Source organism: Chionomys nivalis, chromosome 2 (assembly GCF_950005125.1).
Source record: "Chionomys nivalis chromosome 2, mChiNiv1.1, whole genome shotgun sequence".
Classification (NCBI taxonomy): Eukaryota; Metazoa; Chordata; class Mammalia; order Rodentia; family Cricetidae; genus Chionomys; species Chionomys nivalis.
In genome coordinates this window covers 71,582,844-71,654,932 of record NC_080087.1, presented here as the reverse complement: position 1 = coordinate 71,654,932, position 72,089 = coordinate 71,582,844, and the positions used below count along the sequence as shown (strand labels likewise).

The 72,089-nt window shown below is 38.0% G+C and overlaps 1 protein-coding gene and 1 pseudogene across 1 annotated transcript; both read right to left on the bottom strand.

Moving 5' to 3' along the window:
* Positions 1-3,879: 3,879 nt before the first annotated feature.
* On the bottom strand, positions 3,880-4,725 carry LOC130868423 (vomeronasal type-1 receptor 1-like). Its single transcript, XM_057760654.1, has one exon. The coding sequence runs from the start codon at positions 4,723-4,725 to the stop codon at positions 3,880-3,882; it is 846 nt and encodes a 281-aa protein (XP_057616637.1).
* Positions 4,726-45,276: 40,551 nt separating this feature from the next.
* LOC130868412 (protein SET-like) lies at positions 45,277-47,108 on the bottom strand (annotated as a pseudogene).
* Between the last annotated feature and the right edge of the window lie 24,981 nt (positions 47,109-72,089).

The window sequence follows — 72,089 nt, the reverse complement described above, 5'->3', positions numbered from 1 at the left end:
ACTTTTTGTGTTTTCCCGCAGGATGCTGACAATCAATATGGGTACCTGAGCATCTGGTGCATCTGTGGGTTTTCCTGTCCAAAAGCCTGAAGACAGGACAGAGCCTAGAGATCAAATAGACACTGGCTTGTCAACCGAAGAGTTGCTGGATTCCTGAGGAGCTGGCTGTGGTGGTCCAAGTGCCAAGGATAGTTCCTCTACCTATTAACCCATCCCATGATAGTGCAGTCATTGCAGTGGCTGCCAAAGCAGCTAGAGCTGCTGGATTTTCCATAATCAGTCAGTTGCTTCTGCTAGCACAATGGATACCTTATCAGGGCAGCTTGCAAATGCCTTGGCCATTCAAATTGAGCTAAATTTACAAATGAATATTGAAGTTAACTTTGCTATTGGTTTTGGTTAAAGACCACTGCTAGGTTATACAGTAAAAGGCTTATTGCTGTTATTCATAGACCCCGGAGTACACAATTTACAAATTGGCTCATGAGATTATTCTAGTTCACTATACCAGGGTTCCTCCCATTAGCGCTGAGACCTTACTTAATGGGCTCCAATTTAGGCAGACTTATTAAGTATTGAGCAGGCATAGCCTTCTTAAGGAGTGCTTATATGTGCCGGGGCACCATCTTCATGTTTTTATGGTGCCAGAAGCAAAGGAAAGCTCAGGTCAATGTTGCCATGTGGCAAGTCCTCTTAGCTATTGCCCCAGGAAATCTTTCAGCACAAATCTGGCAAAACTCAGTGATGGATGACTAGTGAGCCAATGACGGGAAAGGTTTTTTGGGGGCTGCCACAACCTAAGACAGGAAATGTGTTTTGACCTGGATGCTTTCCCATGACGGGTAAGGGATATTGCCTGACGTCCAATGACACCCAAGACAGGCCTAGTAATATAATTTATATAAAAGGGGGACCTGTAGGGCCCGGGTCTACCCTTGTTCTTAGGGTTCATCTTGAGGACAGTTTCTGGTCAGTCAGCTGAAACATTCTGTTTGTTCCTGTGCTCCCTCTGCCCCATTTGGTGATTAGCTGTAGGGCATTGTTGACACCATCTTTGGTGTGGTAATTTCCCACCTGCCTGGGCGGAAATCCTTGTGCAGCAGCGAGGTATATAAGGATTTCCCCAAGGTAGAATAAACAGCATTCAACTGATCTCCTTTCAAATGACCCAGGTCTCTTTGTGTGTTCTTTCAATCTCCAGGTCCTTGACTGACTGGCTTACTGTACAGTGGTGCACGAACTGTACCGAGGGGGTAACACAGAATTGGGTGTTACAGATGGCTGTTTCCTTTTTCCTTTTTGGTGACTTCACAGCAAGAAGAGGGTGGTGGGTTTCCTAAGACTGGAATTACAGAATGTTGTGAACTGCCTTGTGGATGCTGGAAACTGAAACCAAGTGCCTGGGAAGAGCAGCCAGTGCACTTTACCATGGAACTATTTCTCTAGCCCCTTGTTTTATTTTATGTAAATGGTTCTTTTGCCTGTTTATTTGGCTGTGCACCACAAAACATTCAGTGCTCATGGATGTCATAAAAGGGCATCAGAACTGTGGATCTGGAGGTAGAGATGACTGTGAGCTGACATGTGGATGCTGAGAATTGAACTCAGTGGATCTGGAAGAGTAGACAGTACTCATAGCCACTGTGTCCTTTCTCCAGTCTCTGGTTTATATTTTTTTTAGTAGATTCCATGATTCTAATTCTTTGAGAAATCTATGACAAAATCATGAGTGGGAAGGCTGAGATATGAGCTCTGTGGTAGACAATTTTCCATAATGTACACGACTCATGGATTGAATACTATATCATAAATTAAATTAACTTTAAAATCTGCATTCAATTTAGTGGCTCTAGTGTTACCTAATGAACTTAGCCATAAATTGATTAAGAAAAATAGGAACAAATAAAATTACTGCTTCTCATGGAATGGCAAGACAGATAATCAGGTTAAAGTGATTGTTGCTAAGCTTAGTGATTGGTGTATGATTCCTCTGACATTGTGGATGGTAAGAACTGAATCCTAAATATTGTACACTTACACATAGACTTCACACACACACACACACACACACACACACACACACACACACACACACAAAGAGGGAGAGATAGCCCGGCTGTGGTGGCACACGCCTTTAATCCCAGCACTCGGGAGGCAGAGGTAGGTGGATCTCTGTGAGTTCGAGGCCAGCCTAGTCTACAAGAGCTAGTTCCAGGACAGGAACCAAAAGCTACGGAGAAACCCTGTCTCGAAAAATCCAAAACAAAACAAAACAAAACAACAACAACAAAAAACAAATAGGGAGAGATTTCATATGTATACATGATATAAAATAATATAAAATTAAAAATTCTGTTTTTCTAGAAATAAGTAGCCAGAACATGAACATTTTAGCATAATCATACAATATTTCATGTTTGCTATTTTAATTTCTTTTTAATAATAGGTTTATTTTTGATTTTATTTATGTGCATGTGTGTTTTGGGACATATATGTTCTCACCCACAGAGCATAGGATATGTGTCAGATCCTCTAGAACTCGAATTCCAGTGCTTCTGATCTTCCTGTCATGGGTGCTGGGAACTAAACCTGAGTCTGCTAGAGGAGCAGCAAGTGCTGTTAAGCACTGAATTATCTCTTACCTTCTTTCCTTTTGAGATAGACACATGTATTCAAGACTGGCCTTGAGCTCACTATGTAGCCAAGTCCAGCCTTGAACTCAAGATCCTTCTGCCTCCAAGTGAAAGGAACACAGACATGCATCAACATATTCAACCATACAGGATTAATATAATTTCATACATTATATGAAATTATAATGTTTATTCAAAACTGAGTAAGTTTTGAATAAAAGTAATGAAATAAATCAGAATTTAAATAGAAGGCAATTAGACTTATGGTCCCTTTTATGACCACAGTATTCATTACCTTCCTTTAGCACTTCCTCTTCCATTGATAGTTAAACTTTCCATTCTCCTTTCTACACGTTATACGGTACCCACATATACATTTGTTTGCATATGCACATATTCCTACTTGTAGTAATATATTTTGTCGTATTTACCTCTGTCACACCCATGACATCCCCCTTTCACGTTCTCTGGACCATTTACTAATGTTTCCCTCTCTTGCTTTCATATCTTACTGAAGATAAGTGAGTGATTTTATTTATGACTACTTGCATGTGCCCAGATGTGGGTTTATATATTGGATGTACCAGGACACACACACACACACACAAACACACATCCTTAGTATCTTAGGACTTGACATATTGCCATACTGAGAACAGGAGAACATTTCATTAGGCTTCACCATACATCAGTGTGGGACTTGCACACTATTTCTATTGCTGCTACCTGGAAATAGTTGATCAGGTAGAGGTTGGGCAATTCTTTAACCCTTTACCAAAAATAATGGTAGTGACATAAGAGATTAAAGTGATTTGACTGAAACTTTCCACAATTTACAAAAGATCAAAACACTACATTGTAGACAATAAATATACATATTGTTAAATCATTTTAAAAAACAAATATATTTAAATGAAAAAAGCAAATAGGATATTATTTTCTAAGAATTTCACAAGACTACACACGAGAGATATTCCCAAATTGAAACTCAGAAATTTCATACAAAGAAATGCTAAAAAATTGAGGAATTTCCATAAAGTAAATAAATGAAGCATTAACATGATTCTTTCTGTTTTATTGTGACCATTTTTCAAACTTCCCTTATAACATGAGCAACATAAGACAAATAGATTTTGTATTATATAAAATTCATATTATAGACACAGAATTATTAATATATCTTGATAATATTCAAATACCTTAAAAGTAGTCGACTACTGGAAGATAATCAGGAATGTGCATTGTTTCATGTTCTGCAGGCAAAACAGACCCGCGAGATCCTGGTGTCAGTGAGAATGAGCACATAGGGGCTGAATGCTGGAAAACAAGATAACAGCAGGACAGAGCTGTTCACTACCCACTGGCCACGTTTTTCAGCAAGAATCATCCAAAGGATCAAACTAAGATAGACAGAATAGAAGGCTGTAAAGAAACACACCAGGATCAGAATTCTACATGTTGCTCTGTCTTCATGGGAAACACTAGAGGAGAAGCTGTATGTGTGAATGTGCTGGACTCTTTGCTTATGTCTGTGAAGCACAACAATCGCCAATATGCTAGCCCAGGACATGAAAATCAAACTTATCATATCAGGGGAAAAGTATAAGAGATTACATAGGAAGACACATCCAGCAGGTATTGTCCAGGAGCAATAACCACCATTGCTTTCTACACTGGCATTTCTCTCATTCAAAGGACCATTCACTAGAAATGGAAGAAATACATTCATGAGGAGATGTAGGAATGAGTTCAAGAGACAGCAGTAGCCAATGACCTCTTTGGATTGTATTTTGAGTGCAATCCACCTACACATTCTGGGTTTGAGCTTTATGGCCTGGAAGCCATTGAAGAGACAGGCAGTGCTGACTGACACCCCACTGCCAACTCTATACCAGTAGAAGACAAGTTTGCAACTTGTATCACTCAGGAAACATTTCCATCCCAATGCTATCAATGTCTGTGGTATACCCTTAGACAACAAAACTATTAAGTTGGCCAAAAGTAGTTGACTGAGAACCAAATCTATAGGTCGCATGTGATTTCCAGTGAGCAGAGGGAAGATGTACAGAAGGAAGAGGGTAGAATTTCCCATGATCCCAATGACAGTCTGTAGGAGGAAAATAAACCCCATATTCAAATTTGCAGAATACATTTTGTCATCCCCAAGAGAATACTGATTTTAATAGAGTCAGAAGAATGAAGGAGTTAAGCCAATTAAAATTACTGCGTGACACTCATTCTTCTCTCAATATTTATATACTTTTTGTGTTCTCACTTTAAATAGCCATGAAATAGTTACTGTGCAAAGTTCAACTCAATGAAGACTGGTATTTTTGGTTCCCTCAGTACCTATTAGGTCTACTTAGTTCAGAGTACTGTGATCCACAGCTGAAGAAATACAGAGGGGAGAAGGAAGCTGTTGCAAGTAGGGCCTGTTTGTTCATCCTGGCCACTTGGCTATCTTAGCCCCGAAATAACCACACAGAAACTGTATTAATTAAATCACTGCTTGGCCTATAACCTCTAGTTTCTTATTGGCTAATTCTTATATCTTACTTTAACCCATTTCTATTAATCTGTGTATCCCCACATAGCTGTGGCTTACCAGGTTAAATTTAGCGCATCTATCCCTGGTGGCAAACCCATGGCATTCCCCTCACTCTGCTTTCTTCCTCCCAGAGTTCAGTTCTGTCTTCTCCACCTACCTAAGTTCTGCTCTATCAGGCCAAGGATGTTTCTTTATTCATTAATTAAACAAGCAACACACAGAGGCTATTCCCAGAACAGGAAGATTTTTGTACTTATATGGATTCCTACTTACAAGATATGCTACAGGGCAATGAAAATACAGGATCTGTGCAACAAATATTTCCTTAATGAATTAAAGTTTGAATTTGTAAATATAAGAACAAGGTTATACTGGGTGGAAGGGTAGAAAATAAGCTTCACAATGTGATATGATGTATTAAATAAATGCATAAAATATTCTTACAGTCGCCTAAAATATTATTTGATACCATCACATGAAAATGAACATCTTTAAAATGTAAGTAAAAAATAGTTTAATCAGCTCTTACATACTCAATGTATATAAACTTACCAGAAATAATTCAGATAATTCAAGACCCACAGGTATCCATAAAGCAAAAATTTGTAATGAGAAACAGAAAACCATTGCCCTCAGTCATACTTGCAACTTCAGCAGCTAGTAATTTGTAGAATACTATTCATGATTGGTGAACAAAACTATGAGAATAATCCAAAGGAAAATGTATGAATATGAGCCCAAATAGCTCAAGGAATACCAAATATTCTTTGTGAATATAATTTCAAATATAATATTTAAGGAAATATCTGCTATTTATCTTCAGTGAAGGAGAATAGAGAGCATTGACAGCTCTATATTATTCTTTCCAAAAATGGTGTTGAATCGGTAGGTAAAAATGGTGAAACTTGTTCAAAATGTTGTTAAAACTTTTCCTCAATTAAGGAATTTCAAAAGCTCAAGATCATGTAATCAGGAGAGGAATGTCACCCCGCAAGAAATGGTACAGCTCTCAGAGTTCTCATATACATATCCACGTTCTTTGGTTGCTACCAAGAGAGTTTGGGCTGTGTGATGTGCCTCTTATCACTTGAAAGAGTCATACAGCATTGAAAAGATGAGTTAAGCATTACTGAGGAATTGAAGTCAAATGACATAACCAGGGCAGAGAAGAAAATGAGAGGAAGGGAAAGTGTAGGGTGGATGGGGAGGCAAACGCTGAAAGGAGATGAATAAAACAGCTGGCTCAGGAGAGGAATTTTAAAGTTTGCTATAACTCTGGTTCTGGAAGACAAGCCTGGAGTAATAAAGTTGTACTCATAACTCAGGGCAGAAATTCACAGTGTATAAGGGTCAAGATTCTGTTGATCACAGGAATCTATGGAGACAGAAGGGATAAGAGACATCAGTGCCATGCGCCTCACACAAAGATCGAATCTTCTCACCCAGTGGTGTCTTTTGTTGAAATTGTGTTTTTATTTTCTGAAAAATTTCTAAAAGCGCTAGAGTAACATAACATTGATAGTAGAAAGAAAATAAAACTACACTGACCAAACTTGGCCACAAACTAACATAAAAGATGAATTCTAGCACTGACTTATTAAAATATCACTTGGATTCTGACTTTCTTCCCACAACATCACTTACCCAACATAACCAGTAACAAGCTGTGTTTTTTATATGAAAATCCTTTTCTTCTTTAACATGCATAAAACAATGAGCTTTCTTGACCTATCACAAATGTTACCTTTCCTTTAAAGGAACATAAATTTTAGTGATATAATTGCAGAATTCCTTGGACCCACATATTTTTCTTAAAGCTGAAGAAAGTAAAAGCAAAAGCAGGAACACATGCCAGTCACTCCCATTCAGGCCATTGTGACTGCATAACAAGTTTGAGGTTATCTTGTGTACGATGACAACATCGAGTTTTAACTATGAAACCTTAGCATGGATGGAGTGACTATGCCGTATTTAGTCTTGGATAAATGAGAACAATTTTTGTCAGGGATATAACAATGAGAATAAGGAAGATTCTGTTCTGACACTGTGCAGGTTAGTAAATGATAATATGACAGGGATTTTCTAAAAGATGTCTATCCATTATCATTCTCTCTCTTCCCATCACCTCTGTCTACCTCTCTGTGCCTCCACCCCTCTTATTTCTGTGTGTATCCCAGTTCATAGTGCTGTATTCTTGAAGCATGATTAATAAAATCTCAGGGAGACAAATTTGGGTTCAACCTAAAGATCCAAAAGCAAAACAGCCAGCCACTGGCTCTTACCTTGACATCTGTCTGAAATGGCAGTCCTTGCTTCTTGGGATCTCAGGAGACTATGTCTTTGAGAGCTGTATTGCCTCATCTTATATTCCTCTCTAGCGCTGAGATTAAAAGTGTGTACCACTGTTTTTAAGGGCATCCACTACCCAGTTTCTATGGCAACTAGTGTGGCTAATGAGATTAAAGGTGCATGCCATTGTGGCTACTGGTATTAAAGGTGTTTGTCACCATAACCTGGTCTGTGAGGCTGACCAGTGGGACTGTTTTACTCTCAGATCTTCAGGCAGCCTTTATTTATTAAAATTTATTTGAATATTATTATATTCTAAGACATACAGACTTAAGTTTTTGCACCAATTTGAACCATATCAAACCTCTGTAAGAGAAAGGTGTGTACAAGGTAAACGTGGAGGATGAGTACTCAGGACAACATCATATTTCATATACAGTTATTCCATATATTTGGAATTGGTGTCATGCCTGTACTGTGATTCTGACTATCCTTATTCATATCTTTATGAATTACTTTGAACAGCTGTGAAAAATGTTCACAGATTATGAATTTTTTTGCTACCAGGTATAGGTTCATTCATAGTCAGCAGACAGACAATATCAGATTCCACAAATCTATATAGAAACCATGGAGCACTTGCAGGTGTTTCCTTTAGTCATCAGTGGAGGCTGTTGAGGGAAATTTTAAAATCTTATGTAAATGTGTAAAAATCACTTCACACACCACACACACACACATACACACACACACACACACACACCTGGACTTAAAAAATCACCCTCAAGTCACCTCTGAAGATTCCAAGTCTTTGACAAACAAAATACTGAAACCAGAATAAATAATGGACCATAAATTTTGCAATGTCACTGCACTTGTAATGGAAGATATTAGAAATATAAAATTAAAATTTATCTCAATTATAGCCTCACCAAATACCTACCTTTAAATGCATATTATCCAGGCATTGTCTGCTCGATGGCTGTATGTAGATGTGGAATGGAGCCTTTGATATAGGTTTTTGATTGAATGATCTTACCTCCTCAGGGGGAAATGATAATTTCCCCTGTAAGTTTACTGACAGCATTTGTAAAGGGACCTGAGATTATCTGCAGAAGATTCTGTGTACTGTAGAATCCCCAGCTGCTATTGAAAATGACTACTAATGATGCCCGTAAGGAGGTGCAGAACTGTTTTCCTGAGATACAATCTCAAATACACAATAATGACACAGAGTTCATGAAGACCTCAGGGAATATCTTGTGAGTGCTACAAGTTGAGCAGAGGGCTCTGACTGAGTCTTCATTATCTTTGTATTCAGGGATTCATGGTAATTTTGAGAATTCCCAGACCATGCCATCTCTCTTCAGCTTTCTGACATCACAGTATTATCAATAATTCCTCCTAGAGCTTGGTGGGTAGTGAAGATGTGTAATCTCTGCCATGGAGATGTTTGCAAATGGTTTCAGATGATGCCTTTATGATGCCATGGGATTCTATACTTGGAGCAGGGACTATTATTAAATGGATGATGAAAAACTTGCAGCTCTGGGTTGTAGAGATGCCTTATGTGAAACAAAGACCGTAAAGTTCCATTTACCTGATACATTAAGATTGAAGTGTGTCTTGGCTAGAATCATGCTTAAAGAAGGATATAAAGGTATGTGGATCAGTTTAGAATTCAGTTTGATAAGTGGAGAAAATAATAGGAGGAACACAAGTAGGAGGAAAAGAAGGAGAAGTAGGAGAAGAAGTACGGGACTGAGCTCCCAAGGTCCAAATGAGGAGAAGGAGGGAGAACATGAGCAAGGAAGTCAGGACCACAAGGGGTGTCCCACCCACTGTGACAGTGGGGATGATCTATTGGGAGCTCACCAAGACCATCTAGATTGGGACTGAATAAGCATGGGATAAAACCGGACTCTCTGAACATGGAGGACAATGAGGGCTGATGAGAAGCCAACGACAATGGCACTAGGTTTCGATCCTACTGCATGAACTAGCTTTGTGGGAGCCTAGCCTATTTGGATGCTCACCTTACTGGACCTGGATAGAGTGGGGAGGACCTTGGATTTCCCACAGGGCAGGGAATCCAGACTGCTCTTCAGACTTGAGAGGGAGGGGGCATAGATTGGGGGAGGGGGAAGAAGAAGAAGAAGAAGAAGAAGAAGAAGAAGAAGAAGAAGAAGAAGAAGAAGAAGAAATGAATAAAATAATAGATTTAAAAAAAAATAAAAAAAGAGAGAATAGATTTCTCATAGATACAGGCCTTCCAACACCAGTTTCATAAGAGTTGGCACCTCATGACTCATAAGAGTATTAGAATTTGGTTTCTGCAAGGAAAGAAGAGACAATAGCAACAAAATATGTAAGCCTCTAGAGGCACACAAGTGTTCAGACTCCGTCCCTGAGGAACTCCAATTGTCATGTTATACCTATAGGACACTATAACTGCCCTACAGGATGGAATGATTCACCACTATATAGTGTAAAAAGCCCAAGAACTGGACTTGAAATCCTAACAATCCTCATCCTGGAAATCTCTGTCCCCAACGAAACTCTATATGAATCTTGCCTTCTAGTCATTTCTTTGCTGTTTCTTGCCCTAGCAGAGGTGTCCACCTTTCTATTTTGTCCCTTCCAATCAATCTCTTGAGTGAGGTTGACTGTGTATGGTGTGACTTTTTGGTATTCCTTGGTTTCCAACTGCTAGGATACCTTTCCATCCTAGCTTTAATGCTTACAACTTAGTCCTCAGGGAAACGTTTGCCACACCTCACTGGCACTTCGTTAGACCACCATTTCCTCTTCCTAAATCTTATCGTCAGATCCACAGATAAATATAGGTAACGCCTCTCATCAAAGAAGCATCTTTTTTCATCAAATGAGACCATCACAGAAAAACCACAACTTTACACAATGAAAGCACTTCCTGAAGTCAGATTTACATTACATCACAGGTCCTGCATCTAAGAATTAAAAAACACCATAGAAGAGTGGGGATAGCAAGATTTTAAGAGTGGAAATACCTTGGGAGCTCAGTCTGTTGCTCTGATGAAGGACTTTGTGTTTATCTCCATCCATGGCCGAATGAAGATTCTATGGTGATATTTGAAATAATCATCAGTGTGTTAGTTGGGTAAGGACAATTCAGGCACCCTCTACTCTGCTGCCCAAGGACCTAGCTGGGAACATTCCCGTGGACACCTGGGAACCAAGGTCCAGTTGAATAGCAGAAGGATGGGCAAAAAAGGCTGGACTGCGAGGGGTTGGTCCACTGACTGAGACAGTGTGCCTGTTCTAATTGGAGCTCACCAAATCCAACTGGACCAGGACTGAATGAGCATGCAACCAAACCAGACTCTCTGAATGTGGCTGAAATGGGGGTTGATTGAAAAGCCATTGATAAAGAACCTTCATCTGGCGATGGATGGAGATAGAGACAGAGACCCACATTGGAGCACTGGACTGATCTCCCAAGGCCCAGATGAAGAGCAGAAGGAGGGAGAACATGAGCAAGGAAGTCAGGACCATGAGGGGTGTGTCCACCCCCGGAATTGGTGAGACTGATCTAATGGGATCTCACCAAGGCCAGCTGAAACGGGACTGAAGGAGCATATGATCAAAGCAGACTCTCTGAATGTGGCTGACAATGAGGACAACTGAGAAGCCAATGATAATGACACCTGATTTGGATTCTACTGCATGCACTGGCTTTTTAGGAGCCTAATCTGTTTGGATGCACACCTTCCTAGTCCTGAATGGAGGGGGGAGGGCCTTGGACTTTCCATAGGGCAGGACACCCTGACTTCTCTTAGGACAGGAGAGCAAGGGGGAGGGGGTATAGGGGCCGTGGGAGGGAAATGGGAAGATGGGAGGAGGTGGAAATTATTAATAAATAAATAAATAAATAAATAAAGTAGGAGGTGTTGTAGGAATTCCTACAACCAGTAGCCTTTAAGTTACCCACCCCCTTGGGCGTGGCCTCTTATACTATATATGCCAATGTAAAGCAAGCATTTGCTCTCTTTTCCAGTAGCGTGATTCTGTTTCTGTTCTCTGCTCATGCAGAGGATTTTGATTGGTGAGTCTATCCCTAAATAAATAACCCTTTATCTTAAAAAAAATAGTGGAAATACCAACCAAAAAGATTGCTGTGAAGCTGAATATCACAGAAATGGCTGTATTAATAAGTTCTAAATAATGCATGATCATGTAAATTTGGATGGGAGAAGATCTGATGCAGTCTCACCCTTGGACAAGGAATTATAGGCTACTGGTCACTACAGAAAGTAGGAGAGTTAGCTTCTCCCAGGGACAAGCCCCTTAACTGACTGTCTAAGAAAAGTGAACAGCCATGGAATCGTATATGCAGAAACAATAAAAATAGGCGTAGGAAGTTGCATTTATATACTTGCTTATATACATACATGTATGTATATACATGTAAAAATAGTAATTAGGGAAGAAGAAACTATCAGTTTTTGAAAGGCATGACCTGGAAAGAGTCAAAGAGAAGAAAGTTGAAAGATTATGGGGTAGAGAAGGAAAGAGAGGAAGTGATAAAATTCTATTTTAGTTCAAATGTATTAAAAAATAAGACCCCAAATAGGGATATGTTTATTTAAGATAAAAGCACATTTTATTCAAGTAGTCTTATCTTAAATTTGTGTCTGTTGTATAGAGATAAATGATAGTTATAACTAATAAAGATAGAGGGTAACTGAAGTAGGTTAAAGAAAATGATACCATTGGCCTATTTGAGTGATTTAGAACATTTGAAAATATGTGACATGTTTTGAAATCAAATAATGAGATGAAATTATATTTGTTAATGTATAAATAATATACAAGTTAGGTGTATTAGATTCCTTTATTGTATCCCCAAGTTCTGCCTTTCATAAGTTATGCTCCTGATATTGCTCAGAAATGGAATGTTCTGGAAGGTGGTATACAAAACTTGCACATACTAGGGATTTTATGAGAGACAGTTCAGTGGTTAACAGCACAGGATGCTGCTTTAGAGGTCCCAGGTTCGTTTCCCATGACTGATGAATGGAAGCTCACAAGCATCTGGAAATCCAACTCTGGGGAATCTGACACATACTTCTTGGCTCTGTGAGCAGCATTACATATGTCCAAACACACACATGATATAAATAAAAACAAAAGTAAACCTGTTATTAAACAGAAATAAAATAAGCAAGTATTAATCTTATATTATTGTCTTAAAATGTTCATGTTCTTGCTTCTCATTTCAAGAAAAACAGGATTTAAAAATTATTTTATTGTATTTTATTTTGTATATGAATGAGGGGTTTGTGTGTGTGTATGTGTGAGTGTGAAGTCTATGTTTAAGTGTTTACTATTAATTAGTAAGTTCTTTCCATTCATCATGTTGGCCCTAAGGATCATACACCAATCACCAAGCTTAGCAACAATTGCTTTAAACTATTATCTGTCTGATAATCCCATGAGAGCTATTAGTGTTACTTGTTCATATTTTCTTAACCAATTTCAGACAGAGTTCATTAGAATTCATAGATCATTAAAGTTAAGGGGAGATGCTAATTTTATTTAATTAAATTTATGGTTTATTAATCAACCCAGGGGCCTTGCACTTGACAGAAAGTTGTCTAACCTGAAACAATACCCTCATTGCTTCCTCTCACAATCCTACCGTAGAATCCTAGAATACTTAGCTTCATATTCTTCATTTACACATTAAAACATATATAGGAGAGATAGAACAGTGTTTCTGAGCACTGTCTATTCTTCCAGAAAACCTTGGTCCCATTCTCAGGGCCAATGTTTTAGCTCGCATGTATCTGCAACTCCAGTTCTTGGAATCTGATGCTTCTTATGCTCTCTATGCAGATTGCATGAATGTTATGCATAATCATACAAGCAGGAAAAACAACCATATACATAAAATAAAACAAGGGACTGGAAAGATCGGTTCATGATAAAGAGCACTGGCTGCTATTTCTCGAGACTTGGGTTTATTTTCCACTACTCACAAGGCATTTCACAAAAGTCTATGATGCCAGTCCCAGAAAACTCATCAACAGAAGTATCAAAGTCACCAGAAGAGGGTAGTACAAAGAAACACATGAAGGCAAAACACTCAAACATTTAAAAATTGAATATAAAAAAATCAAAGCAAGCAATTAACCAACCAGAGAATCCAGAAGAAAAATAACTATCTGCCAGTTTAGGAGAGAGATTATTTCTCCTTAAGGTATCAAAGATGTGAGAGACATGGGTGTTGTAAGGAGGCTACTTGTTAGCCCCAAAATAATCACACAGAAACCATATTATTTAAATCACTGCTTGACCCATTAGCTCTAACTTTGTATTGGCTAACTCTTACATTTTAATTTAACCTATTTCCATTAATCTGTGCATCAACACATGGTAGTGGCTTACCAGGTGAATTTTCCAGCATCTGTCTCTGGTGGCAGCTCCATGGCTTCTCCCTGACTCCACCCTTCTTTCTCTCAGCATTCACTTAAGTTTTTCCTGTCTAGCACTTTCTGCCCTGCTCTGCTATAGGCTCAAAGCAGTTTTTTATTAACCAATGGTATTCACATCTGTGGGGAAGCATGTAATCAGGAACACAGCAAAACTGATCAGCCATTGGTTTGGGTTCCTGTTATGAATAAGACAAAGAGTTGAAATGGAAGAGAGACAGAAGAAGAAAACAAACATTGTCACCAGAGTCAGAATGGTGCATGTAGCTCAATCATCTGGGTCAGGTCTTAAGGAGACACTGTGGATATGAATGTGTTGAACTTGCTGTTTGTTTCTGTTCAGATCAAGAGCCATAGAACACCTGGACAAAACCATGAACACCAAGCATATAATATCAATGACAAAGTACAAAGGATTGTAATAAGATTATGTAGTTTTTCTGTATGGGTGAGGGACAGTCTCTATAACCCATGTTGATACTTATGGTTGCTTCTTGGGCCTGTTTCTCTAATTGGAATATAGTTATTTACCAAGAGTTCCAAGATCCACCAATGGAGCCCACAGACTCAAATAAAAAGAAAATAAGAAATATAGTGTGTCATGAATTTTTCTGATTATGAAGAAATAAGAATATAAGTAAATATGAAAGGATGTTGTCCAAATACACAAAGATTCAAATATTTATTTGTGATCCACTATTGTGATAAAAATATGGAGAACTAAACACTCAGTGGCATCGAGGAACAAATACAAAACAGTACAGAGGGAAAGAAGCAGACATATTTCCATTTATTTTATAGTTTTGATGTTTGGATTAACATAGTTTGCATTAAATTCAGAGAAATATTTTTATAAAGCACTTTTATATTTGTGTCATATTATATGATATACCATACAAATAATTACCAACGTTTCATCAAAATCCAAATTTAGGGGAAATAAACCATTATGTAAGACTTAATGAGTAATACAATTTTATTCAAGTCATGAAAGTAATTTTATGTTAAATTTAGCTGTAATTTTTATGTGAAGAATGTATCTTCTGTGTTTTCCAGAATATTCTTGAATTCCTGGGCTTAAGTAAAACTCTACTCAGTTTACAAACTTGCTAGAAGTTCAATCACGTGGTGGTATTCCTAGCTATAATTGTTTGAGTTATTAAAGTTAAGACCTATTCTACTACTAAATATATGTTTATGTACCTGAATCACTAGCACTATATCTATCTATCTATCTATCTATCTATCTATCTATCTATCTATCTATCTATCTATCTACACATATTAACATATTACTCTATTATATTTGAGTAGGGTATATATATATATATATATATATATATATATATATATATTCCCATGAAATCAAGATGATAATAGTGACTCTTATCCTTTGTCTTCAGAATAATCTTGGGACCAAGGACTGTCCACTGGAATTTGGTATTCCAGCAGAAAATTTTCACAGTCCTATGTTTTGAAACTTGCTGCTGCCATGGCAGCAGTAGCAGGACAATCCATTTACTCAAAATCTGTTTGTCCTCTGAAAGGGCCTGTCTTGGATTGTGTAAAAATGCTTTGTGTGTGTGTGTGTGTGTGTGTGTGTATGTTAGGGAGATAAAACTCTCTGTGTATGGTTTTGTGTTTAATGTATCATGTCCTTATTGATATTTGACTAATTGTATATCTCAAGTGCATGACCATATCCATTTAATAGTGTTAAAAAAACCTTCTTTTGTAATGTTGCCTGTACATGTAAATGATCCATGGTTTGATGACAAAGTGTTGCAAGTAATTGAAGAAATCAAGGAAACTTTAAGTAGACAGAAATGTGTTGCATGATTAGTTGTAGCAGGATTTCAGCTCATTTTAAATCCTTACTACTAGTGCAATTGCTTCAGTGACTTTGTCTGAGTTTATCCAAAATAGGTGATTTGTTAATTATCTATGAATGTTTCTATGACATTGCAGACACAAGAAGATATAGATGTAAAAATGGAAAATAATTTAAATACTTTACATGATGTGGTACAATTTTTGGTAGATGAGCTCTAGAGCCTAAAAACCAGAGTACAGTTGAAACGTTGTGCTAATTATGAATGGATTTGTGTCATATCTTCTGTGAATAATCAAAGTGCTACCAGATAAGAAAGAGTTAAAAGGGAATTGACATGCTTAATGGAATTTGGCATGATTCTAATGAATCTTTACATTTTCTAAATTCCATCAAGAGATTTTGGAAAAGAAAAAGTTAAATTGTATTTTGATGCAACAAAAATAGCTGAAGATATTTTAGAACATTTTTAAAAGGCTGTTCCATCATGGTCAGCATTTACTTGACTTCTTAGTAGCATTACATTTGTTGCAGCTTGTGTTCTTTTGGACATAATTTGTTGACGTATAGTTTGCATACTGATTATGACCTCACTGTGGAACATGCATGTGGAAATTCACAAAGTAATATTCGACACAATTCCCTAAAAATTTGATGCCAGGGACAATCAATCAAAGATGGGTAAGTTTTCTTAGCCTCTTTTTTAACCTAAGACAGGAAATGGATCTTTGAGTTTCATATTTTCATGACAGGTGAGTCTAGAGTACCTTAAGGAAACCCCAAGGCAGACACATTCTTCTGAGGGACTTTGAGGGTCCTTAAAAATAAAATTAAAAAAGGGAAATGTATGGAAGCCCACAGTTTCCATCTGGAGTCATTTCTGACTTACAGAAGTCATTTGAGTTCAAGCTTGCCTGCTCTGCTTTTTCCAGTAACTTTAAGGACTGTGAGTAACATCTGTGTTAGCCCTTAGAAAGAGCACTTTTGCCCAGATGAAAGAGCACATTTTTCTATTAAGGTTTAAAGTATTCTTCATTAGAGATTAAAAACTATTTATCTAAATGGGATAATTCACCGGCTTGAGCTTCCTCCTAGGATAGTGCAGGAATGTGCTTAGCTGAGGGAATTGTTCTTTGTTCTGCCTTTTCCCTGTACTATATGTGCTGGTTGAGAAATAAACATGGGGCTGTTTGGTATTGACCTTCATTCTTCCTATGTTTCTGTCTTCATTTCTTTTCATCTGCCAATTCCTATCACATCATACTTCCTCCCAGGTACCCCTTGCGGATTCCTGTCAGAGTGGGCTCAGACGTTACCACTCCTTAAATGATCACTTTTTAAATTATTTTATATTTTTTAAAAAGAAAACAAACTATCTTTTATTCATTTTACATGCCAATTCCAGTTCCCACTCCCTTCCCTCCTCCCATTTCCTCTACCTCCCCCGATACCATTTTCTTTCTATTCCTTGGAGAGGGTAAGACACACTGCTTGGATCAAAGTCTAGAGCCCTCTCCACTGTTTTCAGGCTGTGCAAGGTATCCATCCAAGAAGAATGAATTCCTAACCGCCAGTACAAGCAGATGGGATAAATCCTGGTGCCACTCCAGTGGCCCTGCAGTCTTCCCCAGTCATACAACTGTCAACCACATTCAGAGCATCTAGTTTGGTCCTATGTTTGTTCCTTCACTGCATGACTGGAGTTGGTAAGATTTTTTGTGATCTCTCTCCGTACTACCTTCCTTCTTCCCTCTCTCTCCCATCTTGTCTTTTCAGTTCCAATCCCCCACCTGCCACAGTCCACTCACAAAATCTAATCTAGTTCCCCTTCCATTGTTATCCATGCAGCCCCTGAGACCTCCCTTTCTTTTCTTTCTCTAATTTCATTGGGTCTATTTATTGTAATGTGGTTATCCATTACTTAATAGATAAAATTTATTCATAAGAAAGTACACATCATGTTTGTCTTTCTGGGTTGTCATTTTCAGTATGAATATATCTGGTTCATTCCATCTGTCTACAAATTCATAATATCATACTATCTAAAAGCTGAATAATACTCCACTGTGTAAATATACCACATTTTCTTTATCCCATCTTTTCTTAAGGGACATGACATCTAGGTTGTTATCTGTTTCTGACTACTATGAATAAAGTCACTCTAAACATAGTAGAACAAGTGTCCTTTCGTTAGAATGGAAACTCTTTTGGGTTATATCCAAAATTGGCAAGATCTTGAGGCAAAATTTGATCGCCAATATTCTGAAGAACTGCCTTATTGGTTTCCATAGTGATGAAAGTTTGCACTTACACAAGCAATAGAAGAGTGTTTGACATGCTCCACATCCTTTCCACCATGATCTTTCACTTTTGTTACTGATCATAGGCTTTCTGACAAGTATAAGATGGAATCTTGGGATAGCTTTGATTTTTGCCTCCCTGATGGCTAAGGATGATGAACATTTCTTTAAGTGTTTCTTGGTTTTTGAGATTCCTCTCTAGTGAATTGTATATATATATATATATATATTCCCCTCCTCCCCTCCTCCCATTTCCCTCCCCCTCCCCCCACTCTCCCTCCCTCTTCCTTTCCAGTCCAAAGAGCAGTCAGTGGTCCCTGCCCTGTGAAAAGTCCAAGGTCCTCTCCCCTACATCCAGATCTAAGAATGTGAGCATCCAAACAGACTAGGCTTCCACAAAGCCAGTACATGCAGTAGGATAAAAACCCAGTGTCATTGTCCTTGGCTTTTTAGTCAGCCCTCATTGTCAGCCACGTAGAGAGTCTGGTCTAATGACATGCTCGATCAGTTGCAGTTCAGCTAGCCTTGCTGAGCTCCCATTAAATAAGCCCCACTTTCTCAGTGGGTGGATGCACCTCTCGCTGTCCTGACTTCCTTGCTCATGTTCTCCCTCCTTCTGTTCCTCATTTGGACCTTGGGAGCTCAGTCTAGTGCTCCAATGTGGGTCTCTGTCTCTGTCTCCATCCATCACCAGATGAAAGTTCTCTGGTGATATGCAAGATATACATCAGTATGGCTTTAAGATAGGGCCATTTCAGGTTCCCTCTCCTCAGCTGCCCAAGGAACTAGCTGGGGACATGTCCTTGGACAGCTGGGAACCCCTCTAGAGTCAAGTCTGTTGCCAACCCTAAAATGGCTCCCTTAATTAAGATATATACTTCCTGTCTCCCATATCCACCCTTCCTCCAGCCCTCTATTGATGAATATAGTGTTCTGTCCTGTAGGTTGAATATTTGGACTTGGTGGTGTTCTTTGTTGTTTAGATTCTTTTTGAATTCATGAGATCCCATTCATTGTTATACCTGCTAAATAAGTGTTCTGTATTGTCCCCAAACGTGATGCATATAATGCTCTTCCCTACTTTCTCTTTTATCAGGATCAGTGTTTAGTTTTTATGTTGAGGTCTTTGATATATTTGGGCTTGAGATTTGTGCTGGGTAATGAATATGGATCAATTTGTATTCTTTTTTCTTGCTGATCCTTGTAGATCATTAGCATTCATTGATGCATTCCTTTTTTTCCCCCAGAGCACATTTCTGGCTGATTTATCAAAACCAGTTTTTAATAATTCTTCTCTTGTATGTTACACCCTGAAAGTAATTTTCCCTTGTTTCATTCTACTGATTCTTTGGTTTCATGGGCGTTGGTATCAGTGTGTGCTGAGCTGAGAGCATCTGTCGCATGTGGAACGTTGCTATATTGCAGCTATTGGCTGTTATGTTCTTTCACTGCTTCTGATTGTGCACTCAACAATTTATTATTCAAAACCAAAGCATGATAATTGTGGTTCATTCTACATACAAAACATGGACATACACTTGAAGTAAAAATATAAATTCACATGAAAAAGGGAATTGTGAATTGATGAGTTAATCTTTGACAGTAAATTTATATAATTCATGAACAGAGAGGAGAGGTTGATTAAAGAACTGGGACATTTGACTGAGGCTGGAAGTATAGTTCCTGTGGGCTGTGATGTGCTGCTAGTCTAGAGGCCTTGGAAGCCAAAATGTTTCATTCTGTTATTTCATGTGAGATATTGGCCAAATTCCCTCCTTTCAGAGCAGGTCAGTCTTTTATTTTAGTTATAGTTTTGGCGGTTAACTGTCAATACTAAAACAAATGTTAAACTATTGATGGTGCTCCCCTAAAAACACTTTGCAGCACCACAGTAGGCTTAAATATTCTTCGAAAATCCTGATTTTCCTCAGATCAGACTCTAGGGCATTCCAATTTTGAATATTTGGATTCAGAGTTTTACTACATCACCTAGGGTGCACTCAAATCCACAACTATTTCTTCCCCAGAGCTTGGATAAAAAAGTATGTGCTACTTACTAATCCACTTGTAGTCTTCCATCTGTCATTTACCTTAAATTATTAATCTGATTCTTACCTAAATGTCTACAGTGTTTACCATTTTCCATGAAGTTTCTATAATTCAACTCTAAAAATTTTCATTTGAAAGTTTATCTATCTCTGACTTTTAAAAATGAAATGATGTCCCATGTGTAATCTTTACAGTGTTGTGAATGTATTTTAGAATTTAGAAACACAACATCGATTGAGTCTACGTTCCCTTCAGTGACGAACCCTTGTGTGTCTTCATTACCATCCCAAAGCTGTTCTGAACATATTCATCTTTTAAAACTTGCTCTCTTTTGTTGAGTTCCACCAACACTGACTTTGCAATTTAGGACATAGATCTGTATGAACACCTGCAATGGTTAATTTTGGATCTAAGATGAAATGCTGATTGACATCCCATTCTCACAGAAGCTGACTTAAGTCACCATAATTCACATATCCCCACAGTTTAATTATTTCACATACTGTGACAGTATTTATGGAACTAACGATTGGTAATTGTTTCAGTACTTATATAACACAGTGTGAATTGCCTATGTCCCAGGCCAACATACAAACAGTATTTAGATGAAATTTTGGAGCTATACTGCATGTCCTGTGAAGGTTCATGTTGACATTATATACACAAATACAACTTCATAGAGAAATAGAAAAAGGTATGAAGATGCCACAGATTTTAGATTTCTAGGCAACTGTAGGATAGATTACTGTCTGGAAAGAACAGGTACAGCAAATCCTGAAAAGTGAAGTGTAGTGTCTGATGAGCAGAAAGGGACAGAATGCTGGGAAGCATGCTGCCATAGCCACACCAGTGTTGGACAACCACTTAGTGACTACATCTTGCAAAGACAGGTAAGCTGTAAAGACAATAGAGACTATATAGAAGAGAACAAAACAGCTCACTAGAATGAGGATGCTTTGGGTTGCTCTGGTCTCAGGTGATAACTTAGGAGACAGGGAACTGTGGATGTGTTGGACCCTTTCCTTGTGGTTGAACAGGATAAACACCATGTAGCTACTGGCCCACATCATCATTCCCAAAAAGATGACATCATTGAATATATGCAGGATTATATTAACTGTGCTGATTTGTCTCCCAGGATTCATAATAACACAGTATTCAAGATCTATTATCCCAGTAATATTTCTTTGACCCTTTATATCAGTTGTATACAAAGGAATGATCAGGTTTACCAATATCTGGAGGGTCCAGCACAGGCCCAGGGAAGGACCAATGATCCTGGGAGCTCTGATTTTGAACTGTGCCCACATGGAATTACTGGGACTTATGGTGATGGCCTGAAAGACACTCATCAGGGATGTGGAGCCAAGGGATACTCCTCTGGCAACCCTATGAATATATATGGTAAGGGTACATGAAGCATAATCTAGATAGTGAGTCTGACTAAAAGCAGTTATTGTCTGAGGGATTCCTTTGCAGAGAACAATGAAGTTGGCTGTGGTTAAGTGTTTGACAATCAGGTCTGTGAACTTCTTTGTCCTGTTTCCACAGAAGTCAGCAATGATTAAACAGAAAAGCAAGGCTGAGTTTCCCAATATTCCCAATAGAGTCTGGGACAGAAAGAAGAATCCTACAGCCACATCTCCTGAGGCCATTCTGTCATGGTTCTTTGCCAATGTCATCAGTTTTTGAGAACAGTTTTGAAACAAGTTCAATGATTTTCTTCTTAACAACTCAAGCAGTATACTGCATAGACAATATCTTCTCATGTTCATAAGTAATAGTAAAAGTTTTTCTGTCTAGTAAAGCATTTGCTAGATCTCAATGAATACCTATAGTTTGAATTTCAGATAATTAACTGGGAAATTGTTGTAAAGTTAAACATTACATTGGCATTAATAACCAATACCATTTTCCAAGTGCTTTAGAATTAATTGATACCTTAACATTCAAAAGTGCACTGGTGATAGGGTCTACCGATCAAGATGTGTTCAGTTGAGTGCAGACACACCACAGGTTTTCAGTGACCCAAGAACTAGCAAGTGGCAGAGACTTACAAGAAAGGAGACTGCGTGAGTCCACAGGGAAAAACTACTTCCTAAGTAAGATGCTATTGAGAACTGATACCTACTAGGAAAGGTGGAGTCTACTTCCTTTAAAGTGTGACCCCTAATAGGTCAACAATTATGTAGAAATTGTATCACATCCAAGAGCATTTTGGCAGCATTATCTGTGCTTCATATGTTAAAAATAAAAACAACATAATGGTAGGTGTGCATAAAAAGATAGTAAATATGGGTGTAATGGGAAAGTATAAGTGCAATCAAAATATATGACACAAATTATATTACTCAAAGACATAAAGGACAATAAACAATAGAAAAAAATAGAACATGAACATATTTGAGAATAAAACATACAGAGTAATAAAAAATTAGAAGAGAAAATAGTGGCTGTGGTGCTTTGAATAGGTATTCCACCCATAGGCTCATGTGTTTGAGTGCTTTGTTAGAAGGGAATAGGAACATTAAGAGGGGTAGCCTTGTTAGATTAGGTGTGGGCCTAATGGAGAAAGTGTGTAACTATGGGAGTGCTGTTTAAGATTTCTAAGTTCAAGTCTGGCTTCTGAGGTGCAATTCTTTTTGCTGCTTGCCAGCTGCTTTTCTATCAGTCTGTTTGCTTGCCTGCTGGCATGCTTCTTGCAATAATAATATTGTCCTAAAACTCTGAAACTATACCCAGTCTCAATGATTTATTTTCCATCATAAGAGTTGCCATATTCATGGTGTCTCTTCACAGCAATAAAATACAAAGACACAGACCATAAGACACCAGGAAAAAAAACCATCAAATTCTTTGTCAGCACACTCACATTATATTTCATTTACATATGTCTGTGGACGTATGTGGGTTATGTTTCTTTTAAGTGTTTTGAAAATTCTTTCTCAATCTTCAAATTGTTGTGCATTGTGAAAAATGCCATCACATATAATCATGTCTACAAAAATATTTATAACAATTTTTAATGCATTTAGGGCAGGGTCATATGAAAATATATATTCCATAGGAGGATTCCTGTTGAGTTTCTTGTACTTTTTTTGTAATTAAATTAAAGTATAATGGACACAATATAGAAATATTATATAAGACTTGCATCCATTTTTAACTGTGGGATATAAAATTTAACTATAGCAATAATTGTTATAGATATTGACAGATATTAAAATATTGTCATTCAAAGGTGCAATGGGTACTTAACACACAGCTCAATAATAATTGACATATCTGTTTAATTCAATAGCAATTTATAGGTTAGGAATGGTGACACATGCCTTTAACTGCAGTACATTTTAAGGCGATGCCAGAAGATTCCTTTGAGTTTGAGGCTATCCTGTTCAACAATACAAGTTCCAGAAAAACCCAGACTATGAAAATGACCCTGTCTCAAAACTAAATGAATAAAAAGTAAGTTCTGGGGAAATGGACATCTGTGTCTGGAAGAGGTCGAAATAATAGGGACTTTGACCCAAGTGATATCAGGTCACATTCATGCAGTCAGCCAAAGCCCATGGTAAAGCATCAGTTTACCACTTGTTTCCCTTTCCATAACCCTGAACTTGTAGCACTCTAAGAAGGATGTTAAGTTTTCACAGTGTCACTCTGTACAGGCATTTCCAGGAAATAAAAAGAAAATTCTACATCCACAAAGAGCAGAATTGGAAAGCAGAAGTTAAGGTATAAATATGCCTCAAACAACTCACAAAGCGCTCTTGTAACTAAATTCTGGGAGATATTTTACCTTCTAGTGAACAGTGTTTGTGCTTCCCAAAAGAAAAAACAAAGTTGAATTCTGAGAAACGGAAACATTTTCAGATACCAGGATGGCACCTTTCTGGGAACAATCATACTCTCGCTGTCTTTGAAAAGAATACAAATAAAGAAGAATCCATATTACTGTTTCTCACCTGCACCCTTGTCAAACCATGTTGTGTTCAGGTCTGGGGCTGAGATTCACCCTGCTCGGTAGCTCTTCCCTGAAAAAGGATGATCAGTTAAATATCTGCTTTCGCCCACCTTTCAGAGACTGTCCTGTCCCCTGCAGACTGGGTGCTGAAGGAAAGCAGCTCACCTGTGCAGAGAGAATACAAATCCAGCCTTACAGAAAGTAATAGAAGGAAAATCACTAATCAAGGAGTCCAACAATGACCACAATAACTCAGACATCTAGAGACCCTTTACCAGCATAACTCAAAGAAGGGAAACACACAAAATCTACTACTAAAAAAGTGACCGGAGTTAACAACCACTGGTCATTAATATCACTTAATGTCAATGGACTCAACTCACCTATAAAAAGGCACAGACTAAGAGATTGGATACGAAAACAGGATCCAACATTCTGCTGTTTACAAGAAACACACCTCAACCACAAAGACAGGCACCTACTCAGAGTAAAGGGTTGGGATAAGGCTTATCAAGTAAATGGACCTAAGAAACAAGCAGGTCTGGCCATACAAATTTCTAACAAAGTTGACTTCAAACTTAAATCAATCAGAAGAGATGGAGACAGACATTTTCTACTCATAACAGGAACAATTCATCAGGATGAAGTCTCAATCCTGAATATCTATGCCCCTAATATAAAAGCACCCACGTACGTAAAAGAAACATTGCTCAAGAACAATGGCAATGGGTTTTTGGTCCTACTGCACGTACTGGATTTGTGGGAGCCTAGGCAGTTTGGATGCTCACCTTACTAGACCTGAATGGAGGTGGGTGGTCCTTGGACTTCCCACAGGGCAGGGAACCCAGATTACTCTTAGGTATGATGAGGGAGGGGGACTTGTTGGGGGAGGGGGAGGGATATGGGAGGTGGTGGCGGGGAGAAGGCAGAAATCTTTAATAAATAAATAAACAATAAAAAATTAAAAAAAAACATTGCTAAAACTCAAGGAAGCCATCAAACCGCACACATTAATAGTAGGTGACTTTAACACTCCTCTATCACCAATGGACAGGTCAATTAGACAGAAACCTAACAGAGAAATAAGAGAATTAATGGAGGTAATGAATCAAATGGGCTTAACAGACATCTATAGAATATTCCACCCAAATAGGAAAGAATATACCTTCTTCTCTGCAGCTCATGGAACCTTCTCGAAAATTGACCACATACTCGGTAACAAAGCAAACATTCACAGTTACAAAAAAATATTAGTAACCACCTGTATCTTATCAGATCACCATGGATTGAGCTAGAATTCAGCAACAATGCTACCCCCAGAAAGCCTACAAACTCATGGAAACTGAACAGTCAACTACTGAACCGTACCTGGATTAAGGAAGAAATAAAGAAAGAAATTAAAGCATTCCTTGAATTCAATGAAAATAAAGAAACAACATACACAAACCTATGGGACACTATGAAAGCAGTCCTGAGAGGAAAGTTCATAGCACTAAGTGCCCACTTTAAGAAAACAGAGAAAGCGCACATTGGAGACTTAACAGCCCACTTGAAAGCTCTAGAAAAAAAAGAAGCAGACTCACCAAGGAGGAGTAGAAGAATGGAAATAATCAAACTGAGGGCTGAAATCAACAAAATAGAAACACAGAAAACAATTGAAAGAATCAAAGAAAAAAAAGCTGGTTCCTGGAGAAAATCAACAAGACTGATAAACCCCTATCCAAACTAATCAAACGGCAGAGAGAGAATTTGCAAATTAATAAGATCAGAAATGAAAAGGGGGACATAACCACAGACACAGAGGAAATTCAGAGAATCATTAGCTCTTACTACAAAAGCCTGTATGCCACAAAACTGGAAAATGTAAAAGAAATGGACACATTTTTAGATAAATACCATATACCAAAGTTAAACCAGGACCAGGTGAACAACCTAAATAGACCTGTGAGTTGCGAAGAATTAGAAGCTGTTATCAAAAACCTCCCTTCCAAAAAAAGTCCAGGACCAGATGGTTTCAATGCAGAATTCTACCAGAACTTCCAAGAGGACCCAATACCTATACTCCTTAATGTATTTCACAATATAGAAACAGAAGAGTCATTGCCAAATTCCTTTTATGAAGCTACAGTAACTCTGATACCAAAACCACACAAAGACTCAACCAAGAATGAGAATTACAGGCCAATCTCACTCATGAACATCGACGCAAAAATCCTCAACAAAATACTGGCAAACCGAATCCAAGAACACATTAGAAAAATTATCCATTATGATCAAGTAGGCTTCATCCCAGAGATGCAGGGCTGGTTTGAAATACGCAAATGTATCAATGTAACCCATCATATAAATAAACTGAAAGAAAAAAACCATATGATCGTTTCATTAGATGCTGAAAAAGCATTTGACAAAATTCAACATCCCTTTATGATAAAAGTCTTGGAGAGATTAGGGATACAAGGGTCATACCTAAATATAATTAAAGCTATTTACAGCAAGCCGACAGCTAACATCAAATTAAATGGAGAGAAACTTAAAGCCATCCCACTAAAATCGGGAACACGCCGAGGCTGTCCACTCTCTCCATACCTCTTCAATATAGTTCTTGAAGTTTTAGCAATAGCAATAAGACAACATAAGGGGATAAGGGGGATTCGAATTGGAAAGGAAGAAATTAAACTTGCATTATTTGCAGATGATATGATAGTGTACATAAGCGACCCCAAAACTCCACCAAAGAACTCCTACAGCTGATAAACACCATTAGTATGTGGCAGGTTACAAGATCAACTCCAAAAATCAGTCGCCCTCCTATACACAAAGGATATGGAAGCAGAGAGGGAAATAAGAGAATCATCACCTTTCACGATAGCCACAAACAGCATAAATATCTTGGGGTAACTCTAACCAAGGAAGTGAAAGATCTATTTGACAAGAACTTTAAGGCATTGAAGAAAGAAATTGAAGAGGATACCAAAAAACGGAAGGCTCTCCCTTGCTCTTGGATTGGGACGATGTCAACATAGTAAAAATGGCAATTCTACCAAATGCAATTTATAGATTCAATGCAATCCCCATCATGGACCCATCAAAATTCTTCACAGATCTTGAGAGGACAATAATCAACTTTATATGGAAAAACAAAAAACCTAGGATATCCAAAACAGTCTTATACAGTAAAGGAACTTCTGGAGGCATTACCATCCCTGACTTCAAACTCTATTACAGAGCTACAGTAATGAAAACAGCGTGGTACTGGCATCAAAACAGAGCAGTCGACCAATGGAATCGTATAGAAGACCCGGATTTTAATCCACAAACCTATGAATACCTCATTTTCGATTAAGGAGCTAAAAGTATACAATGGAATAAAGAATGCATCTTCAGTAAATGGTGCTGGCACAACTCGATGTCAACCTGTAGAAGAATGAAAATAGACCCATATCTATCACCATGCACAAAACTCATGTCCAAATGCATCAAAGACCCCAATATCAATCTGAACACACTGAACCTGATAGAAGAGAAAATGGGAAGTACCCTACAACATATGGGCACAGGAGATCGCTTCCTATGTATAACCACAGCAGCACAGACATTAAGGGCAACATTGAATAAATGGGACCTCCTGAAACTGAGAAGCTTCTGTAAAGCAAAGGACACTGTCATTAAGACAAAAAGGCAGCCTACTGACTGGGAGAAGATCTTCACCAACCCCATAACAGACAAAGGTCTGATCTCCAAAATATATAAAGAACTCGAGAAACTAGACGTTAAAATGATAATTAACCCAATTATAAAATGGGGCACTGAACTGAACAGAGAATTCTCAACAGAAGTTCAAATGGCCAAAAGATACTTAAGGTCATGCTCAACCTCCTTAGCGATCAGAGAAATGCAAATCAAAACAACTTTGAGATATCATCTTACTCCTGTCAGAATGGCTAAAATCAAAAATACCAAGGATAGCCTTTGCTGGAGAGGTTGTGGAGAAAGGGGTACCCTCATCCATTGCTGGTGGGACTGCAAACTTGTGCAACCACTTTAGAAATCAGTGTGGCGGTTTCTCAGAAAAATTGGGATCAACCTACTTCTAGACCCAGCAATACCACTCTTGGGAATATACCCAAGAGATGCCCTATCATATGACAAAAGCATTTGTTCAACTACGTCCATAGCAGCATTATTTGTAATAGCCAGAACCTCAAACAACCTAGATGTCCTTCAATGGAAGAATGGATGAAGAAAGTGTGGAATACATACACATTATAGTACTACTCTGCGGTAAAAAACAATGACTTCTCGAATTTTGTAAATGGATGCAAATGGATGGAAATAGAAAATACTATCCTGAGTGAGGTAACCCAGACCCAAAAAGAAGATCATGGGATGTACTCACTCATAATTGGTTTTTAACCATGGATAGGGGCCACTGAGTCTATAATTTGTGATCCTAAAGAAGCCAAACAATAGGGTAAACCCAAGGAAAAACCTATAGTTATACTCCTGGCTATGGGAAATAGACAAGATTGTCGGGCAAATAATTGGAATCTTGGGGTTGGGTTCGGATGGGGGTGAGGGGAGATGGGGAGAGAAAAGTGTGAAGGAGAGGATGAGGGGAACTGGGGGGAATGGGATGATTGGGGATAAAGGAAGGTTGGATAGGGGAGCAGGGAAACTCATATCTTAGTTAAGGGAGCCACCTAAGGGTTGGCAAGAGACTTGAACTTGGAATGGCTACCAGGTGCCCAGGGTAATGTCCCCAGTTAGTTCCTTGGGCACCTGAGGATAGGCAACCTGAAATGAATCTATCCTATAGCCATACTGATGAATATCTTATATATCACCATAGAACCTTCATCTAGTGATGGATGGAGATAGAGACAGAGACCCACACTGGAGCACTGGACTGAGCTCCCAAGGTCCTAATGAGGAGCAGAAGGAGGGAGAACATGAACAAGGAAGTCAGGACCATGAGGGGTGCACCCACGCACTGAGACAGTGGGGCCGATCTATTGGGAGCTCACCAAGGCCAGCTGGACTGTGACTGAAAAAGCATGGGATAAAACTGGACTCTCTGAACATGGCAGGCAATGAGAGCTGATGAGAGGCCAAGGACAATGGCATGGGGTTTTGATCCTACTTCATGTTTTGGCTTTGTGGGAGCCTAGACAGTTTGGATGTTCATCTTCCTAGACCTGGATGGAGGAGGGAGGACCTTGGACTTTCCACAGGGCAGGAAACCCTGACTGCTCTTGGGACTGGAGAGGGAGGAGAAGAGGAGTGGGAGGAGGGGAAGAGGGGCGGGAGGAGGGGGAGGGAAATGGGAGGAGGGAGGAAGCGGAAATTTTTTTTTCAATAAAAAAAAGATATGCTTTCTTTGTTAAATTTCCATGGAATGTATTGTTATGATCCTTGTTTTTTCAGTTGAAACAGTGTGTTAAAAACAAAGGAAAGAAAATATGAAGGAATAAAGAAAGAAAGAAGAAAGGAAGAAGGGAAGAAGGAAAAAATGAAAGAAGGAATTGAGTTTGAGTTGAAATTTTTGGTTAAATGGCAGCTGCTGTGCACAAAACCCTCATGGAATCAAAATTCGAGACCAAATTCCAAACACTTTTCTACGCTTGAGAACTGTGATAATGACTGAGTTTTGTGTTCACCAAAATGTTGTCAGAGATTTAGGAGCATGTTCATTATTTGCGATTTCACTACTCTAATGGTTGATCATTCGTGTCCTGAGTATAGCATCATTTAGTATATATACTGTCCACAGGGCTCACGTAAAAAGTAAACTTTCCCAAAAGATCAACCCCACTGTCTCAGTGGGTAGGTGCACCCCTTGCGGTCCTGACTTCCTTGCTCATGTTCTCCCTCCTTCTGCTCCTCATTTGGACCTTGGGAGCTCAGTCCGGTGCTCCATTGTGGGTTTCTGCCCCTATCTTCATCCATCACCAGATGAAGGTTCTGTGGTGATATGCAAGATATTCATCAGTATGACTATAGGATAGGGCCATTTCAGGCTCCCTCTCCTCAGCTGCCCAGGGAACTACGTTCATACTGGTCTCATACAGTGAAATACCATTCAGACTTTTATATGTTCCCTTTATTTTATTTTGCTAAGAGTTAAATTCATAATGAATAATTTAACTTTATAGTTTTATTTTTATTATATACATACTGATCTGTGTTATTGCAGTTCTACAATCTTTTTTATGTTGCAATTATTATTATTAAAAATTTCCACCTCCTCCCCTCCTCTCATTTCCCTCCCCTCATTCCCCCTTCCCCTCCCTCTCCATTCGGAAGAGCAGTCAGTGGTACCTTCCCTGTGGGTATTCCAAGGTCCTCTTACTTACATCCAGGTCTACGAAGGTGAGCATCCAAACAGACTAGGCTCCCACAAAGCCAGTACATGCAGTAGGATCAAAACCCAGTGACATTGTCCATGGCTTGTCAGTCAACCCTCATTGTCAGGGACATTCATAGAGTGCGGTTTGATCACATGCTCTATCAGTCTCATTTCAGCTGGCCTTGGTGAGCTCCCATTAGATCTGGCCCACTGTCTCAGTGGGTGGGTGCATCCCTCGCGGTCCTGACTTCCTTGTTCATGTTCTCCCAATGTCTGCTCCTCATTTGGATCTTAGGAACTCAGTCCAGTGCTCCAAGTGAGTATCTGTTTCTATCTCCATCTATCGCAAGATAAAGGTTCTCTGGTGATATGCAATATATTCATAAGTATGGCTATAGGATAGGGCCATTTCGGGCTTCCTCTCGTCAGCTGCCCAAAGAACTAGCTGGGGACATGTCCTTGGACACCTGGGAACCCCTCTAGAGTCAAGTCTCTTGACAACCCTAAAATGGCTCCCTTAATTAAGATATATACTTCTCTACTCCCTTATCTACCCTTCCTTCATCCCAACCATTCCATTCCCCCAAGCTCTCCCCATCCTTCCTTTATCACTTTTCTCTTCCCATCTCCCCTTACCCCCATTCCACTCTCACCCCTACGTTCCCAATTTTTGCCTGGCAATCTTGTCTACTTCCAATTTCCAGGAAGATAACTATATGATTTTCTTTGAGTTCACCTTCTTATTTTGCTTCTCTAGGATCATGAATTATAGGCTCAATGTCATTTATTTATGGCTAGAATCCACTTATGAGTGAGTACATACCATATTCATCTTTTTGAGTCTGGGTTACCTCACTCAAGATAGTGTTTTCTATTTCCATCCATTTGCATGCAAAATTCAAGATATCATTGTTTTTTTAACCACTGAGTAGTACTGTAATATGTATATGTTCCACACTTTCTTTATCCATTCTTCCATTGAGGGGAATCTAGGTTGTATCCAGGTTCTGGCTACTACAAATAATGCTGCTATGAACATAGTTGAACAAACGCTTTTGTAGTATGGAAGGACATCTCTTTGGTATATTCCCAAGAGTGGTATTGCTGGATCTTGGGGTAGGTTGATCCCGAATTTCCTGAGAAACCACCACACTGATTTCCAAAGTGGTTGCACAAGTTTGCATTCTCACCAGCAATGGATGAGTGTTCCCCTTATTCAACACCCTTTCCAGCAAGAGCTATCATTGGTGTTTTGATTTTAGTCAATCTGACGGGTATAATATGGTATCTCAAAGTTGTTTTGATATGCATTTCCCTGATCGCTAAGGAGGTTGAGCATGACTTTAAGTGTCTTTTGGCCATTTGAAATTTTTCTGTTGAGAATTCTCTATTCAGTTCAGTGCCCCATTTTTTAATTGGGTTAATTAGCATTTTAAAGTCTAGTTTCTTGAGTTCTTTATTTATTTTGGAGATCAGACTTTGTCCTTTGAGGGGTGGGTGAAGATCTTCTCTCAGTCAGTATGTTGCCTTTTTGTCTTAATGACAGTGTCCCTTGTTTTACAGAAGCTTCTCAGTTTTAGGAGGTCCCATTTATTCAATGTTGCTTTTATTGTTTGTGCTACTGGGTTTATACGTAGGAAGTGGTCTCCTGTGCCCATTTGTTGTAGAGTAATTCCCACTTTCTCTTCTATCTGGTTCAGCCTGTTCAGATTAATATTAAAGTCTTTAATCCATTTGGACTTGAGTTTTGTGCATGGTGATAGATAGGATCTATTTTCATTCTTCTACAGGTTGACATCCAGTTATGCCAGCACCATTTGTTGAAGATGCTTTCTTTATTCCATTGTATACTTTAACTCCTTTGTCGAAAATCAGGTGTTCATAGGTTTTTGAGTTAATATCCGGGTGTTCTATTAGATTCCATTGGTCGACTTCTCTGTTTTTATACCAATACCAAGCTGTTTTCAATACTGTAGCTCTGTAATAGAGTTTGAAATCAGGGATAGTAATGCCTCCAGAAGTTCCTTTATTGTATAAGATTGTTTTGACCATCCTGGGTTTTTAGTTTTTCCATATAAAGTCGATTATTGTTCTCTCAAGGTCTGTGAAGAATTTTGTTGGGATTTTAATTGAGATTGCATTGAATTTATAGATTGCCTTTCATAAAATTGCCATTTTTACTATGTTGATTCTACCTATCCAAGAGCATTGGAGAGCCCTCTATTTCTGGTGTCCTCTTCAATTTCTTTCTTCAAATTCTTAAAGTTTTGTCAAATAGATCTTTCACTTCCTTGGTTAGAGTTACCCCAAGATAATTTCTGCTATTTGTGGCTATCATAAAAGGTGAAGTTTTTCTGATTCCCTCTCTGCTTCTCTATCCTTTGTGTATAGGAGGGCTACTGATTTTCTAGTTGATCTTGTAACCTGCTGCATCACTGAAGTTATTTATCAGCTGCAAGAGTTCTTTGGTAGAGTTTTTGGGGTCACTAATGTACACTATCATATCATCTGCAAACAACGAATGTGTGACTTCTTCCTTTCTGATTCGAATCCCCTTGATCTCTTTATGTTGTCTTATTGTTATTGCTAGAACTTCAAGAACTATGTTGAAGAGATATGGTGAGAGTGGATAGCCTTGTCTTGTTCCTGATTTTAGTGGAATGGCTTTGAGTTTCTCTCCATTTAATTTGATATTAGCTGTGGGCTTGGTATAGATTGCTTTTATTATATTTAGGTATGATCCTTGTATTCTTAACCTCTCCAAAAACCCTTATCATAAAGGGGTGTTGAATTTTGTCAAATGCTTTTTCTGCATCTATTGAAATGATCATCTGGTTTTTTCTTTCAGTTTATTTATATGACGGATTACATTGATAGATTTTCATATGTTGAACCAGCCCTGCATCTCTGGGATGAAGACTACTTGGTCATAATGGATAAATTTTTAATGTGTTCTTGGATTCTGTTACCAGAATTTTATTGAGAATTTTTGCATCAATGGTCATGAGTGAGAATTGTCTGTGATTCTCTTTCTTGGTTGGGTCTTTGTGTAGTTTTGGAATCAGGGTAACTGTAACTTTATAAAACGAGGTTGGCAATGACTCTTCTGATTCTATTATATGAGACACATTAAGGATATAGTTATCAGCTCTTCTTGGAAGTTCTTATAAAATTCTGCATTAAAACCATGAGGTCTGCCGGCTGGTGATGGCGCACAACTTTAATCCCAGCACTCGGGAGGCATATCTCTGTTAGTTCGAGGCCAGCGTGGTCTACAAGAGCTAGTTCCAGGACAGGCGCCAAAGATACAGAGAAACCCTGTTTGGAAAAACCAACCAAACAAAAAAGGTACAAAACCATCAGGTCCTGCGATTTTTTTGGTTTAAAGGTTTTTTATGACATCTTCTGTTTCCTCATGACTTATAGGTATATTTAAATTGTTCACCTGGTTTTGATTTAATTTTGGTAAATCGTACTGATCTAAAAACAAGTCCATTTCTTTTACATTTTCCAACTTTGTGGCATATAAGCTTTTGTAATAAAATCTAATGATTCTCTGCATTTCCTCAGTGTCTGTTGTTATGTCCCCCTTTCCATTTCCGATCTTGTTAATTTTCATGTTCTCCCTCTGCCGTTTGATTAGTTTGGCTAGGTGTTTGTCAATCTTGTTGATTTTCTCCAGGAACCAGCTTTTTGTTTCATTGATTCTTTGGATTGTTTTCTGTGTTTCTATTTAGTTGATTTCGGCCCTCAGTTTGATTATATCCAGTCTTCTACTCCTCCTGGGTGAGTCTGCTTCTTTTTTTTTCTGGAGCTTTCAGCTCTGCTGTTAAGTCTCCAATGTGAGCTTTCTCCTTTTATTAATGTGGATACTTAGACCTATGAACTTTCCTTTTAGCACCTCTTTCGTAATGCCCCATAGGTTTGTGTATGTTGCGTCTTCATTTTTGTTGACTTCAAGGAAGACTTTTATTTCTTTCTTTATTTCTTCCCTGACCCAGGGGTTGTTCAGTAGTTAACTATTAAGCTTCCATGAATTTTTGGGCTTTCTGGAGGCAGACTTATTTTTAAATTCTAACTTTATTCCATGGTTATCAAATAAGGTACAGATGGTTACTAATATTTTTTTGTATCTGTGGAAGCTTGCTTTCTTACTGAGTATGTGGTCAATTTCGAGAAGGTTCCATGAGCTGCAGAGAAGAAGGTATATTCTTTCCTATTTGGGTGGAATATTCTATAGATGTCTGTTAAGTCCATTTGATTCATTACCTCCATTAATTCTTTTATTTCTCTGTTAGGTTTCTGTCTGATTGACCTGTCCATTGGTGAGAGAGGATTGTTGAAGTCTCCTACTCTCAGTGTGTGGGGTTTGAGGTCTCCCTTGATTTCTAGTAATGTTTCTTTTACATAAGTGGGTGCTTTAATATTAGGGGCATAGATATTCAGGGTTGAGACTTCATCCTGATGTATTGTTCCTGTTATGAGTATAAAGTGTCCATCTCAATCCCTTCTGATTGATTTTAGTTTGAGGCCAATTTTGTTAGAAATTAGTATAGCAACACACACTTGTTTCTTAGGTCCACTGGATTGAAAAAACGTTCCCCACCCAACCATGTACGCTGATTAGATGTCTGTCTTTGTGGATGAGGTATGTTTCTTGTAAATAGCAGAATGTTGGATTCTGATTTCATGTCCAATGTCTTAGAATGTGCCTTTTTATAGGTGAATTAAGTCCATTGATATTAAGTGATATTAATTACCAGTGGTTGTTAACTCCGGTCATTTTCCCCCCCTTTTTGGTGGTAGAGTTTGTGCGTTTCCCTTCTTTTAGTTGTGCTTGTGAAGGGTTGATAGATGTCTGAGTTATTGTGGGTATTGTTGGATTCCTTGTGTTGTGATTTTCCTTCTATTACTTTCTGTAAGTCTGGATTTGTGGCTACATATTGTTTAAATTTGTTTTTATCCTGGAATATTTTGTTTTCTCCATTGATAGTGAACGAAAGCTTGGTTGGGTATAGCAGTCTGGGCTTGCATCCCTGGTCTCGTAGTTTCTGCAGCACATCTATCCAAGACCTTCTGGTTTTCATGGTTTCCTTAGGGAAGTCAGGTGTAAGTCTGATAGGTTTAACTTTATAAGTTATTTGACCTTTTTCCTTTGCAGCTCTTAATATTTTTTCTTTATTGTGTATGTTTTGTATTTTGATTATTATATGGCAAGGGGATTTTTTTTTGATCCAGTCTATTCAGTGTTCTGTATGCTTCTTGAACCTTCATAGGAATATCCTTCTTTAGATTGGGAAAGTTTTCTTCTATAATTTTTGTTGAATATATTTTCTGCGCTGTTGAGCTGCAATTCTTCTCTTTCTTCTACCCCTATTATTCTTAGGTTTGGTCTTTTTATTGTGTCCCAGATTTCCTGGATGTTTTATGATGAGATTTTGTTGGTTTTGCTATTTTCTTTGATCAGTGTGTTTATTTTCTCTATGGTGTCTTCAGCATCTGAGATCCTTTCTTCTATTTCTTGTATTCTGTTGGTTATGCTTGTCTCTGTCGTCTCTGTTTACCTAGATTTTCCATATCCAGCCTGCCCTCGGTTTGTGTTTTCTTCATTGCCTCCATTTCAGTTTTCAAGTCTTGAACTGTTTCCATTACCTGTTTGGTTGTTTTTTCTTGGTTTCCTAGGGTATCTTTTACGGATTTAATTTATTCTGCATACTTTTTGTTATTTTTCTCATCCATTTCTTTAAGGGGGGTTTTCACCTCCTGTTTAAGGGACTCTATCATTTTCAGAATGTCAATTTTTTTTTTCTAATTCTTCTGGGTTAGGATGTTCAAGTCTTCCTGTTGTATGTTTGCTGGGTTCTGGAGTTACCATGTTTTTTTTTTTTCAGATTTTTGTAGGAATTCTTGTATGATGCTTTCCCATCTCTTCCTGCAAATGCACTCCAATAGATGTTCTGGTACAGGATCAGGACGTTTCCTGGTCAGCGACCTTGCAGACAAAAGACCTAGCTTGTTGTTTGCAGGCTTAGTGAAACCAGGGACAGGATTATTGAATGTCAAGTGACCCCCGCAGACAAAAGGGCAAACTTGGAGTGGGGAAGGTTGTGAAGAGTCAAGAAGCCCCTACAGCAGGAGCTGGAGGTGCTGTGCACTCCCCACCAGCCGGGCGGGTGCACACTCACCCCTCTGGGTGGGTAGGCTCAGTGCAGGAACAGGAACTGTCTTCTACAATCTTTTACACCTTATCATATAACATGTTGTGTATAACACAGACATAAGTCAAAGACTAGTGCTCAGGTTCCAGTGATTTCTTTCTTAACTCATCAGTGACCACAATCTTATTGCACTCATTGAACTCGACAACAAAAGCTCCCTCTCATATGTTCAGTTTCCTTAATTATGCCTGACCATCATCTATGATGCTTTATCACTTATTGTCACTTAAATATCAGGCAGAAATAACAATAAGTATCTAGCAACAATTAGACCCTGTGAATCGGGTACTTATTTATCTTATAATGATTTATGTTCAACCTTTGCTCGAATGAATGTGGTAAATTACATTCCTCAGTTTCTCTGCTTCCAAAGCTCTCATCCTGATCATAGAAGAACAATTTGTAGTGGCCTCACAGTCCAGGTTATGAGAGACTAAGTCCTTCCTTATTCTGAAGGCACCCAATGTAAGCAGTTCATATATAGAGTATATCCTAATTTCATTAATATCTCTACTGACCAGGATTCTATCCCATACTCAAACTGAGATCTTTTGTATTTTGTGGATTACAAGTTAGACTTCACTGCTGCTTTCTACTTTTTTTTTGCAGTATTGTTTCATCTTATATCCTTGAAGTTTTAAGAAATGGCAGGTGCAACTAGGTACTAGTTAACATGTGTTTAGATGCCCAACAGCCATAATAATTTATGAGTAGAGCTATCCCATTGGTTTTACACCATTTTTGAATTTTATAACTGTCTGTTATGGATAATAACATTATTTACACTCTCAATACTTGATCTTAGAAACACAAAGGGTAAAAGCCTTTTAAATCCAAAAGCTGTGTGTGCCAGAGTGGATACTGGAAGGTCTTGCCCATGGGTTGTGGTTTGCAAACACAGTCACCTAAGTACATGATTATGAAGCAATGAGATTCATTCATAAAACTCTCCAGTCTTAACCACAGTTTGTTTTCTTCACTTGACATTCTGCTGACTTTGTTGATATTTATTGTATGCTTTTGGTTGAAAAAGTTTTCATTTTGTGTGAAGAAAGAAAGCTACATGGCAAGGAACACTTACAGGTGTTGGAGAGAAGCTGGGTCAGTTCCCAGCACCCTTATGATGGCACATAACTGTCTTAACTCTAGTTCAAGGAGGATCTGACAACTGATCCTGTGTTCTGAAGGTGTTGGTGACTCATAGTATACATATGTTCATACAGAAAAAAATATTCACATACACACACAAAACCCTGACAAATCAAGAAATCTGTTTAAAAGATTTAAAAGTTAAGACTAAAAGTTTACATTTTGAAATAAAGATATTTTCATAGGCAAATATCAAATGCAAATAAGGCTTTTGAGCTTTTACTAAAATGCAGAGTCCTCAAAGTATGGTCTGTCATGATAGAAACTGGTTCATTTCCCAGTTTAATTTCACAGCACACGAGGGACCTGATATTTATGACACATCAAAATATGGTTTGTTTTCATAGTAGTGTTAAAAGTTATAGTTGATATGGCATCCCCTCTGCATGCTGTGAATAACATTGGTTAATAAAGGAATTGTTTTGGGCCTATAATGGAACTATAGGGGAGTAGAATTATGTGAAGGAATGCAGTGAGCAAGAGGGCAGAGTCAGAGAGACAACATGTAGCCCCACTGGAGACAGATGTTGGAACATTAGTCGGTGAATCACAGGCAAGTGACGATACACAGATGAATAGAAATTGGTTAAATTAATATGTAAGAGTAAGCCAATAAGAAGCTAGAGCTAATGGGTCAAGCAGTGATTTAATTAATATAGTTTCTGTATGATTATTTTGGTTCTGGGCAGTCAGAAAGAACAAGCGGCCTTCTCACTACATATAGTTGTAACTATAGGTAAATTACTAACACCATTACTCTGTAAAATTTGCATCATGAAACACTGATGTGTGCTGAAATTGCATATGAAGAAAATTAAGTTAGTATAATATTTAAAATTCTGCATACACATACTACTTTTTATATTGATGACTCTAATAAAATTTATAATGCACTCAATTAAATATCGTGTATGTGAGATATGTAAAAATGAAACTGAAGAATGTAAAATACTATAATACTGTCAAAACTAAAGTAAAAAACTTAGTGTGGATACACATAGATGACTGTTAGTGAGTGCCCTGCCCTGCTATGCAGAAGCCCTGTGTTATATTAGCAACAATGATAATCAGTAAGATATGGCCTTCCATCAATTTGTACATATCATAGAATATTTTAGAAATAGAGGAGATAACTTAAGTTTAAGTAAAAGAGGTAGGTTTCAAGCCACTCATTTTACAAGTGCTCATTTAATATAGATTCAGATACTGAATCTCAAATTATAAAACATAAATACTACATACTAATACCTTGTAATCCAGAAAAAATATGTATATGTATATATACATATATATATGTATTCGGTGGTTGCGTGCTTTCTGTATTTTAATGCAATATTTACTATCACCATATAATCATAATAATTATAACAATCATACTGCAAAGTATAATCCTACTACAACTGTAATAATCATACTGCAAATACAGTCTACACATCAGATAAGATAGGTGAATGATCACATTGACTTTTTACCTCAATCTTTCAGGACCTTCACAGACACACTGCATTATCCTGGTATTACCCACAGTCACTCTCTGTCAGAGACTTATATTACAGTAAAAACCAAAACCCTCTCTGAGGTGTGAATGACTGTAGGGTAGAGAGGTGGGGAGAGTGGAATGATGGGAGGAAAGGGCACTGGGACTGTATGAAAAGGAAGATTGTTTTAGAAATAAAATTAAAAAATAAACTATAAACCTAGCAGGGACTGGCAAAAGGTTATAGACTTCTGTCTTTCTCATTCACCTCATAGCTCTGGAATTATGCTCACAAGTTCTCTGTCTGTCCCACAGATCTGTTTCTGCCCAGGATACCAATTACTAGACCCCAGCAATTATGAAGGTCTCTCTTCTTTGCTGTCTCTGCTGGTCAGACTGAAATAAAATGTACGCACCTGGCTTCTTGCCTCTGCAGGGTGATGTGTTTATGGGGCTGATCCAGACTCATATATAACCAGCCATGTATGAGAGAGTCACTTGAGGTTGTTGACTCTGACCTCACCTCCCTGCACAACTGCAGTCTTCATTTCACCTTCAGTGACAAATGACAATGCTCTCCTTGGGAGACAAAACTGCTTCTCAAACTTTCCAGTTACCAATTAACAAAGATAATTAAGAGGTTCTTCTGAATATCTCCAAATCAACAAGGTAAGATCCATTGAGTTTTCCTGATCCCTCTAGGCTCAGATGAGTCTTGTGGAAGGTTTTAGAAAGTCTGAGGTCAGATGTGAGAAAGTTAGAGAAATCTCTGTGTCCCATTGGGTTCCATGGTTTAATGACTTCTTCTAAGACAGAACAACTTAGTCGTTTTTTTTTTTTATGATTTACATCATTTCCTATTTAAATGTTTCTCTGAGTGTATTATTGATGCATGTATGTTTAAGTCGTCTATCTACCACTATTTCCTTTTAACTTCCTTTCTTGTCCCACACTCCAATTCCCTCAAATTTCATGTTCTTTTTTATTAAAGAAAGAAAGAACAAAGGAAGATCAGAGTCTGCTAAATGTTGCTAATGTGTGCATAGTGAAGGCACATCAATGAAGGCAGGGGTAGCCTCTCTCTTAAGCCCTGAATCCTTAAAGAAACCTGGTAATTCCTGTCACAGAATTCAGAAGTGACCAACATCTTTTATTCTAGAAGTGGGCTTCCTGGACACTTCTAATCTGCTGGAGTTTTGTCTGCTTTGAGTTCTTAGTCTTGATCTTGAGTGGGTTTTCTGTACTGTTGTAATAAGTGAATTCACAAGTGCAAGTGTCCTCTTCTTCCTGAAAAAAACAAAACAAAACAAAAACCCCGTTTCTTTGTAATCATCTTCCACCTCTAGTTCTTAGCCACTTTCTGCCTCTTCTTCCATGATGACTCCTAAGTCTTGGAAATAAATGGAGTGATATACATACTCCAATTTTTACTGGCTCTCCACAGTTTTCAGCAACTTGCATGAGTGTGGACTTCTGTGTTAATCACCATTCACTGCAAAAATAATCTTCTCTGATGAGGCTTGAGGGATAGTCTTATCTCCCAGTGTAAATATAAGAACTATTGGGCAGTTTATTGCTATGTCCATTCAGCTGAGTTAATATTAGATTCCACCCCAAGGTTTATATACTCTGAAGCCTATATAATTGTCCCTGATAATTTTACCAGGATTTGACACCATCATATCAGCTGAACCTTCATTTTAATCATGAAACAATTATTAATATTGATAAAATATTAACCCAAGCATATTGTTAGTATAATTTTCATGTTTAATACCTGGGTAATAATATTAATGATTACCTCTATCACTGTGAAAATTATGCAGTATAGATGGAGTTTCCACTTTGATTTCTTCATGTTCTTTGCCTGAAGTATATGGTATCTTTAGCAATAGTGTCTTACCATTTAGGAACTATAGATCTGTAAACATTACAGGCTACTGACATTGTTGTTGTTTGTTCTCAATTTATTATTTAACTTTTAAGCACACAACCTGCCCATTTTAGAGTACTTGATGAGGAACATTGCCAATTAATCTTAGAAAAACATCTAAAAATATCATAGAAAAAGGGAAAATATGATATCACAATTAACACTTGAGATCACTAGAACACAATAAAATACAACACAAATTAACTTTATAATAATGGGATAAATATTCTGTGAAGATGAAAGAATATTGACCTTGTGGAACAAATTTCTAATTTTAAGGAATACTCATTACAATTTAAATTTAAATACAATCACATCAATACCCCTTCTCATTTCTCCCTCCAATCATTCCTATATATTCCATAATCTCTTTTAAAATCTTGGCCCCTATTTCTATAACTGCAGTCACTTCTTACACACACACTCACAGCACAGACACATATATAAATGTTTTCAATACATAATTACAGCCTGTTTTGTTCATTTATTGCAACCTGTATGTATAAAATTTCAATGCTGTTGATTTGGTTTGGATGACCATTTGGGAATTTGGTCCCTTTAGAAGACTATTTCTCCCAATATCACAATTCTTTTGGTGTCTGTAGTTCTCTGTTTGTGGTTGAGTTCTCAAGAAATTCAACATTTCCAAGGTTACATATATATCAATAACCTTCTTTGTTCAGGTTTTATTTAGGAAGCCACATTGATGAAAATTCATGGGTATAGCCTTTCTGACTTTTGTAGGAAATTCATTTTTACAGCAAACTGCTTTTTATTCTGGTTCTTGCAATCTTTCCAATTCCACATCCACTATGATCCCTGAGCTTTTAGTGCAATTATGTTTAGACATATTTGATGGGGCTGAGCACCACATGGACTCTTGTTCTTAGCAGTTTGGTTTTTTGTTGTCTGTAATGGTCGACATCTCTTGTCAGCCATATTTCTTTGACAAGGGGCAAGAACTATTTTTCTATGTTGTTTAATGATAAATATTTATGGTGTGGTTAGAAATCATACCAGTTCAGTAATATGGCAGTAGTATGTTATCCTGTAAGTTCCATGACATCACTTGGTTTTGTAATTTTGTTTTTTGATCAGGCATTTTACCCTGCCTAAAGGAGAAACATTTTCAAATTCTTTTTATACAGCCATTATTATTTGTTTGTTTTCTGTTTTTGATACTTTTATTGATATTTATTGAGCTATACATTTTTATCTGCTCTCCTCCCTTCTTCTCCCTCCCTTCAACTTTCCTCCAAGGTCCCTATGCTCCCAGTGTACTCAGAAGATCTTGTCTCTTTCTTCTTCCCTTTAGATTAGATCTATGTAAGTCTCTCTTAGTGTCTTCATTGTTGTCTACGTTCTCTGGGATTGTGGTTTGTAGGCTGGTTTTCTTTGCTTTATGTTTTAAAACCACCTATAAGTAAGTACATGTGATAATTGTCTTTCTATGTCTGGGTTACCTCACTCAAAATAATGTTTTCTAGCTCCATCCATTTTCCTGCTAAATTCAAGATGTCATTATTTCTTTCTGCTGTGTAGTCCTCCATTATGTAAATGTACCACATTTTCCTTGTCCATTCTTCAGTCGAGGGGCATTTAGGTTGTTTCCAGGTTCTGGCTATGACAAACAATGCTGCTGTGAACATAGTTGAGCACATGTCCTTGTGTCACGATTGAACATCCTTTGGATACATAACCAAAAGTGGTCTTGAGGAAAGTTGTTACCTAATTTTCTGAGAAATCACCACACTGACATCCAAAGGGGTTGTACCAGCTTGCATTCCCACCAACAATGAAAAAGTGTTTTCCCCACAATCTCTCCAGCATAAGTTGTTATCAGTGTTTTTGATCTTTGCCATTCTTACAAATGTAAGATGGAATCTCAGAGTTGTTTTGATTTGCATTTCTCTGGTGACTAAGGATGTTGAACATTTCCTTAAGTGTCTTTCAGCCATTTTAGATTTCTCTGTTGAGAGTTCTCTGTTTAGGTCTGTACTCCATTTTTTATTGTATTATGTGTTATTTTAGTGACCAATTTCTTGAGTTCTTTGTATATTTTGGAGATCAGACCTCTGTCAGATGTGGGGTTAGTGAAGATCTTTTCCCATTTTGTAGGCTGTTTTTTGTCTTGTTGACTGTGTCCTTTACTTTATAGAAGCTTTTAAGTTTCAGGAGGTCCCACTTATTGTTTCTCTCAGTGTTTGTGCTACTGGGGTTCTATTTAGGAAGTGGTTCCCTGTGCCAATGTGTTCAAGTATACTTCCCATTTTCTCCTCTATAAGGTTCAGTGTGGATGGCTTTATGTTGCCATCTTTGATCCATTTGGACTTGAGTTTTGTGCATAATGATAGGATAGATATGGGTCTATTTTCATTCTTCTACATGTTGATATCCAGTTATCCCAGCACCACTTGTTAAATATGCTTTATTTTTTCAATTTGATAATTTTTGCTTCTTTATCAAAAATCAGGTGTTTGAAGATATGTGGATTGATATCCAGGTCTTCTATTTGGTTCAATTTGTCCTCTTGTCTGTTCTTATGCCAATACCAGACTGTTTTCAGTACTGTAGCTCTGTAGTAGAGTTTGAAGTCAGGGATTGTGATGCCTCCAGAAGTTCTTTTATTCTATACGATTGCTTTGGCTATCCTGGGATTTTTGCTTTTCCATATAAAGTTGAGATGGTTGTTTTGAGGTCTTTGAGAATTTTGCTGGGATTTTGCTGTGCGTTGCATTGAATATGTAGATTGCTTTTGATATGATTGCCATTTTTACTATGTTAGTTATGACCACCCAAGAGCACAGGAGACCTTTTCACTTTCTGGGGTCTTCTTAAATTTCTTTCTTCAAAGATTTTAAGTTCTTGTCATACAAGTCTTCCACTTGTTTGGTTAGAGTTACTCCAAGATAGTTTATGCTATCTGTGGCTATTGTAAAGGTTGTTGATTCTCTGATTTCTTCCCCAGCCCTTTTATCATCTGTGTACAGGAGAGCTACTGATTTTTTTGAGTTAATAATGTATTTTGCTACATTTTTTTTAAATCTTTATGTTCCTTTATTGGAGCAAGATTCCTGACGTATACAGTGATGTATTTACTAAACAGAGTCCTGTGCAGAAATTACACAATATCCATCTAGACAGATTTGGTTACACTTTGCCTATTGATGGAGTAGTTCCATTTGTAAAGTTTTATACATCAAAAATCTTTGAATTTGACCAGGCTGTCCATTAATCATCTCTGAAAAAGTGGCATTTAATTTTAGTTCTATTTTACAGCATTAAAAAGCTTATGTATCAGGTAGCTTTCCAAAACATTATTCTCTGCACAATGGCGTTGAGGAGACAAAACTTCTTTATCCACCCAGATTAACAGAGTCTGAGAGCTTTGCTACATACCTGGGACAGTGCACTCCCAACCACCCCAAAGACTGCTGACTCTGAAAGCCCATTTCTTTGGTCAGTTCAAATTGCCAATGAAGACAGCTGTCCTTCGTACAGATGGCATTAGAGCAACATGTCTGTGACATGGTGGGAGCAGGTGCTGCCATAATATCCAGGTAACTAAAGGGCCGTTTAAAAAATGCCAAATTGAGATAAAAATCATGGGTACAAGTTCATTGCAGCAAACTGTACCCACATCACCCAGTTACGGAGACATTAAGACATGATTCACATCCCTTTAACTCAATCTGCATAGCCCTGAGGTCATCCTGCAAAGTGCGTATCAAAAATATGAAGTTAGGGAGACAAAGTTTGACATGATGTCATTATGCAGGTCAAACTTGGAAGGTCATGTTGAGCATCTGTTCTGATAGAAAAGCATCCGGTCCTTTGTGTACACATTGGTTTTATTGTAACAAAGCAACTTGTACACTTCAACATTTAAAATGAGCATCTTTTCCTTCCAGTCAAAACCAAAAAACTAAAAATAAAAGAATTAAAAATAAAGTTACAACAGAGAATGTGAACTCCAAATAAACCCCTACAGGTTCTGCTGATTCTCCCATTGTGTGGTAGGGCTCGAGTCATCGTTAGGAGAGAATTTTATTTTAAAAGTGTCATCTTAAACTGCAAGGATGTCTGTTAAACATCACAATTAAACATGCCAAAGGAGAAGCCATGTTGTCACAATGCCCACTTACCCCTCCCCAGACATTTCAAACCCACCCTTGCTGACCTTCTAACCCCCCCTTTTTTCTTTTTATTAAACAAGAGAAAGTAGACAGATGCATGTTGGTAAATGTTAACTGTCTGTATTCACATAGACACAGTGTAATCTGAGCCCAATATACAGAGAAAGGAAAAAAGCTAGAAATCTATGCACTACTACACAGGCGCCTAGCACCTCCAGCCTCCAGCAGAGCCAAAGGGGCTGGAGGGCTTTTCTTTTTTCCCACAGAGCATGGTGGTGGTGGTGTTGAATCCACAGTTCAAGACAAGAAAAGATAAAAATGAATGTAGAACAGAGTAGTGGAGATTCTTTTCCCATTGAATTTTGCTCAAGACATTTCCCCAAAAGTAAGTTGAGAACCATGGTGTTGAAAAGCGAGACCTCAGAAACAGGGCGACTGAGCACAAAAGGGATTGGGGACAGGAGGGAAATGACTGCAACTTGCTCCCAGGGACTGGAGAAATTTAAAAAATAAAAAGAAAATAAAAAAGAGAGTCAGAATCCATCAGTCTTCTGTGTTAGTCACCCTCGCCTCATCCTCCTCTCCTTCTTCCCCTTCATCATCATCATCATCTTCATCTTTACCTTCATCTCCTTCCTCATCAATATCTTCGTCTTCATCTTCTTCACCTTCATCTCCTTCCTCATCAATATCTTCGTCTTCATCTTCTTCACCTTCATCTCCTTCCTCATCAATATCTTTGTCTTCATCTTCTTCACCTTCATCTCCTTCCTCATCAATATCTTCATCTTCTTCACCTTCATCTCCTTCCTCATCAATATCTTCCAAGCCTTCTTCTTCTTCTTCTTCATCATCATCGTCATCATCTTCTGCCTCTCCCTCTTCATCGTCCATATCAGGAACCAAATAGTACTGCAAGGGGTTTGGCCAAGTGTCATCTTTGATGACTTCTCCTAACTCATCTGCACCTGCATCAGAGTGGTCAGTAAACCAGGTAAAGAAGCTCTCTGGCTCTTAGTGTTGTCTCTTCCTGCTGGCCTTATTCTGTGTTTGACTCGAGCGTTTTGTCAAATCCTTTCCAGATTTCCATTTGATTTCAGTGGACTTTGAGGATGGGTCACCACTCTCATTCAGATGAAATTCTTTGGAGAGAACTTTATTTTCGAAGTAGGGATTTTCATCAAAGTAAAAATCTATTCTGTAACCTGATTTAATGTCTTCAAATTCTGTTACTTCAACTCTGGTTAAATAATGCAGAGCCTCTTCCTCCCCAAGCAGTGCAGACACTTGTGGATGATTGACAAATGTGGTTACCCAAAAATTTGGGATTTTAGCGATCAATTCTGACCTCTTCTGAAAATATGGTTGTCGGAGTTTGTTATATTTTTGTTCTACTTTTAGTATTTCCTCACTTGCTTGTTCATTAAGTCTTTCTATTTCATTTTGTACTTCGTCAATGTGTTCAATTGCTTCTTGCTGTTCTTTTTCTGAGGTCTCTTCGGCCCCGTCGTGGTTGGAGTTGAGCTCCGTTTTACTGGCTTTGGCCATTGGTGCCAACATGGTGCCCTCCGCGGTCGGGGCAGGGAGCGGGGAGGGGGAGCGAAGGGACGGCCAAGGGGGCGGCCAGCGGCTTCCCCTCCCGCCACACGCGCGGCGCCCGCTTGCTCCGGCCGCCTCCTCCCAGCGCTCACTTGCTCGCCTTCCCCCTGGCTGCCTGGCGCTACCCGCGGGGCCTGACGCCGAGGCAGGCCCGGGCGCGTTGTGGCGGCCCCAGGCCGGGACTCTCAGGCTGCGGGCGGCGGCTGGGCTGGACTCCGACTCGCGCCCCGCGCTCTGGCTTGCTTCTCCATTGCCCGAGCGCCGCCTTCTCCTCCTCTCCTGCTACATTATTGAAAACGTTTATGAGTTCCTTGGTAGAATTTTTGGGATCACTTATGTAAACTCAGCAAACAGTGAGTTTGACTTCTTCTTTTCCAAATTGTATCCCTTTGATCTCCTTTTGTTTTCTTATTGCTCTAGCTAGGACCTCAAGAACTATATTGAATAGGTATGGAGAGAGTGGACAACCTTGTTTTATTCCTGATTTCAGTGGAATCATTGGGAGTTTCTCTCCATTTAGTTTGATGTTGGCTGTTTGCTTGCTGTATATTGCCTTAATTATGTTTAGGTATGTTTCTTGTATTCCTGCTCTCTCCAAGACCTTTATCATGAAGGTATGTTGTATTTTGTCATAAGCTTTTTTGACATCTAATGAGATGATTATGTGGTTTTTATTTTTCAGCTTGTTTATATGGTGGATTATATCGACAGATTTTCATTTGTTGACCCATCTTTGCATCTGTGGGATAAAGCCAACTTGATCGTGGTGAATGATGCTTCTGATGTGTTCTTGGTTTCGATTTGCCAGTATTTTATTTAGTATTTTTGCATCAGTGTTCATAAGTGAGATTAGTCTGTAATTTTCTTTCTTAGTAATGTCTTTCTGTGGTTTAGGTATTAGGGTAATTCTCGCATAAAAAGAGTTTGGCAGTGTTCTTTTTCTATTGTGTGGAATAATTTGAGGAGTATTGGTATTAATTCTTCTTTGAAAGTCTTGTAGAATTTTGAGCTGAAACCATCTGGTTCTGGCCTTTTTTTTTTTTTTTTGGTTGGGAGACTTTTGATGATCGTTTCTATTCTTCAACAGCTATAGGTCTGTTTAATTTGCTTATCTGGTTTTGATTTAATTTTGGTAAGCGATATTTATCCAGAAAGTTGTCCATTTCTTTTAAGTTTTCCAATTTTGTGGAGTACAGGTTTTTGAAATATGACCTGATGATTCTTTGTATTTCCTCTATGTCTGTTGTTATGTCCCCCTTTTCAGTTCTGATTTTGTTAGTTTGGATATTATCTTTCTGCCTTTTGGTTAGTTTGGATAAATGATTGTCTATTTTGTTGCTTTTCTCAAAGAACCAACTCTTTGTCTCATTTATTCTTTGTATTGTTTTTTTTGTTGTTGTTTTTATTTTGACTTCAGCTCTCACTTTATTTCCTGCTGTCTAGTTCTCTTAGGTGAGTTAGTTTCTTTTTGTTCTAAAGTTTTCAAATGTTCTGTAAATTCACTAGTGTGGGATTTTTCCAGCTTCTTCATGTTGGCATTTAGTGCCGTTAACTTTCCTCTTAACACTTCATTGTGTCCCATAAATTTGGGTATGTTGTGTCGTCATTTTCATTGAATTTTAAGAAGTCTTTAATTTCTCCCTTTATTTATTCCTTGACCCATTGATGATTCAGGTGAGCATTGTTTAATTTCCATGTGTATACAGCCATTATTAATAATAAAACCAACACAGACAAAATACAACAAAATATGGTATACATATATAATAGATTTACTTTTCTATCACTTAGTAGGAGAAATTCATGCTACTTTTAATTAAATGGCTGCAAAGAGATAATTATGTTAAGTGATTAAAGGCAGTCACAGTAAAACTGAGAATTGTATTAAGTAAATAAAGCTAGCTATAGGAAAAACAGTTCCAATGCTGGTGTGGTGGTATATGATTTAATCCCAGCACTCTGCTTGTTGCAGATCAGTTTATTGTATGTAGTGAGTTCTAGGACAGCCTGTTGATGTGGTATTCTCTTCTGTATGCTGTGAATATGTTTTATTGACATTGGTTAATAAAGAAGCTGATTTTGGCCAATAGCCAATGGTATAAAATCAGAACAAGATGTAGAGAAACACAGCTGCCCCAAGCATCACCAATCTACTTCAAGAGAATGATGGAGTTTGTTAGTCATTTGTGCAAGAAACTGCTCCTGCCTGGACTCCTTTTGGTATGCTGTATGTACTGGATATGTAGGACTTACAAAAGGTGACAGCTGAACATTACAAAAGATGGGATGGTTCTTACGAATTCCTGCTTCACAGAAGAAGCTGCCAGACATACTTCTGCAGGAAAGAGAAGAAAGCAACTGATGAATTCTGCAAATGTCGGTGAAACAGTCTTCCAAATTTCCTGCTTCATGGAAAAGTCTTCCAGATACTACGGGCCTGTAGCTGAAGATAGATGCTGCAACAATACAGAACTTTGGATGAATGACTTTCTAGGCAGTGAGATGTCTCTGTAAATTCTAGAGTTTTGGAAGTTGCTTACAACGCACTTCCTGTTAAGTTAGGTAATATATAAATCATTCTGCTTCTGTGCGTAGGGTCTTTAGCTAGCCTTTTCTGGGCCTGAGCAACTTCTAATACACCATGCAAATATCTACATTGAATGAGGTGCTTCAAGATTGAACCATAAACTCAATTCAGCTTGCCTAAAAGCTGATCATTCAGAGTAATAGGGAATAGTCATCCAAACACACACTTAATAATGGGACTTTGGATTTCTCAATAGAGAAATACTACGCAAAGGATAATTCTAGATTCCTAAATCCAATAGCAAACACACAAATATCATGCATACCCAAGGCAATGAATATCAGCCCAAAACTGTGAATTCCTTATTACTGTTCCCTAGAAAAGTCATTTAGTAGTGTACAAGACTATGATTTCAAAATAGCAGTAATAAATGAGATCAAAAAATTCACTGGCTATGAATAAATTGCAGAATGATGATATAAAAAACAAACATTTGAATAAATAATGAAAGCAACCCTAGATGTGAACATATAATTTAATAATTATATTTAATCCCTGAAAGGACAAAATGAATTAAAATTTTAAATGGTAAATCAGGAATTTTTAAAAAAATCACAGAAAATAATTGTGAACAAATTGAACTTAGTGAAACAAAGAGGATCAGAACTTGAACCAAGTTATAAGAATTAGATCACTCACTAAAAGAAAACATCAAATCTGAAGAAAAGCAAAAATAAACAAATAGGTAAATAAAGGATCAAAATAGTCAGGAAATCTTGGACACTATTAGAAAGAAGAAAAATAACCTTTGAATAATTGTTAAAGAAGGAGAATTAACTGAGGTCAAAGGCATTGATATTACTTCAAACAGCTTCAAAAAATTAAAATACTGTAGAACAAAACTAAACAAAGACATTGAAACACTTGAGTAAAGAAAAGCTTAAGACATTGAGAAAAAAATTAAAAAAGATAACAGAAGATTAAAAATTGATGTTCATGAACTGGTAATATTAACATTATGAAAATGTGCAACTCATAAAAAGCAATCTACAGATTCAGTGCAAACTGTTTCAAAATTCCAGTGAAACTCTTCACAGAAATTGAATAAAATCTTTAAGGTCTATATGGAAACCAAAATGAACCCCCATAGGCACAAAAATCCTGAACAATAAAATCACATACCTAATTTTATGTTTTACTATAGATAAATGATAATAAAACCAGCAGGATACTGCATTTAAAAACTACACACTAATCAATAAAATAGAATTGAGAATAAACATATAACCTTATGATTTGTACCAAGATGTTCATATCAATCACACCTCAGGCAATGCTAATCTTATTAGTCTCGATATCATATGAGGCATAACTAATGATCTCGAGTGGTGTATGTTCATTCCTTCATCAGTCATTTGGCCTCTCTCAGTGTAGGGTATAGCAATGACATAAAAGTATTACAAAAATCAATCTAAATCCATGTCCAACAATGTCCAGGCCACATAGAATCCCATTGACTGTCTTTGGCTACACTAGACTGTAATAGCCACTAAAGCCCAGGAAGAAACATGCATACTGTGTGTTACTGTATATCTGTAGAAAGTCACCCTGTTCCTGGGGTTGTGGGTAGAAGGGGATGGCCAACCAAAGTGGTACACACCTTTAATCCCAGTGTTGAAGAGACAAAGGTAGGAATATCTTTGATAGTTTAAGATTAATCTTCTCTTCATACAGATTCAAGACAGTGAGTGCTACACACTGAGACATTGTCTCAAACCAATATTAAACTAAACAAAAAATTAATGATAAGGAATCAATTTTATGAGGATAATTAAAAAAGGCAAAGTTTGTGGTTAACTTCCATAATCATTCATCAAAATGCTCCTCCAATCTTTTCCCAAAGTACCATGTGATTATTATTTATTTCGAAGGTAACTCTTTCTTGGGTGGCATTCTTCACCCTCAGTAGCACTTTGGAACTTCCATAGTGTACACACTCTTCTGCAGATAATCTTCAGTTTAAAAATGGCTGTCACTGAATGATAATCACTTCCCATGGAGGATGTGAGATCATGGATCCCAAGCCTTTATCTCAGGTTCTGTTTCCCTTCCGCAAACAGCAACACACTCACCCACTAGACAGAATGCACCAAAGGGAAATATTTGTAGGTGGTGGGGTGATGTTTTTCTTACTCTGATAATTTTAACACCTTATATGATCCCTTTATACTAAATTACAAAGTTGATTCTATATTTTTACATCCAGGCCTGCAGGTTTTATAACTGAACACATGGAATATTCTAAATTGAGGTTAGGAGTTGTGTTCAAGTTTTCTTTCCAAGCGTTTGCTTAATCTGTTAAAAATCACAATAACCCATGCAGGCTCCTGGTTGTCAGTTCAGTCTCTGTGACCCCCTTTGGATTCAGATTAGCTGATTCTGTGAGTTTTCTTGTAGTTTCCATGACTTCTCTGGATTGTACAATCCTTTCTCCCCCTCCTCTACAGAATTCCCTGAACTCTGCCTAGTGTTTGACTGTGGGTCTACATAATTTTCATATATGCTACAGTTGTGAGGTTTGATTCTCTTGTGGGATTCTTAACAGTGAGAACAGGAGCTGTCTATGAATCTTTTACTGCTTTTAGGCACCCTAATAACCATACAGGGCCTCCTTTCACAGCCTCAATACATGGGGTGGTGCTTAGTTATACTGCAACTTGGTATGTGATGTTTTGTTGATACACATGGGAGTCCGGTGATATGGGAAGTCCTTCTATCTATGTGTTGCTTTTATTGGTTAATGAATAAATCTTTTTCAGCCAGTGGTTTATCAGAATAGGACAAGGTGGGAGTTCCAAACAGATAGAGGAAAAAAGAGTAGGCAGAGTCAGGGAGAAGTCATGTAGCTCTGCCAGAGACAGATACAGGACAGAACTTTACCCAGTAATCAACAGCCATGTGGCAATACACAGATTAATAAAAGTGGGTTAAATTAAGATATAAGAGCTAGCCAATAAGAATCTAGAGCTAATAGGCCAAGCAGTGATTTAATTAATACAGTTTCTGTGTAGTTATTTTGGGACTGAGCAGCCAGGAACAAACAAGAGGCTCTCCACAACAGACCTGTCCTTTCATAGCAGAAATATAGGAAAAGTGGGATTGGGGAAGAGGGAACAGGAGTATTGAGGGAGGAACGAAGAGGAGAAAAGGAAGGTGAAACTGTAGTTGTAAAGTAAATATATACATATATATGTAAATGTATAAAATTTAACATAACCAGTTCTCTTGCTGCTCTGGGCCATCATCAGTTCTTTCTGTGTGACAATTGTGTAGACTTGTGTTCTCTGATATTGTCTGCCAGGAGTGCCTCTGCATGGCCAACCTGGTTGCAAGCATGTTTGTGAGCTGTGCAACACTCTGAAAAATGTTCAAAATGATTCATAGTGATAGAAGTCAGGATGTGTATAATGACTGTTGTGATCACAATAAGAAGCAAATGGAATGACTGATTTGGCGATGTCATAGAGTCTTGGAAGGATGCTAGCCAAAATGAGCTGCTTTCACTCTGTTGTCATCCTCCTTGGCCAACTGTTCACACTTTTTCTGTCTTAGGGAAGATTTCACTTTGTTAAGGTTGGTGCAGAAAACCTGAACAAATAGAGAAACATGTAGCTCTGTGCTTTTGACAGAGTACAGTTCCATGGATGAAAGCACATTTGATTATTAATGATACTGTATTAATCAAACCTATATATTTTGAAAATATCTTGACTTAAAAATTACAGTCAAAATATGTTACTTTGGAAAAAACTTTTGCTTTTGTTTCCAAAGGAATTGAGAGGCCGTGGATTCATTCTGAGTTAAGAAAAATAAGATTTGACCAAGAAAGGCCCACCTGAAAAAATCTCCAGTGGGAACAGATGGCCCAGATGATTCAACATTTCAGAGCACCTCTATGACAGTTTCCTTTGAGTTCTACTTTATAGCTGCCTCAAGATTGCTGGTTGAGATGGTCCAGCCTCACAGAATACTCCAGTTAGGACTTGACCATAATCCTAAATTTTCTTTGGGTCCCCATAGGATTATTAGCATCTCCAACCAGCAAGAAGTTGCCTAAAAAACTATGCCCACAATCCCCCAAAAAATGTTTGTATTTGTTTGGAGTGTTGGTTACAAGTGTTTTGGATAATGGTCAGTAAGATAGGTAAACAAAGGAGATTATATTTGAAGTTCTTGTTTTGAAAAAGAGCAAAAGGGAAATGTGGGATTGTGGCCTTGTACACTGTAAAGATTTGTCACTCATATTAGTTTAGTAAAATACTGATTAGCTAGTAGCCAGGCAGGAATTATTGCCCAGGCAACCAGACTAAGAGAATTCTGGGAGTAGAAAAGGCAGAGTCAGTCATCCACCAGATGCAGAAGAAGAAAGACGAGAATGCTTTACTGATTAAAGGTACCAAGTAACATAGATAAACATTGACAAGAATTATAGGTTAATTTAAGTTGTAAGAACTATTTAATAGTAATACTGAGCTGATAGGCCAAACAGTTTATAATTAATATAAGCCTCTGTGTATTTCTTTGGGACTGAATGACCGTAGAACTAGGCAGAACAGAAACTTCCATCTATAAAGAAGTTTTGCCAACACTTTGAATATGCATCACATCAGTTTTTCTCTAGATACTTTCCACTATGTAGGTGAGTATTGATTTCTACATGTCACTGTCTTTATGCTTGATATAGACTCTGAAGTTTTCTGTCTTACTGGAGATAAATGTTGAGATACAGGGTTGTTTAAAAATTGTACTCTACATATATTAATTCTTTCAACTACTAAGACTTACACTCATAAATTTTTCTCTTGAATGATTCTAAATAACTTATTTGGCAAATAGATCTTTAGAGTGTTACAAATTTCTAATGTTGTATTTTTCATATGTCAATGTGGATTTTTTTGAACTCATGAACACCTCTGTGTTTTAAAATTATTTTAAGTTCATAAACATAAAAACTGTGAGACAAGATCAAACTGTTTTGTGACATAACATGATTCATTTTTGTATTCCTGTAATTAAAAGTTCTCAAGATTTAAATGAAATTTTGGTTCTATTTATAATATAAACCATACCATTTTGTGGAACATATTTTTACTGCCTGGCATAAGCCCTTTCTTTATAATTACATGTTCTAACTTTAAGCCAAGAAAGAAGCACTTTGTACCCATAATTTGCATCTCATCCTTGCCAAATAACATGTCAGCTAAAGTGCAATGCTTATCCGTAAGAGAGCTTCCTTCTCTCCTTTCTTCAGCTGTGGACCATTCTGCTATTCATTCCTTTATCCTAACAATAGATATTGGCATGCCTAAATATGATTTTTCATTGAGTTGTGTTGAAAGCACAAGCAAAAGCAAAGATTTTTATTAATGTTTAAGGAGAAAAACGTAGAGTAAGCTATATATTAAAAATTGAAGGACACTTAATTCAGGTTTATATAATGTTCTTTGCTTTACTCTTCATTCATTTGACTTTATTAAAATCTGGCGTTCTCTTCTTTCATTTTGACAGAGTTTGGGGATCGTGTTCCTCATTAAAACAGCCATTAGCATCATAAGAAATCCCTCCCTATTCTTTCTGTACATCTTCCCTCTGCTCACTGGACATCACTGGTGACCCATAGATCTGTTTCTCAGTCAACTGGTTCTGATCAATCTCACAGTTTTACCATTTAAGGTATACCCAGACATTGGTATCCTTGGAATGAACATGTTTTTGCTATGATACAAGTTGTAATCTTGTTTTCTATTTTAATAGAGTTTGCACTGGGGTGTCCTTCAGCACTGTTTGCCTCTCCATTGGCATACAGGTAATTAAGTTAAACTCCAAGATGTTCAGGTGGACTTCTCTCAAGTTTCAATCCTTAGAGTTCATTGGCTACTGCTGTTTCTTTACTTGGTTCCTATATATCCTAATAAATTTCTTTCTTCCATTTATAGTGAATGGTCCATCAAATAGTAAAAATCTCAGTATAGAAAGTAATAGTGGTGTTGTCTCTTTATATACTTTCTTATAGTTTTTATCTGACATGGTGAACTTAATTTTCATGATCTGAGAAAGCATGTTGGAGGTTATTGTGTTCCACAGACACAATCAGAGAGTCCAGCAAATTCACAACTCTAGCCTCTTCTCTTGTTGTTTCATGAGGACAGAGGGACAGTATAATTCTGAGATTCTTTGCTGCCTTCTATTCAGTTTACATTATTTTAAAAGTTTGAATGATTCCCGCATAGAAGATTGACCAATTTGTAGTGAACATAGTCTACAAATCTGTCCTGGCATCTTGTTGGTATTTTTTTTTAACATTTAGCCTATATGTGTTCATCCTCAGTGATACCTTGGTCTCAAGGGTCTGTTAGCCCTGCAGAGTATGAAAAAATACATTTTCCTGATTATCTTTCAATGTTATACTCTATTTAAGGTGCTTGTATATTATCATAATTGTATGTAAATGTGCCATAAAAACAAATATAATTATTTATCTAGTCTCGCTTAATTCATAAAGAAGGCTTTTTAAATGCCCATGCTAAAAAGTATAGTTATATTATTGCATGAGTTTTTTTTTTCCTTTGGGGAAAATTCTGGATTCAAACTCATTTAAATGTTCATATATTTTCATCTATTCATTTGAAAAACAATAAATAATGACATTGTATTTTCTTTCTAATTTCAATGACTTTATTCATTACAATCATTCAAAACTTTGTCAGTCCTGATAATGTGTAATGTATAAAATTATATTATATTAATACTGTATAACCGAGTATGCTGATCATTGCCTGCTATCCTTGCTCTTAGCAGGTGTTGGCAAAATGATCAAGAGTTCAAGGCCAGCCTTGACAATACTGACTCTATCTCAAAAAGAAAGAGGAACTGGAAAGAGATTTCAGTTGTTAAGAGCATTTCTTTCTTTAGAGGACCCAGGTTTAATTACTAGCACCCATCCAGAAAGTTTACAAGCACCTTAAAAACCTATATCTGGGGGATAGGACAACTGGTTCTGGACTCTGTGGACATCAACATATATGTTCCAATACACAAACATGCACATAAATTAAAGCAAAAATAAATCTATAATTAAAATAAATAAAGATAGAAAACATGAAGTCTTGTTTGTTTTTTTTTAAAAATTTGTATTTTGGCTATTCATTTCTAGACAAATAGAATTTAAAGTTTTTAATTGTATTTTATTCTGGAATGCACACACAGTGTGCGTGCATGTGTGTGTGTGTGTGTGTGTGTGTGTGAAGCCTATGTGTTAGTGCATAATATTCAGGAGTCAGTTCTCTTCATCTACCATGTGGGTCCCAGGGATCACAAGGCAATCACCAAGCACATCAAACATTGCTTTAACCTGATTATCTGTCAGTGTCCATGGTTTTATTAGTTCTTTAGTTCTTAACCAAATTAGGACAGAAATCACTGGGAAATACAAGATCCTTTAGAGTTAATGCAGATTTTAAATGTATTTAATTTGATTTATACAATCCTTGTATATGACAGAGAGTTGTCTACCATGGAACTCTACCTTCAGCCTTTCTTCTCACAATTCTACCATAGACTTCTAGAATACTTCCCATTATATACTACACTTAAAATTAAAGCAGGAACTGGAGAGATGGTATAGTGTCTCTGAACACTGACTACTCTTCCAGAAAAACTGGGTTTAATTCCTAGTACTCACATGTCAGCACACAAACATCTATAACCTCAGATCTGGGGATCTGATGCCCTCTTAGGGTCTTAACAGAAACAGCATACATGTGGTTCCCAGTCACAAAAGTAAGCAAACCAACCATATACATAAAATAAAATGGGGCTGGAATAATAGATCAGTAGTCAAGGGCAGTAGCTGCTCTACACAATGGCAGTTTGTAGCAGTCTATAAAGTCTTGCCTGACTAGATCTATCATCCTCTTCTTGCCTCTGAGTCACCAGGACAGTGGTGGTACAGACACACATGCACGTAAAACAATCATAAATTTAAAAATTGAATATAAAAGTTTAAACCAAACAATGGGCCAACCATAGAAACCATAAGAAAGATAGATATTTGCCCAGAGAGAAAGAGTTTCTTTCTCCTGCAGATATCAAAGATGTGAGAGACACGGGTGTCATTGCTGATGAGCAGAAAAGGGCTGAATGCAGGAAAGCATGCAGCCAGGAATACAGTAGCATCAATCAGCCTCTGGTTTGAGTCTTTGATAAGAACAAGAGAAAGAGTTGATATGGAAGAGAGACAGAAGAAAAAAACAAACATGGTCACCAGGCTAAGAATAGTACATGTAGCTTTGTCTTCTGGGGCAGGTCTCAAGGAAAGTGTGTGGCTGTGAATGTGTTTAACTTGTTGCATGTGCCTCTTCAGGACAAGGACCATAGAACTGCTGGACAGAATCATGAACATCAAACATATAGCATCAATGACAAAGTACAAGACTGCATTTAATAAAATTATGTATTTTTTTGGTATAGGTGAGGAACAGTATCTGTAATTCATGTTCCTACTTTTATTTTGACTGTCTCTTGGGCCAGTTACTCCTATAGGAACATAGATATTTATCACGAGTTGCAGGATCCAAAAATAGAAGCTGCAGACACCAACACATCTTGGGCATCTCTTACTAAGATGCTTACACCAACAGAAACTGGGACAAAGCTTGGTGGCTTGGAAACCACTCAGAAGGCATGTGGTGTTAAGAGAAACCCCCCTGGCTACTCGGTGAACATATAAAACAACTTTACATTCAGTATCACCCAGGAAATCCTTCCAACCAAAAGCTGACATTGTTTGAGGGATCCCTCTGAAGAACAGAACTAAGTTGTTGGCAAAAACCAGTTGGTTGAGGATCAGGTCTGTGAGTCTCCTCTTTTTTCCAGTAAGCAAAGTGAAGCTATAAAGACAGAGAAGCAAGGAGTTCCCCATAATGCCTGCTCCAGTCTGGATGAAGAAGATAATCCCCACTTTGAAGCTGATGTGACTCATCTCTTCCACATCAGGGCACACAGATTTTAACTTGAGACAGAAAAAAAATATTAAAACGTTACTTTCTTCAATCTCATAATTTATACTGCTCAATCTAAGACGTATTTCTCCTGTTTATGTAAGACATATTATTTTATATAATCATATTTTAAGATTTATTTATATGTATGTGTGATTGCCTGCATGTATGTCTGTTCACCATGTGCAATCAGGGCCTGCAGATGTTAAAAGAAATAAAGTCTCCTGGTGGTTATGAACTACTTTATGGGTGCTCAAAACAAAATCAGTGTTCTCTTCACAGCAGAAAGGGTCCTAACAAGTCACCTCTCCTTCCCCTTATTTTCTAGTTTTGAAAGAGTTTTAAATACTTGTGGAATAAGAGGATATTAAATAAGAAATCATGGTAGGACCCATTTATGTGATAACTTTAGGGGTCTCTTTCACAATGTAAGTCACCATAGCTACAAACTTAAATGAAAAATTCATCTCTTCTGTTAATGTTACCCTGATGATAAACCTTAAATAAAAGTAATAACAGAAAACACGAAATGTAATGTGTTATGATTTTCTTCTGACTATGGAATAAAATGAATATAAATAAATATAAAAGGATGACCCCAAATAATACCAAGCTACAAGTATGTATTTGTGAATTCACAGTTATGATGAAAGTATGAAGGACTAAAACTCAATGGCATAAAGAATAAAAGAAGAAACAATTTATAGGGACAGAAACAGTCATATTTGTATCTATTTTACAGTTTTGATGTTTGATTATAGTTTACCTTACCTTAATAGAAATATTTTACTTAGTATTTTCTTATTTGTGTCATATTACACACTATAGCATATACACAATTACCAAAATTGAATCAGAATTTAAATTAAATGACCAATTTAAAAGGCTTCCTAACAATTAGTGTTAGTAAGGTTTTACTAAAGTCATGAAAACAAAACTATTTATTTTTAAATTCAATTGTAATTTTATGGAGTGTCTTTTTATGTTTTTCATAATATTCTCAAATTCCTTTTTGTTTTAACCTCCTGCCTCAAAACCAATTTGCTGGACCTACATCCATACAGTGTCATGACCTGCAAGGGAAGTGACATATTAACTGTACAATATCCTCCTGCTTACTTTAAGTCTCTTACTTTTTTCTACATTTAATTATCCTATTCTGGGACTAGGTAGATGACTTACTGGGTAAATTGCTTGATGGAAAAACAAGAGATCACCAAAGCCTAAGAAAAGCAAACAGATCTTCAGAAACCATGAATAGTCACATACAGCAGGTCATGTGCAGAACACCAGTGCTCCATTGGCAAGATTGGAGGTGAATACCAGAGAAAGCATAGAATCTGGTGGGCTACTAGCAACCTATGTTTAAGGAATTCCATTTCAGAGAACTATGGAGTAAGGCCAGGATGGGTGTTTGACAGTCACGTCTATGGGCTTCTGCCTGGTCCCAGTGAATGCATCAAGAATGCATCAACAGACCCCCACCCCCAAACCTGCCTTGTCTGCAAGGTCCTTAGCTGTGGAACAGTTTCCTGCCATTTCACTAAGGCTACCAACCCAGAGCAGTGAGTCCCTGACCAGAGGGCAGGCCTCAAGGTCCCCGCCAGGGAAAGCGGGCCCCTGCTGCTAGGGCTGCAGTCTCTGCTGTGATCTGCTGGACCTGCTCTGCCTGCGCCCTACTTCCATTAGTCCCCTGGCTCATTGGGGCATCCAGGAGTTCCTGTGTAGGTGCCAAGAAGTTTCATCGGGACGGGTGAGTGTGTACTATCCTGGGGCGGATGGTCCCGGTAGAGAGCACAAACGCCCCTACACTAAGGCTACCCAACCAGAGCAGCGGGCAGGCCTCAGCAACCCCCGAAAGGGAGCGCAGGCACCTCCAGCTTGTACTGCAGTGTCGCCTGTGTTCTACTGGACCCCGCCCGACCCCTTGCATTCGGCCTTCTTTACGCGGGTCATTGGAATACCACGCATCCATGTTTTGGTGTTGAGGAGTTCACCTGGAAGGGAACGGTTCCTGCCCCTACACTGAGGAGATACACCTAGAGAGTTAGTCACAGCAAAGACTGGTCCAAGACATCAGGCCTCTCCTGGCTCCATTTGAAGGAAAAGATGGGCAGGCGCCAATGCAAGAATTCCCCCAACAACTTGAAAGGCAACGTGACATCACCAGGATCCAGGAATCCCGAAATGAGAAGTCTAAACCCTAATACAGAAGAATTAGAAGAATTCGACTCAAAAGTGAATTTTATGAAAATAATAGAGGACCTTAAACAGGAGGTGAAAAACTGCCACAACCAATTAGAGATTACAAACAAAAAGGTAGAGGAAATGAATAAATATCTCAAAGATACCCAAGAAAACCAAGAGAAACAAGAAAAAGTAATCAAACAGGTAAGGGAAACGGTTCAAGACTTGAAGAACGAAGTGGAAGTAATAAAGAAAACACAAACCGAGGGAAGGATGGAGATGGAAAATTTGGATAAACGAACAGGAACTACAGAGACAAGTACCACCAACAGATTACAAGAGATAGAAGAAAGAATCTCAGACACTGAAGATACCATAGAGAAAATAAACACTCTCATCAAAGAAAACAGCATAACCAATAAATTCTCATCACAAAACATTCAGGAAATCTGGGACACAATAAAAAGACCAAACCTAAGAATAATAGGGATAGAAGAAGGAGAAGAAGTACAGCTCAATGGTCCAGAAAATATATTTAATAAAATTATAGAAGAAAACTTTCCCAACCTTAAGAAAGATATTCCTTTGAAGGTCCAAGAAGCATACAGAACACCAAATCGACTGGATCAAAAAAAAACATCTCCTCGTCATATAATAATCAAAACACAAAACATACAGAATAAAGAAAGAATATTAAGAGCTGCAAAGGAAAAAGGTCAAGTTACCTATAAAGGTAAACCTATCAGACTTACACCTGATTTCTCTATGGAAACCATGAAAGCCAGAAGGTCCTGGATAGATATACTGCAGAAACTACGAGACCATGGATGCAAGCCCAGACTACTATACCCAGCCAAGCTTTCGTTCACTATAAATGGAGAAAACAAAGTTTTCCAGGATAAAAACAAATTTAAACAATACGTAGCCACAAATCCAGCCCTTCAGAAAGTAACTGAAGGAAAATCACAAACCAAGGAGTCCAACAATGCCCACAATAACTCAGACATCTAAAGACCCTTCACCAGCACAACTTGAAGAAGGGAAACACACAAACTCTACTACCAAAGGAAAGAAAGAAAGAAAGGAAAAATGACCGGAGTTAACAACCACTGGTCATTAATATCACTTAATATCAATGGACTCAACTCACCTATAAAGAGGCACAGGCTAAGAGATTGGATACGAAAACAGGATCCAACATTCTGCTGCTTACAAGAAACACACCTCAACCACAAAGACAGACATCTACTCAGAGTAAAGGGCTGGGAAAAGGTTTATCAAGCAAACGGACCTAAGAAACAAGCAGGTGTGGCCATACTAATTTCTAAGAAAGTTGACTTCAAACTAAAATCAATCAAAAGAGATGGAGATGGACATTTTTTACTCATAACAGGAACAATTCACCAGGATGAAATCTCAATCCTGAATATATATGCCCCTAATATAAAAGCACCCACTTATGTAAAAGAAACGTTACTAAAACTCAAGGCAGTCATCAAACCACACACACTAATAGTAGGAGATTTCAACACTCCTCTCTCACCAATGGACAGGTCAATCAAACAGAAACCTAACAGAGAAATAAGAGGATTAAGGGAGGTAATGAATCAAATGGACTTAACAGACATCTATAGAACATTCCACCCAAATAGGAAAGAATATACCTTCTTCTCTGCAGCTCATGGAACCTTCTCGAAAATAGACCACATACTCGGTAACAAAGCAAACTTACACAGTTACAAAAAAATATCGGTAACCACCTGTGTCTTATCAGATCACCATGGATTAAAGTTAGAATTCAACAACAATGCTATCCCCAGAAAGCCTATGAACTCATGGAAACTGGACAGTCAACTACTGAACCTCACCTGGATCAAGGAAGAAATAAAGAAAGAAATTAAAGTCTTTCTTGAATTCAATGAAAACGAAGACTCAACATACTCAAACCTATGGGACACTATGAAAGCAGTGCTAAGAGGAAAATTCATAGCATTAAGTGCCCACTTAAAGAAAACGGAGAAAGCACACATTGGAGACTTAATAGCCCACCTGAAAGCTTTAGAAAAAAAAGAAGCAGACTCACCTAGGAGAAGTAGAAGACTGGAAATAATCAAATTGAGGGCTGAAATAAACAAAATAGAAACACAGAAAACAATCCAAAGAATCAATGAAACAAAAAGCTGGTTCATGGAGAAAATCAATAAGATTGATAAACCCCTATCCAAACTAATCAAACGGCGGAGAGAGAATACGCAAATTAACAAAATCAGAAATGAAAAGGGAGACATAACCACAGACTCAGAAGAAATTCAGAGAATCATTAGATCTTACTACAAAAGCCTGTATGCCACAAAACTGGAAAATCTTATAGAAATGGACACTTTTTTAGATAAGTACCATATACCAAAGTTAAACCAGGACCAGGTGAACAATCTAAATAGACCTGTTAGTCGCGAAGAATTAGAAGTTGTTATAAAAAACCTCCCCACCAAAAAAAGCCCAGGTCCAGACGGCTTCAATGCAGAATTCTACCAGAACTTCCAAGAAGACCTAATACCTATACTCCTTAATGTATTTCACAATATTGAAACAGAGAAGTCATTGCCAAATTCCTTTTATGAAGCTGAAGTTACTCTGATACCAAAACCACACAAAGACACAACCAAGAAAGAGAACTACAGGCCAATCTCACTCATGAACATCGACGCAAAAATACTCAATAAAATACTGGCAAACCGAATCCAAGAACACATCAGAAAAATTATCCATTATGATCAAGTAGGCTTCATCCCAGAGATGCAGGGCTGGTTCAACATACGAAAATCTATCAATGTAATCCATCATATAAATAAACTGAAAGAAAAAAACCATATGATCATTTCATTAGATGCTGAAAAAGCATTTGACAAAATTCAACATCCCTTTATGATAAAGGTCTTAGAGAGATTAGGAATACAAGGGTCGTTCCTAACTATAATAAAAGCTATTTATAGCAAGCCGTCAGCTAACATCAAATTAAATGGAGAGAAACTCAAAGCTATTCCACTAAAATCAGGAACACGACAAGGTTGTCCACTCTCTCCATACCTCTTTAATATAGTGCTTGAAATTCTAGCAATAGCAATAAGACAACATAAGGGGATCAAAGGGATTCAAATCGGAAAGGAAGAAGTTAAACTTTCATTATTTGCAGACGATATGATAGTGTACATAAGCGACCTCAAAAACTCCAGCAAAGAACTCCTTCAGCTGATAAACACCTTTAGTAGCGTTGCAGGATACAAGATCAATTCCAAAAAATCAGTTGCCCTCCTATACACAAAGGATAAGGAAGCAGAGATGGAAATCAGAGAAGCATCACCCTTCACGATAGCCACAAATAGCATAAAATATCTTGGGGTAACCCTAACCAAGGAAGTAAAGGATCTATTTGACAAGAACTTTAAGTCAATGAAGAAAGAAATTGAGGAGGATACCAGAAAATGGAAGGATCTCCCTTGCTCTTGGATAGGGAGGATCAACATAGTAAAAATGGCAATTCTACCAAGGGCAATTTATAGATTCAATGCAATCCCCATTAAAATCCCATCAAAATTCTTCACAGATCTTGAGAGGACAATAATCAACTTTATATGGAGAAACAAAAAACCCAGGATAGCCAAAACAATCTTATATAATAAAGGATCGTCTGGAGGCATTACCATCCCTGACCTCAAACTCTATTACAGAGCCTCAGTATTGAAAACAGTTTGGTATTGGCATAAAAACAGAGAAGTCGACCAATGGAACCGAGTAGAAGACCCTGATTTTAACCCACAAACTTATGAACACCTAATTTTTGATAAAGGAGCTAAAAGTATTCAATGGAAAAAAGAGAGCATCTTCAACAAATGGTGCTGGCAGAACTGGTTGTCAACGTGTAGAAGAATGAAAATAGATTTATATCTATCACCATGCACAAAACTCAAGTCCAAATGGATTAAAGACCTCAATATTAGTCTGAACACACTGAACCTGATAGAAGAGAAAATGGGAAGTACCATACAACATATGGGCACAGGAGATCACTTCCTATGTTTATCCCCAGCAGCACAGACATTAAGGGCAACATTGAATAAATGGGACCTCCTGAAACTGAGTAGCTTCTGTAAAGCAAAGGACACTGTCACTAAGACAAAAAGGCAACCCAATGACTGGGAGAAGATCTTCACCAACCCTGCAACAGACAAAGGTCTGATCACCAAAATATATAAAGAACTCAAGAAACTAAACTTTAAAATGCTAATGAACCCAATAAAAAAATGGGGCACTGATCTGAACAGAGAATTCTCAACAGAAGAAATTCAAATGGCCAAAAGACACCTAAGGTCATGCTCAACCTCCTTAGCGATAAGGGAAATGCAAATTAAAACAACTTTGAGATACCATCTTACACCTGTCAGAATGGCTAAAATCAAGAACACCAATGATAGCCTTTGCTGGAGAGGTTGTGGAGAAAGAGGCACACTCATTCATTGCTGGTGGGAATGCAAACTTGTGCAACCACTTTGGAAATCAGTGTGGCGATTTCTCAGGAAATTTGGGATCAACCTACCCCAAGATCCAGTAATACCACTATTGGGAATATACCCAAGAGATGCCACATCAAATGACAAAAGTATCTGTTCAACTATGTTCATAGCAGCATTGTTTGTAATAGCCAAAACCTGGAAACAACCTAGATGCCCTTCAATGGAGGAATGGATGAAGAAAGTGTGGAATATATACATATTAGAGTACTACTCAGCAGTAAAAAACAATGACTTCTCGAATTTTGCATGCAAATGGATGGAAATAGAAAACACTATCCTGAGTGAGGTATCCCAGACTCAAAAAGAGGAACATGGGATGTACTCACTCATAATCGGTTTCTAGCCATAAAATAAAAGACATTAAGCATATAATGTGTGATCCTATAGAAGCTAAATAAGAAAGTGAACCCAAAGAAAATCATATAGTCATCCGCATGGAGAGGGGGAAGTAGACAAGATTCCAGGGCAAAAACTGGGAACTTGCGGGTGAGGTGGCATGGGGCAAAGGGGAAATGGGATGAGAAATATGAGAAGGGGAGGATGGGAGGAGCTCGGAGGATTGGGATGGTTGGGATATAGGAAGGATGGATACGGGAGCAGCGAAGTATATATTCTATCTAAGGGAGCCATCTTAGGGTTGGCAAGAGACTTGACTCTTGAGGGGTTCGCAGGTGTCCAGGAATATGTCCCCAGCTGGTACCTTGGGCAACTAAGGAGAGGGAACCTGAAATGACCCTATCCTATACTGATGAATATCTTGCATATCACCTTAGAACCTTCATCTGGCGATGGATCGAGGTAGAGACAGAGTCTCAATTGGGAGCAACGGTCTGAGCTCTTAAGGTCCAAATGAGGAGCAGAAGGAGGGAGAACATGAGCAAAAAATCAGGACCACGAGGGATGCACCCACCCACTGTGACAGTGGAACTGATTTATTGGGAGCCCACCAAGGCCAGCTGGTCTGGGACTGAATAAGCATGGGTTGATTCCGGACTCTCTGAGCATGGCGGTCAATGAAGACTGATGAGAAGCCAAGGACAATGGCACTAGGTTTCGATCCTAATACATGAACTGGCTTTGTGGGAGCTTAGCCTGTTTGGACGCTCACCTTTCTGGACGTAGATAGAAGGACCTTGGTCTTCCCGCAGGGCAGGGAATTTGGACTGCTCTTCAGTATCGAGAGGGAGGGGGAATGGAGTGGGGGGAGGAGAAGAGGAGGGGGGATAGGGGGAGGGAAGTGGGGGGAGGGCAATATTTGGGAGGAGGGGAGGGAAATGGGAAATGGGGAGCAGGTGGAAATTTTAATTAAAAAGGAATAAAAATAAATAAATAAGTAAAAAAAAAAAAAGAATGCATCAACAAAGTAACACATGATTCTCTAGAATTTTCAGTACATTCTGGGACAGGAAAAGGATTCTTATGGCCAAGTCCCTGAATGCTATTCTGTCATGGTCCTTGGTCACTCTACATCAAACCTAGAGAACTCTTGGGAGCCAGGCAGAAAACTACATCCTTCATAGGATGTCAACTACTGTGTTGCACAGTGGTCACTAGATTCTATTCATAAGTCATATTAAAATGTTTTTTTTTAATTTGATGTTTCCCAAGTATCAATGTATTTCCTATTGTTTCTGTTAAAGATGACTAACCATGACATTGTGGTAAAACTGAATCTTATCTAGGTGTCTTGAGTGCAAAAACACTGCAGGTTTTCCAGGTCTCACCACTGGTTAAAGGCACAGACTCAGTATAACTGAGACTGTTTGGATGCAAAAGAAACAGTAATCACTAAGTAAAATGCTATGGACAATTAGAATCTACAGAAAGTAAGAAGCCAGTTCAGAGGTCTGGACTGACCCAGACTCCTAGAGATTGCCTCATCCTCTGCAGACTGGGTGCCTGAAAGAAAGCAATTCCCCTGTGCAGGTAGGATGTATCTGTGTTGCTGGCTGCTAGACAGGAGCTTTGTAGCCAAAGATATCTGCCACCCTCAGATAGTTATTAAGTTGAAAGTAACTTCCAGGATGAAGAATTAATATTCTTAGACCTCATTCTTTTAGAGGATGATGAAGTCAGGACACAGGGTGTCTGCTGAGGGAATCAACACTTTCCCTGAAAAACACTTGTTGCCTCCAAGAAACAAGAAAAACTTTTAACTGGGTAATGGGCATCACAAAGGGACAGGATAGAAATTTGGAAGTGACTCCTCTCTCCTGTGTTGTCATGAGCTGAGGAAATCCAGGAAAGTGACCAGGCTAAGTTTGTATTCTAGAGAAGAAGAACTAAGTGCAAAGGATGACAATGAGAGCAGACTCTGGCTTTATTCAGAGTCTTTCTCAAAACTGTTAACTGACAGTTTATCCATAGAAACACTTGTGGGCTAGGGAGGTATCTTCCGAAATGATGATCCCGCTGTATAGGCACAGGAACCTGAGTTTGGATCCCCATCACTCCATTAAAAAGGTTTGATCATAATGGTGATCTGCCCATGGACTTATAGTTCAACCTTTCTAATCTAAAAGGAGAGCTCAGGGTTCAGTGAAAGATCCTGTCCTAAACATTAGGAGGATAGTGAAAGAGAAAGGCACTGGTCACCAACCTTTGGCCTCTGCGGAAGTGTGCATACAAACACACACACTATATATATATGTTTGTAATTTATATATGTGTGTGTGTTTTAAGTTTTGAATATTCTATGTGATAAGACTGAAAAACGCTAAGTGTGAGTGGAATAAATGGAAAGTATTGAAGATGAAGATAAAATACTTAAAAACTTGTACCATAACTCTTGAGAATTCAGTGTTTGTAGAAAGACAATCAGTATAAAGCACTGAAAATGCAGAACAAAAATAATGATGCATTTTTCTAAAGTAATATCAACTAAAAGGAAACAAATATTAAGAAACAGCATTTATCTACTGTATTTGCTGTTATAACACCAGTGTTTAAACAGGGTATTTCAATGTAACTTCATAGCTCATTATATAAAGAACAAGCTGTAATTAAGCTAGGTCAGTACTCTCTACTTGTAAACATTCATAGCATCATAGGTTCCTATGGAGAAAATACTTACAGTTTTTCCCAGCTCTGAACTCTACCAACTCCAGTACCAACCTTGAGAAATTTATACTCAAAAGAGTTCTAGTGTCACGTGACACTAATTACAGCACTTAGACTAAAGATGGCAGATATCCTATTTTGAGGTTAGCCTGATAGAGCAAATTTCAGGACAATCAGGGTTGCATACTGAAGCATCTTTTGGGAATATGAGGAGTAGGAAGTGGGGGTACAGTCACCAGTGCATTAATAAAATCTTTACATTTTTTTTTTTTTTTGGTTTTTCGAGACAGGGTTTCTCTGTGGCTTTGGAGCCTGTCCTGGAACTAGCTCTTGTAGACCAGGCTGGTCTCGAACTCACAGAGATCCGCCTGCCTCTGCCTCCCGAGTGCTGGGATTAAAGGCGTGCGCCACCACCGCCCGGCTCTTCACATAAATTTAAAGATAGAAGATGTATTAAAATTTAAAACAGAAGTAAGCAAGGAAAACTACCCAAATTTACTTTCTATGCTGATATTTTCCCATTCAATGGTCCATTCACTAGAAGTAGAATAAATATATGCATCAGGAGACATGGGGAGGAGGTTAAGAGACAGAAGTAGCTAGAAATATGCCAGAAACTTTCTAAAATATTTCTATCCTGCATCTAACTCTCCTCACTCCAATCTGTCTGTCTGACTCTCCTTCCCTCCCCCTTTCTCTGTGTATTATATTCTAAGTCACAAGAAAGACTAACAATACCATAGTATAAAGAGACACAGGCTTACAGTTTTGCTTATGTGATTATAGTTTCCTACACTTGAAAAAACTCAAACCTATACAACTGAATGGTATGGACAGGGTGGCAAAGGAGTCTGAGCACTCAGTGTAAATAATTTTCAATCATCAGATCCCTCAAAGGCACTGTATCATAGTTCATACTTAGCTATTCCATATTTTTGGCATTAGTATCATATCTGTGTTTCTTCCTATCCTGATTTATACAAATCAATGTGAACAGCTATCAGAGAAATGCACAGCCCATGAAAGATTTTTTTTTGCAATCATGGATGTGATTCTGTTTACAGTAAACAAGACAATGTCAGAAATCACAAGTCTATAGAAAATCCAAGAAGGACCAGCAGACAGTTGTTCAGAGCATCAGTGGGAACTGATGAGGGAGATTGTTCAAAGTTGTGTGAGAAGTACCTCTCTCTCTCTCTCTCTCTCTCTCTCTCTCTCTCTCTCTCTCTCTCACACACACACACACACACACAGAAAGACAGAGAGAGACAGAGAGAGATTTTTTCAAATTTGCAGCTACCAAAACACTCAAATTACTCTGAGTCAGTAATACAAAAGAAATTTTGTAAACTTCTTTGAATCAGTTAAATATGATATTAGAAATACAGAATAAATATATCCTACTATCATTCCCACTAAACACCTACCTATGAGTGTGTGCTGGGTTGCTATATGTATATTTAGAATGAAGCCTCTGATATAGGTTTGAATGGAATGATCTCACCTCCTCAGTGGGAAGTAATCATCATTTTCCCTACAAATAAACTGACAGCATCTGTATGGGGACTGGAGATTATCAGCAGAGGAGTCTGTGCACTGTGCAAGTCCCCAAGTGCTACTGAAAATTATTAATAATCAATAATAATTTATATACAGAACTGCTTTCCTGAGATAAAATCTCAAAATAAACAACAATTCCAAAGAATTCCTGAAAATTTCAGGAATGTTCTCATGAGCGCTACAAAAAGTTAGGCACAGGGCACTGCCTGAGTTTTAATTGCTTTGGTTTTGGGGGCTTTGAACTAATTTTGCTAATTCTGAGATCATGGTGTTTCTCTTCATCTTCCTGGTATCAAACCATATTTAGTTCCTACTGGAACTTGGTGACTATTGAAGACTCATGTAGTGATGAGGCTTTCAAAGCCTACCATGGAGGAGACACTTACACATGGTTTCAGAATAATGTCATTATGACATCATGGGATTCCATACTGGGGGAAGGGGGAATAGTTAAATGAATTGTAGAAGACCTTGGGACTGTGGACTGTAGAGATGCCTTGTTGAAACAGAGACTGATAAATATGTGGTTACTTGAGTTGTAAGTGTCTAAGTGCATCTTGTCTTGAATATTGCTTGAAGAGTACAAAGAAAAAGGAGGAGGAGGAAAAGGAAAAGAATTCTGAATGAATGAATGAATGAATGAATGAATGAGTGAAAAAGCAATTCTCAAAGATACAGGTCCTCCAACACCTGTTTCACTAGAATTGTTTCCTCGTGCCTCACAACACTATTATTATTTGGTTTCTGTTAGGAAGAACAGACACTTGTGACAACTTAGTTCTATTTACATTCTAAAGTCCACAGTCTTCTGGAGTCTAGACATAGTACAACATCTGGCCTTTAGGGGGTCTTTCACAAAAAGTTATGTTGATGGCCTCTACAGCAGGACCTGGGAAGGTAAGTTTGCTGAATGCTTCCCACCACAGTTCCTCTTTGTACTAATATAGCATATCTGTACCCAAGAGTCATAACCAGGCCACCATCCCTCTCTGATGGTGTTAGCAGTATTGACTTCCATACAAGAGAATATTTGACATGAATTCACTGATCCTTTTCTGGCAGAATTATTAGATATATTCAGCAAACCTCGGCTACTGAGGCCATGGAATTTGAATGAAAATTTATTCCTGATGTTATATAAAAATTTCTTCTGTGCTTGAAACCTTCAATCATTGAGGACTTTAAGCAGGGTTTCTATACCTGTGAAGAGACACCATGGCCCCAGGAATTCTTAAAAAGGAAAAAAAAATGACTGGCTTACAGGTTTAGAGGTTTAACCCATGATCACCATGACATGATCCATGGCATCCCACACTCAGACATGTTGTTTGAGAAGGAGCTGAGAGTTAAACATTGAGATTGGCAGGCAGCAGGAAGAAAAAGACACACTGGGCCTGGCTTGAGTATCTGAAAGCTCAAAGCTCACCCCTAGTAACACACTTCCTCCAGCAGGGACACATCTCCTAATAGTGCCACTGTACAGGATTTAATAGGGAACATTTTTATGTAAACCACCACAAGTTCAAAGACAAAGAATTCAAAACAGCTTCATAAAAGTCCCTGACCCTGAACAGATTCATCAGGCTCTTCCCTGCCAGAACCTGGAAACAACCTAGATGCCCTTCAATGGAAGAATGGATGAAGAAAGTATGGAATATATACATATTAGAGTACTACTCAGCAGTAAAAAACAATGACTTCTTGAATTTTGCATACAAATGGAAGGAGATTGAAAACACTATCCTGAGTGAGTTAAGCCAGACCCAAAAAGAGGAACATGGGATGTACTCACTCATATTTGGTTTCTAGCCATAAATAAAGGACATTGAGACTATAATTCGTGATTCTAGAGAAGCTAAATAAGAAGGTGAACCCAAAGAAAAATATATAAGCATCCTCCTAAATATTAACCTTCATCAGGCGATGAAAGAAGACAGAGACAGAGACCAACATTGGAGCACTGGACTGAAGTCTCACGATCCAAAGGAGGAGCAGAAGGAGAGTGAGCACGAGCAAAGAACTCAGGACCGCGAGGGGTGCACCCACACACTGAGACAATGGGGATGTTCTATCGGGAACTCACCAAGGCCAGCTGGCCGGGGTCTGAAAAAGCATGGGACAAAACCGGTCTCGCTGAACATAATGGACAATGAGGACTACTGAGAACTGAAGAACAATGG

Excerpts from the sequence above, each read along its gene's own strand:
- LOC130868423 (XM_057760654.1), bottom strand. The coding sequence starts at position 4,725 with ATGGGAAATTCTACCCTCTTCCTTCTGTACATCTTCCCTCTGCTCACT.